General features: G+C 38.4%; 1 protein-coding gene across 1 annotated transcript; it reads right to left on the bottom strand.

Moving 5' to 3' along the window:
- Positions 1 to 23,461: 23,461 nt before the first annotated feature.
- On the bottom strand, positions 23,462 to 33,820 carry LOC132133560 (beta-1,4 N-acetylgalactosaminyltransferase 2-like). Its single transcript, XM_059546439.1, has 11 exons — positions 33,548 to 33,820; positions 31,712 to 31,762; positions 31,484 to 31,621; positions 31,304 to 31,410; positions 30,856 to 30,893; positions 30,224 to 30,404; positions 27,695 to 27,781; positions 25,091 to 25,272; positions 24,861 to 25,004; positions 24,016 to 24,241; positions 23,462 to 23,666 (listed from the first exon to the last, which is right to left on the bottom strand). Exons 1-11 carry the CDS (start codon positions 33,658 to 33,660, stop codon positions 23,485 to 23,487), a joined length of 1,449 nt encoding a protein of 482 aa, XP_059402422.1. The 5' UTR covers positions 33,661 to 33,820; the 3' UTR covers positions 23,462 to 23,484.
- Between the last annotated feature and the right edge of the window lie 27,128 nt (positions 33,821 to 60,948).

The following is a 60,948-nucleotide window of genomic DNA, read 5'->3' as shown; positions in this document are numbered from 1 at the left end:
ATTCAGAATAGGGCTGTCACGATATTCGATTTTTCATATCACGGTTATTGTGGCCATAAGAATTCACGTTATCGATATATTGTGATATCTATAGAAACCTTGGAGGGGAAAATATAAGTCAAATGATTTTTTTACTTTGTTTATTGAGTTTTTCTTTTTCACCCAACAAACGTAATATTGATACTGATAAATGCAGGGCACAAGACTCTGGCTTTCTCTGTCTTCTCTGCAGCAAGAAAAAATAACAAGAGAGAAAATACTCTCAAGACTTTACAATAAGAGGTCATTTATTAACAATAATGTATTAACATGAATGAACAACGAACAATACATTACACAATTTATTAATCTTTGTTAATGTTAATAAAAATGGAGTAATTGTTCATGTAAGTTCACAGTGCATTCATGTTTACAAACACAACTTGCGATTTTAATAATTAATTAGTAAATGCTGAAATTAACATGAACTAAGATTAATAAATGCTGTGTAAATATTGTTTATTATTAATGTTTTTTTATATATGTTAACTAATGTAATTAACTAATGAACCTAATTGAAGAATGACTGCAGATGAGGCATTCAGTGCATGGCACTGCGACCAACTTAACATTTTATAGAGTTTAATGCAGCAAGATCAGTTTTTATCGTGTAACTGTTAATAGATTTGAACAAAGAAATAAAGTGTGACTACGCACAGGCCGTATTGACTGCAAATACAAAAACTAGACGAGTAAAGAAAACGCGTTACTTATTAAAATAATCACCCTTTAATCAAATATATGAACACAGAAAACTGCTGTTAACAGGTTAATATAATGTTTCCCATTCTATGACCAGTAAAATTATGGCAACTTACTCTGATGAACACGGCTCTCCTCTGAGTAGCTGCGAGCGCTGTGTCTCCTTCTTGTGTGACAGTGTCAGCGTTAAGGCACAGTACTGCCACCTGGGAGCTCAACCAGGTACTGGCACTGGAGTATTTACATGTGGTGTTATCATAAGAGAACTGTTCATTTTAAATATTGCGGTTATTGCTAATACCGGTATATCATCACACACTAAATTAACACGATATCTATAATTGTTGCTTTGAATATCATGGTTATCGCCAATACCGGTATATCACGACACCCCTAATTCAGAAGATGACTCGCAGTCAAAAGATTGAGTTTTTGAAGAATCATGGTTTTGCTTTGCTTGTTTGAAAATTGCACACCTTAGTAAAGATTGCACAAGTCGACAAACTTGTTGTGTGTGCGGTCAGAAGCATCCTACTATACTGCATATCTCAGCTAAGAGTAAACCCTTTGAAGAAAAGCTAGTGAGTAATGCTCTTGTCACTCTGCAGACCTATGCTCATACTGGGGCCGGAGAACAAGACTGTTCATTGTCTATTGTGCCAGTTAAGGTGAAGTCTAGGCTTGGAGACTTTACAGTAACAACATATGCCTTCTTGGATTCAGGGAGTACAGCCACTTTTTGTACCGAAGGGCTTATGCGGAAGCTGAAGATGAATGGGACAAAGAAGTGCATATTGCTGCGAACAATTGGACACAAAAATAAGTTAATACATCTGTGCTCACTGGATTAGAGGTATCAGGAATGTCTAAGGATAAATTCTTGGATTTGCCAGAAGTCTTTACTCAGAAGACAATACCTGTAAACAAAGGCAATGTAGTTGATCAAAGGGATTTAAGAAAATGGAAATATTTGTATGTTGTTAATATTCCCAAACTGGATGCTGAAGTTGGATTGTTAATTGGTAAAAAACGCTCCAAAGCTCTTGGAACCATGGGAGATCATCAATAGTGAAGGTCAAGGACCCTATGCCGTTAAGCCCCTTTAGGGGTGGGTCATAAACGGTCTTGTAAAAGAAGCAGATGATGGAAGAAAGACCGTCTTTCAATCAGTTACTGCTAATAGGATCTCGGTTGCCAAGATAGAAGAATTACTGGTTGCACAGTACAATCACGATTTCAATGAGAAATCTTTAGAAGATGACTTCAAACCGTCTAGAGAGGATCAACGTTTTATGGAGATAATGGATCTGTCAATTACCACTGAAAATGGTCATTATTGTATTGACATGCCATTTAGGAAGCATTACGTTATCATGCCTAATAGGTGCCTTGTGGAACAGCGTTTAATGAGCTTGAAAAGAAAGTTCACTAAGAACCAGGAGTTTCAAGAACAATACTCAGCCTTCGTCACTGATGTTATTGACAAGGGGTAATACCACAAGATCAGTTACAGCGGGATGATGGAAAGGTGTGGTATATCCCACATCACGGGGTATACCATCCTAAAAAAAAGAAGATTAGAGTTGTGTTTGACTGTAGTGCAGTCTTTAAAGGAATGTCCTTGAATTCACAATTACTGCAAGTCCCAAATCTCACCAACACATTGTTGGGGGCTTTGACCAGGTTCAGGCAAGATCATGTGACTTTGATGGTGGACATTGAGGCTATGTTCCATCAATTAAATGTGTCACAGAGGAATGTGGCAGAGATGTATAAAGTACTAGAGACCCAGACTTGAGTAAAAGTACAAGTGCTCTATCAAAAAAATGACTTGAGTAGAAGTTGAAGTGCTCTTTAAGCACCGCACTTAAGTAGAAGTACTAAAGTATTCAACATTTCTTGTACTTAAGGAGTGCAAGTAGTCTATTTGAAAATTTACCACTCAAGTACTGAAAGTAAAAGTACAAGTATTGTGTTATGTAGTTATTAAAGAAAGTAGTCAAAAGTTTGAACATATTGTTTTTACTATTTCAAATTATTAACCTAAAAGACAATCACAATTCCTTTGACTGTAACTTTTTGTAAACAAAAAACAGATTAAAGGGTTAGTTCGCCCAATTTGCAAAATTATGTCATTAATTATTATTATAACCTTTATTTAAACAGGAAAAGTCCCATTGAGACACAGTCTCTTTTACAAGGGAGTCCTGTATAGCACGTGCAATCATAGGTTACAAGACAATAAATTAAAATATAAAATACAATGCAGATTTGCACAAAATTTACAAAATATTTGCATGTGAAGATGCAGTGAGTTTAAAATATATAAACAAACAAAAATAGTGGCTAGAAGTCAATATCCACCCACCATTAATTAAAGCAATTACACATGTCCGTCCGCATATCCAATATTCTTTTTTTAAAAGCAGCTAATGAAATCAGCGCACCAATCTTTAGTCTAGACTGTAGTTCATTCCAGGACGAAGGACCATAGAATGACAGACCCCTCTTTCCTGCTTCAGTCCTCATTCTTGGTACATTAAAAAGTAGTACATCACTAGATCTTAATCGATATGTACTTTGGATACGAACAAATTTTAAACAAATATAAGACGGCAAGATACCTAAAATCGCTTTATAAATAAAAATGTACCAATGTCGCATCCTGCGCGATTTAAGTGACGGCCAATTTACCATATTGTATAAGATGCAATGATGTGTCTGATAGCCAGCATTTGTAATGAACCTGAGAGCCGCATGATAAAGAGGGTCTAGTATTGAAAGAGTAGATGGACAAGCAAATTGATAGATGATATCCCCATAATCTATCTGAGACAGGAATAATCCTGCAACCAGTCTTTTTCTTATAGTCCTAAAAAAGCAAGATTTTAATCCATATAAGAATGCCAGAGTGAACTTAAGTTTCATAGCTAGAGCTTCAATGTGTTTTTTAAAGGTAAAACCTTTATCAAGCCAGATACCCAAATACTTGTAAGTATCAACAAGTTCAATAGCTTCATCTTGAAGTGTCTTAATAGCAAGAACTGGGACTTTAGTACCTACGGGGGCAAAAACCATTGCCTTTGTCTTTTTTGCATTTAAAAGTAGCTTCAAATCAAACAAGGCGGATTGTAATGAGGTGAAATCTGACTGCAAATTTGCACAGGCAGCCTCAGGTGTAGAGGCACAAGAATACATAATTGTGTCATCGGCATACAAATGATACTGTAAAAATTTAAATTCACTACAAACATTATTTATATAGATAATAAAAAGCAAAGGACCTAAAACTGATCCTTGTGGGACACCCTTTTTTAGAATGACAGGGTCAGATGTTACATTCCCATGTCTTACAATTTGCATCCGTTCAGAGAGATAGCTTTGAAACCAATTTACAGCTCTATGACCCACACCAATATTCAACAAGGTTTTGATTAGCATGAAGTTGTCCACTGTGTCAAATGCCTTAGTAAGGTCAATGAACACAGCCATACAGAATAACTTTTTATCAATTGCCGCTTTTATATCATCGATAACTTTTAAGCAGGCAGAAACTGTGCTGTGGCCAGATCTAAAACCAGATTGCATGTTGTTAAGAATATTTTGTGAAACCAAAAAAGTTTTTAATTGATCAGACACTAAAATCTCCAAAACCTTAGCTAAAACCGAAAGATTTGAGATAGGTCTGTAATTATTTGCATCACATGGGTCCCCAGATTTTAATAATGGTGTGACGTAAGCCTGCTTCCACGAAGTAGGCACTGTATCTGTGCAAATGGACAGGTTAAAGCTATAAGTGAGTGGTTTCACTATAATTTCTGCTGCCATTTTTAACAAACCCGGATCAAGTCCATCTGGCCCAGCTGCCTTCTTGGAATCAATGTTCTGCAAAACATGTAAAACTTTTGATTCCAAGAATGGCGTAAACTCAAGGATTGAAGAAGAAACAATATCATCAACCACTTCCCCTGGTAGTGACTGGCATAAAGGTTCCGCCAGGGATATATTATTCCAAGATTCCTCCATGTTGGTTTCGCCATGGGGAATTTCATCTGTTTCTACCTGGGAATTATATTAAACCATAGAGGTTTCACCCAATGTTTTCTCAAAAATATGACCTGCCTTTCCAAAGTGCTCATTAAAAGCATTTAGCATATCCCTCTTCTCTGTTATCACAGCACTTTCTATTTTCAACTGGTGGGGGAAGCCATTTACTTTCTTATTTTGTAATGCTCTAATAGTTTTCCAGAATTTAGAATGGTCATGCAAACTAATTGACGTTTGCGCCAAATAGTATTCAGCTTTAGATTTTCTAATAAGCGCTGTTCACTGATTTCTAAGAGTTCTAAAAAGACACCAGTCGTTAGCACTCTGTGTTTTTCTAGCTATTGACCATTGATTATTTCTGGCATGGATTAGGTCAGCTATATCTTTAGAAAACCAAGGGTTGTCTGTTTTTTATCCTAAAATTCCTAATAGGGGCATGTTTATTTGCAAGCTTTAAGAAATGTTGCTGAAAAAAAGCAACAGCATCCTCAATAGTAGGAATCAATTCTATTTGAAGCCATTTCACTCTAGATAAATCTTGAAGGAAAGCTTGCTCCGAGAAATGCCTGAAACAATGTCTGAGAACAGTCTGACCTTCGGATTTGGGTAATTTTGTACTCCTAACACATGCAATAGCACAATGATCACTCATATCGTTTGGAAAAACACCAACAGCAACATATTTATGTGCTGCATTTGTTAAAATAACATCAATGAGTGTATCTTTACCTAGCTGTGAAGGATTTATCCTGGTAGCACAATATATAAGTTGTTTTAGATTTAAAGAATCACAAACCCGCTTTATGTTTTTAGATTTCTCAGTCATCCAATCCCAGTTCAAATCACCCAACAAGATTAATTCAGATGAATGAAAATTTAATATCACCTCTGACAGACTAGAGATACTATCATTAATGGCAGTGGGGGGCCTATAACAACCGATGACAATAAGTGGAATAGTCCCAATTTTTATTTCCACAGCTATAAGTTCAAATTGCTTAGGAATTGATTTAGAAAGCCGAACAGAGCACTGAAATTTGTCCGAAATATAAACTGCAACACCTCCGGCCCTACCTTTACGATCAGATCTAAAAATTCTATAACCATCAATAAATAAAACATTATCAGAGACAGAAGGTTTTAACCAAGTTTCAGATACTACTACAACATCAGGTTTAGAGATCATGAACCAAGTTTTAAATATATCTAATTTGGGAACAAGACTTCTAACATTTATATGAAGAAAGCCAAGCCCATGTCTATTACTAAATTCTAAGGGGGTTGGAAGCTGATGTAGACTTTCAAGAAACAAATCTGGACCTGGATTGGTGCTCACATTTCCAGAAACCAGAAGGAGTAATAGGATTAACATTTTAGAGAAAGATTTTGAAGCACTAGATACCTTGCTATGATGTACAGCGGGCCAATAAGTGCCCCTACAGGCAAACGCATCCAGAAGCAATAATTCAAAAGCAACAGTACATTTTATACCATCTAAAATGAGCACATTATAAAGTGAAGCAGTGGTCAGATAAGCATTTAACTGGCCATTTGACACAGTAAGGAAATCGTTGCGACTAAAAACACATACATCTTCAACTTGTGGCCCACTCAGGAAAGTATAAAAAAGAGCATACAACAAGGTGTACTTTAACAACATCGTAACAAGTTTTTGCTTTTCTCTTATTTCTCTAAATCATTCCTATAAAGTAAACTTTAATATATCAGTTTATATGCATATAAGACAATTAAAGCAGTCACCTTGGCAGATGCTTACTCCGAAACATCAAAACACAGGAGAAAAAACTATGCACCTTAACCAGCGAACCTTCATCAACAGGCAGTCAATGTAGCTTAGCAACAGCAGCGCTTGACAAGCGATCCCCTGAGCCGGCTTACCTCAACAACGAGGAGAGATAACGATTCGGCCTGTCAAACGATCCCTCAGCCCGATAACACCACTCAGGCCTGTTCAGCGATCCTCCAACCCGGCTTACCTCAGCAACGGCAGGAGGTAACGCAACTCACGCCGAATCAGCGATCTCTAGGCCAGCATAGCCCAGCAGCAACAGGAGGTATAACGACACCTACGTCGATTCAGCGATCCACTTGGCTCAGCTTAGCTCGGCAACGGCCAGAGGTAACGCCACTCACGCCGATTCAGCGAACTCTCGGCCAGCATAGACCAGCAGCAACAGGAGGTATAACGACACCCACGTCGATTCAGCGATCCACTTGGCTCAGCTTAGCTCGGCAACGGCCAGAGGTAACGCCACTCACGCCGATTCAGCGAACTCTCGGCCAGCATAGACCAGCAGCAACAGGGTAATAACTTACCCTCATGTTGTTTCAAACCCGTAAGACCTCCGTTTATTTTTGGAACACAGTTTAAGATATTTTAGATTTAGTCTGAGAGCTCTCAGTCCCTCCATTGAAGCTGTGTGTACGGTATACTGTCCATGTCCAGAAAGGTAAGAAAAACATTATCAACGTAGTCCATGTGACATCAGAGGGTCAGTTAGAATATTTTGAAGCATCTAAAATACATTTTGGTCCAAAAATAGCAAAAACTACGACTTTATTCAGCATTGTCTTCTCGTCCGTGTCTGTTGTATGAGAGAGTTCAAAACAAAGCAGTTTGTGATATCCGGTTCATTTACTCAAACAGTACACTGACTGAACTGATGTGAAGAGAGAGCTGAAGATGGACACTGAGCCGAGCCAGATAACGAACAACAGACTGACTCGTTCAAGAGTCAAGAACACTGATCTATATATATAACTTATATTATAGATCAGTGGTCAAGAACCGTTTCTGTCAGACGCGATTCGAGAACCGAGGAGCTGATGATACTGCGCATGTGTGATTCAGCGTGAAGCAAACCGACACACAGAGCGTCTGAACCGAACTGATTCTTTTGGTGATTGATTCTGAACTGATTCTGTGCTAATGTTATGAGCCCAGGTAAACCAAAGGATTGCAGTCAACGCCAATGACGCCATTACGTCGAACGCAAAAGAACCGGTGAACTGTTTTCTTCAACCGGTTTATTGAATCGAACTTTCAGAAAGAACTACTGGTGATCCGAAAACCGATGCAACCGGTTCTTGACTCGTGAACGAGTCATTATCTGGCTCGGCTCGGTGTTCATCTCTCTCTTTACAGCAGTTCAGTCAGCACGCGCAGTCTTCTTAATCGCTTGATTCGCTCAATGATGTGCCAGCTTCATCAAACCTGCCATCTACAGTTCTGTTTGTAATGGAATGGTTCGTAACATTTTTATAATTGTAACGAGTAACTATGCAGCACATAAAAAAAATATCGGAGTAAAAGTAATTGAAACTCATCGAAAATATGTACTGAAGTAAAAGTGGAAGTAGGAGAAAAAAATAATACTCTAGTAAAGTACAGATACCGCCTTTTAGTACTTAAGTACAGTAGTGAAGTAGTTCTACTTCGTTACTATACATCTCTGGAATGTGGATTTTCTTCGTTTTCTGTGGTGGCCAAATGGTGACATTACGGCTTTAGAGAGTATAGAATGAAAGTTCATTTGTTTGGGGCAATTTCATCACCAAGCTGTAGCAATTATGCTTTGAGAAAACTTGCGGATGATTACAAAGATTGCTTTCCAAACAGAGTCTTGAATACCATCTTGAATAACTACTATGTAGATGACTATTTAACATCTGTTCACACAGAAGAGGAGGCACTTCACATGGTTAAAGATTTAACTGCAGGTTTGTTCTAAAGGAGGATTTCAGTTATCCAAATGGATGAGTAATAGTCGTAAGGTGCTAGCAAGTATTCCAGAAGAACATCTGAACAAAGGTGGATAAGGGAGTATCTTCCATTGCTTCAGGAACGTCAAAATGGATGGAACCACGTAGAAACTTTGTTGTCGGTGATATAGTAGTCATCATGGATCCAACAGCTCCACGTGACTCATGGTCATTAGGCAAAATCATCCAGACATATCCTGACAAAAAAGGATTTGTTCGCGCTGTACAGTTGAAGACAAAAAGAGGACTACTGGATAGACCGGTTTCTAAGATCTGCTTGCTGCTTGAAGATATAAAGGACTGATCTTCAACAAGAAATACACGTACACCTTTTTTTGTTTTTGGCTCCTTTGCTAATTTAAGAAATAATTGTAGTTACACCAACAATTATGGGGCCGGTGTGTTGGAGCCAGTGTCAGTGTATATGTATTTCGGGCTGTCACCAGGTGGGGGCAGTAGGAGTGTTTTTAAACCGGTGTTTTACACGTCGTAGAGGGAAGTGAGCTTGGTGGGGGAATGCATACAGTTTTTACCTCACGCACAGGTTTGATGTTCACTGTCTCTCAAGTATGTTTAATGTTTGCATTTGGTAAATAAAGAAGCAGAAAAGTAGACATGGACTCCAAGACTGTTGATGTGCGTAAAAAGTGCGTTGTATAACCAAGCTGCCGGCAGCTATAGGAGCTTTAGAATTTTTTGAAGCATCAAAAATACATTTTGGTCGAAAAATAGCAAAAAACTATGACTTTATTCAGCATTGTCTTTTCTTCCGTGTCTGTTGTGAGAGAGAGTTCAAAACAAAGCAGTTTGTGATATCCGGTTCGCGAACGAATCATTCGATGTAACCGGATCTTTTTGAACCAGTTCACCAAATCGAACTGAATCATTTTAAATGGTTCGCGTCTCCAATACGCATTAATCCACAAATGACTTAAGCTGTTAACTTTTTTAATGTGGCTGACACTCTGAGTTCAAGCAAACCAGGAGTATCCCGGAGTAATTCATGTACTCAAACAGTACAGTGACTGAACTGCTTTGAAGAGAGAACTGAAGATGAACACCGAGCCGAGCCAGATAATGAACAATAGACTGACTCGTTCACGAGTCAAGAACCGGTTGCATCGGTTTTCGGATCACCAGTACTTCTTTCGGACAGTTCGATTCAATAAACCGGTTGAAGAAAACAGTTCACCGGTTCTTTTGCGCTCGACGTCCAAAATCACCAAAAGAATCAGTTCGGTTCAGATGCTCTGTGTGCAGAGGTGGGTAGTAACGAGTTACATTTACTTCGTTACATTTACTTGAGTAATTTTTTGGGGTAACTAATACTTTTCGGAGTACATTTAAAGATGGGTACTTTATACTCTTACTTGAGTAAATATTGGGGGAAATATCTGTACTTTTACTTCGTTACTGTGGGCGAGGCTCCTCTCGTTACTTTATCTTAATGCAATAAATGTTATAAATGCTTCAGTTTATTCCAAACGCACCGTCTACTTTTCTCTGGGCAATGATCGATGCCCATTCGCGAATGATTCATTCTTTTAAAGTCAATTCTGTTCAAAGGCTTGATCAAACCAATTGGCAAACGAGTGAATTGGTTCATGAATCAGTTTGAATGAGTCGTTCAGTTCCCTGCCGCGCGCGCTGAGTGTCTGAAGTGGTTCACTCGGAGTTGTAACGTTTAAGAACATCCGCAGCGTTGAAAACGTGGCTGGAACTGCACTGAATTGAAAGCAAATCTGCAAAGGCTATTATTTGCTAGCGATGGAGATCCTTATTAGATGAACACCGCGTGTGCTGTCTACTGTTAAACAGGTAATAACTTGGGCTACATTCGATTAAATTACACGATACCACTGTGACATTAGTTTGTTGTATGTGTGTGGCTTATAACAGAGGGGAGTCAAGTTGAATGCAGCTTCCAAAAGACAAAAAATAGCCGATTAAGATTTTATTAATTTTAATACAGTCACACCGCAGCGAGTACGATCAGCAAGTCCAGCTGCTAAATTCAGATCTGTGATTGCTTGCTGGCGCTGAGCCAGAGATAGATGCGTTTTTACAGCACTGCGCCTTATAACCAATCACACATGATTCTTTTGAGCTTATTAAAGCATTGGCCAATCAGAGGTGTTCCGATGAGTCATCGCTAAAATGCCGGTGCTTCCTTCACTCGCTCCTGACTGAATACCTCTTTCTGGCGAAATGGCGAATTCTCTCGTCAGAAACAACAAAGTGCAGATGTGTGTACGAATCTTTAATTAAGATATTGATTTCACAGTGTTAACAGTTTCAGTGATTTTAATGGGAGTTTCTGAGAGTGATTGAAATCTAGACTGTCAGTGAAAATGATCTTTAATAATGTAAATGTTATTTGCTCTCTTTCTGAACAATGAAAGATTAGTAGCAATATTTATATCACATTAACTTTCAATGTTAAATTCACATTTAATATAAAGTCAGTCGTATTAAAAATATGTTATGGCATGACACCTAAATCTGTTACTTAAGTAAACAGACAGGGTTTTATAATAAATTACATAAATTGGAGTAAAGGCTGATGAAATATATACATTTATACACGCACACATACATTACATACATTTTATCTATATATCTAAATAAAAATAGGCTCAGTATATATTACCCAAAGTAACTAGTAACTAACTTCTTGAGTAGATTTTTTATCCGATACTCTTTTACTCTTACTCAAGTAACTATTAAAGACTAGTACTTTTACTTTTACTTGAGTAAATATTTCTAGAAGTACTTTTACTTTTACTTGAGTACAGTTTTTGGGTACTCTACCCACCTCTGTCTGTGTGTCAGTCTGCTTCACGCTGAATCACACATGTGCAGTATCATCAGCTCCTCGGTTCTCGAATCGGACGCATCTGACAGAAATGGTTCTTGACTCGTGAACGAGTCATTATCTGGCTCGGCTCGGTGTTCATCTTCAGTTCTCTCTTCACAGCAGTTCAGTCAGTGTACTGTTTGAGTAAATGAATTACTCCGGGATATTGGTTTGTTTGAACTCAGAGGGAGTGCCAGCAGCTCCACCAGCCTCCACTCACCCACAAAATATGACACAGCAGGAAATGCATACAAAATACTGAAGTGCTAAAGTTTGGTTAAAACATTTGTAGACATATCTTGCATGACAGCACTTCAAAAACACAACAAAGGGAAAGACAATAGCCTTATACTATATATAATCTTGACTTGACTGTCTTATTGTTTGTGGGCTTTATGTAAAAAAGTGTTGGGTAAATGAAAACACAATACTTACATTTCAATGTGAATTCCTCTGCAGAACTCTCACCTGCCTTGTTATTGGAATATATACACCGTCGTCATATTTACACAAGTGATTCTGGGATATGGTAGGGTGTGAAGTGTCTATCAGATGTACACTTCATTTTCATGGGAAATGAAGGGCACAGTTGAAGTTGCTTTCGAAATTTTACAGCCTTCGTCGCGCCGCGGTGACGCATTCGCACTTCAAATGCGGTCTTCGAGGGTGCGCATTCTGAATTTGGGAAAGCTTACGTCGTGAAGCTGTTACGCAATCGCACTTCACATCTACACTTCGGAGTACACACACTTCAGTTGGGGACACCCTTCCAGTATTCCATAAAACAATAAGACTAGTCAATTTTGATTTCATGCCGACTTTAAATATCAGAGTGCAACATTTGCGCAGAGCCATGATGCTGAGTGAAATGCACAACATCTATTCTTATTTGTCTACATATTTTATCTTAATTACACATCTTGTTTGGTTCTATTTTGTATAATTGCATGAAAAGTTGGCATTTTCAAGGTGGAGATATAAGCACTACTTTAAATTCATTGTAGTCAAAGGCAAGAACGTGCATGTAATGTGTGACACACACATCTACAAAGCTAGTGGCCAAAAACACTTTTCTTACAAAGAGTGCAGGATAAAACTCTTGCTGTCTGTTGACGTGCAATAAATCTCGAAAGTTTTGTACGAACACCTGTCTGTTCTACTTATTTCAACTGACTTGTGAAAACTGCTAAGAAAAAAAAATATAATTCTTTGACATATAGCAACTTTTTTTTTTTTTTTTTTTTTTTTTTACAGTAACACAAATAGTTACTTTCCCTGTATAGTGAGTAACTATAACTAATTACTTTTTTAAAGTAACGTTCCCAACAGTGGATATGAATCCGTTTAATCTTGATTAAGAACAACTAATTATCAATCATTTGGAGCGAAATCAGCATTAGATCACTTTAAAATGTCAAATAGCTTTCAATTTACATGTTATATATAATTGCAAATGTCTCCATTGTAGACTTGTGAAGATTTATTTTTAATGCGGATCCCATTGACTTGTTCGGCATTGGTGGGAATGCCCTCAAAAACGTCATAACCGTTTATAACGTGGGGGAAATCAAACCATTCGAATTAATGCACAGAGACCTTATTAGGTGCTTGATCTTTATAAGCGATTGATTTTTGTTTGGTGCAGTGCCGAAAAGTTGCTGTGTGGCGTTCTGTACCTCTAATATGTAAAAAAAAAAAAAAACATGATCTGAAGATGTAAATGACTGATAAATAGACGGACTGAGCGGGTAGCACAGATACGCTTTACTACTCTGCAATGATCTTTCATTAGTCCTGTCCTCTTCACGGCTAACACTAACGCTCCTTCGCATCACAATCAAATAAATCTCACTAGTGTTTGTCATGCATGTCATAATCTATTAAAACATGTATTTTGTATTGATGATACACAGGCATAAATTTCATCTAACAGTTGGGGGGGGCAATAAACATAGCAATTTTTGGAAGGGGACACAATAAATATAGCTAAAATTGTACTTGTATGGACACAGCCTTTACTATTAGTGCAGCAGGGAGGCCTTGCCAAATTGCACAACTTACACAAAAGCTGTGGTAGTCACGCTGCAACAGTGTTCGTATCCGTTGTAGACATTACTATCCATCAAGCAAGTAACGTCATTTTTGCTAACACAGCACACTCATCAAAAGAAAATACATTGACATCATCTGTATTAAAGAGAAATTAATCACTTTATCCAATTATTAAGTGAATAAAATCGCTCACTGGACTTGTTGTGTGTGTACAGGTGACTCAGCTTTGCCATGAACTTCATTTTTTCCCTTCAATCAGATAAGAAGTCTGGAATGAGCTAAAAAAAGTATTGCTTTAATAAAGTGCCTCAAGCTTATCCCTTTCTGTTTTAACGTTGAAGGAAGTTTCTGTAAATTTGACAGAAAATGTCATGGTAACTTTCTGCCAGTACATTATCCGTTTTTTTTATGAAATTCTTTTTACAGTGTGGAGAATAGACAAAAGCAAGGTTTCAGTTGTGATATCTGACATGTTTATGATTCACTGATGCAAATATAACATTTAATATATCTCCCTTAACATATCTTTTAAAACATACTGTTTCATTTCCTATTAGCCCTGACGGTGAGTGTCAAATTATAGTCTTAATACAGTTTAAACCCACACAAACATAAAATTTCTTGAGCAATTTTTGAAGGGGACACAAATAATACAGCTAAAATTTTACTTGTAAGGACAAGCATACACAGCCTTTACTATAAGTGTAGCAGGGAGACCATGCTAATATACTTTAGTGGAGAAACTTGCTTACTAGCATATAGCAATTTGCAAAGATTCATAAAAAATCTTATACTCACTTCTTCTGTAGATGAAGCCCTATCACAAATGATTAGTGCGAACATATAAACATTTACTGAATTGAAAGTGACATACAGCCAAGTATGGTGACCCATTCTCAGAATCCATGCTCTGTATTTAACCCATCCAAAGTGCACACACACAGCAGTGAACACACACAAACCGTGAACACACACCCGGAGCAGTGGGCACCCATTTATGCTGCGGCGCCAGCAAAAATACTTTTCCCATCAACTGGTCAAAATGTACAACACATGCAAGACACATGTGCTCTGATGTAAACAAGCACACGAGAAGCACATGACATGGAGAACACAGATGAATAAAAACCACATTCACTCTCTGACAGCAGATGGCGCTAAGCTTCAGAAAATGAAGCCTGGATAAATAAACCCCATAAACAAAGCAGCTGTCAACTTTATAAAACATAATGAAATAATTTGAAATAGTCATTCAGTTTTTTGTATTTGCTATGGTGTTCATCACAGCACCAAATACTTAAATATTTAGACTCAAACTCTTTTATTTAAATTTAATCTGGACTACAACATGCCCTAGATATTGTTTGAAAGTGTTTTGATTCTTTATTATTCATTCACACTTTACATTAGGGCTTCATTAGTTAACATTAGTTAATTCATTCGTTAAAAAACTTCCAATGAAAAATTCTTCTGAACATTTATTAATCTTAGGTATTCCAATATTTAATAACATGTTGTTAAAATCAAAAGTTGCAACTGTGTTATTTAATGAGTTATCATGAACTAAGACTTGTATTTTTTTTTTTTTAAATTAATATTTTCTGTGCTACATGTGCTATTTTTAACTACCTAGGACAATCTTATAATTCAGTTATGTAACACAAGATGTTAATTGTTGGACTGGAGTGGTGTGGATTATTTGTGGAGTATTGTTAAGTTTTATCAGCTGTTTGGACTCTCAGCCTGACGACACAAGGATCCGGTGTCAATGCATCTGGTTGTTTGGAGATTTTACTCCTCCCAAAACTTTAAAAAATAAAGTTGTGAGCATGTTATACTGACCCAGATGTGATCAAGTGTAAAATGGAACGTGTAAATTCAACTGGATAGCAATCCTATCAATCGTGAAGTGCACTGTAAAGCCTCAAATCCTCAGAACATTTAAAACAATTATGTTAGACCACAGGGAGATTTAAAAAAAGAGAAATTAACCTAGTGCTCACTCTCACTGTTTTTCTTCCTATAGCACATTTGAATTTGATCCATCACAACACATTGATGGGGTCTGTTCCCTGTTGAGAATACAATAGCCTTAAAACAATGCTGAATGCATTTCAACTAAAATTGAGAAAAATCAGGCTCAAAATCCCTAGATGCAAATAAGCTGTTTTTATGCAAATCACTTGCCATACTCATAGGCAAATATGGAGTGGACGACCAGTGCAGATAGAACAGGGTTCTACAGATAACACATACAGGGTGTAGTTTGTCATGTTTTTTGTTGTTGTTTTAGTATTTTTTTGTATTTTATTGCATTTGGACCAGTTTGTATATTAAAAATGGCCTACTTGGTCTCATGGCATAAATGTACCTGGTTTTTTTTTTTTTTTTGGTTTTTTTTTGTTTCATTGACATTTTGAGCCGAATGGAGAACTAAATTTCACTTTGTCTCTTCTTCCTTCTCACTTCTCGCAGTGTTTTTTTTTTTTGCTAAGAACATACAAAATCAATGCCAGGGGTAAATACAATTGCGAGTACAGCTACAAATTATATATTTAGGAGAATATTATGCACGTGACACAATGAGACAGTTTTAAGGGCTTTGGAATTGCTGGATGTACTGAGAGTGTCCAGGTAGGATTTAAGTTCCTTATAGAAAATAAAAAAGTAGGGCTTAGCATCCTGAAATTTACATTTGTGTAAAAAGAATTTTGCTAGAAAAATAAATAGGTTTATCAAAAAATATTGGTCCTTTACATCTTTATCAAAGTTGTGCTGACCAAATAAAACATCTTTGTATAACAAAGAGAAGCTCTGTGATGAAAATGTGCGAACAAAGATACAAAAATCCTTCCAGAACAGACTTGTATATGTGCATTCCCAGAAAAGATGAAAAATGGATTCGTGTTCAGCACCACAAAAAGAACATAAAGTGTCAATATCAGGAACCATCTTTTTTAAGTTAAGCTTCACAGGATAAAAAAGATGGAGTAATTTGTAAGACACATCCTTAACCTTATTGGTTATTAAGTATTTAGATGACAAAGTCCACACTTTCTTCCATGGAATATTGACAAATTGGCCATTCCAGTACGACACAATGTATGGGAGAGAAACAATCTCATTTTGAAATAGCTGTCTAATTTTTTTGTTCCGGCTACAAGAGTTAGATAAAAAACAAATATTTCCAATTGTTGTATCAAAAGGATGAGCAACTGATAAAGAAATCTGGGATCTAGCTGAATCTCTGAGAAGAGTTATTGCTCCATTAGGGATGGCATCCATTACAATAGCAAACTCTCGTGGAGTGACAGGTACATTGTACTTCTTCAGAAACTCTGAATATGTATACAGGTATCCATCCGAATTGATTAATTGAGAAACCAAAATAAAATTGTTTTTCACCCAGTTTGGGAAAAATAACGACTTATTTTTATAGATAATATCACAATTATTCCAAATAAAGTACCGATCAGGACTAAAATTGTGTTTATAAATTAGGTGCCAGGCCAAAAGCGCTTGTTTATGAAAATTTGACAAATTAAGGGGCAATTTGGTGATATTGTAATTACATAACAATAGGAAAGGCAGACCACCCACCTTAGAGAAAACAAGATTAGGAAGAGTATTCCAGAATGAATCAGGGTTAGTTAAATACTGTTTTAACCAATTCATCTTGAAAGTATTATTTAAAGAATTAAAATCTAGAAAGTTTAGACCACCACATTCATAATTATTAATAACCACAGACTTTTTAATATAATGCCTCTTATGCTTCCACAGAAAATCAAATAGCATTCTATCAATATCTGCACATGCCGCTCTATCCACATATAAGGAGAGAGCAGGGTAAGTCATTCTTGAGATACCCTCAGCTTTAGCAATAAGAGTTCGCCCTCTCAGAGATAAATCTCTCTGTAACCATGAATTGAATTTCCTTTTAGCTTTCTCAACAACTGGGTCAAAGTTCAGTCTGCATCTGACTTTCTCATCCTTACATATGGATATACCCAGATAGGTCACCTGTGACTTAACTGGAATACCATAAAGAGAAAGAGAAGGACAGGTTTTAATAGCTAACAACTCACATTTATTAAGATTTAAGTTTAAACCGGACACTTTGGAGAAAAATTTAATGTGTTGGATTGCAATCGGAATCTGTAATTCGTCTTTTAAGAACAGGGTAGTGTCGTCAGCTAGCTGACTAATAAGAATATGTTTGTTGGCAATAGTAATACCTTGCAGATGAGTACTCAGAAGAAAGGAAGAAAGAAGTTGTGCAGCTATGAGAAATAAATAAGGGGATACAGGGCAGCCCTGACCAACTCCTCTTGACAATTGAAATCTAGGCGAGGTACCTGATTTAAGGTTGATGGAACAGTTGGCATTATTATAAAGAGTTCTTATAAACTTGCAGAATGGATCACCAAACCCAAGCTTTTGGAGAGCTAGAAAAATAAACTTGTGTTCAAGAGAGTCAAAAGCTTTGTAAAAATCTACAAAAAGAATAAGACTGTCATCATCAACTAATTCGCTATAATCTAATAAATCTAGAACAAGTCGGATATTGTTTGCTATATGTCTTTTTGGCATAAATCCTGATTGAGTCTCATCAATAACTGACCTCAGAACACACTTAAGTCTTTTGGCCAAAGCCCAAGCTAATATTTTATAATCATTATTAAGAAGACAGATGGGTCGCCAATTATCTATCAACGTTGTATCTTTTTTAGGTTTACGTATCAGAGTTAAAAGCCCTTGAGTTAAGCTAGAAGGCAAAGTTTCTGACTGAATACTCTCCAAAAACATCTTTAGCAGGAATGGTGCCAATTCTTCTGCAAAGCTTTTATAGAATTGGGCCGTTAGGCCATTGGTTCCAGGAGATTTATTATTTTTAAGGCCCTCAATCCCCTCAATTACTTCAGTGATTGTTATAGTTTTATCACAGGCAAGCTGCTCATCTTTAGATATAGATTTAACCTCCTTTAATGACTGAAAAAAAAGGGAGGCTGAGTCGTTACAATAATTAGATGTATATAGTTTTAAATAGAAGTTACTACAAAAAGATGCAATATCTTTAGAATTATCTGTCAACATGCCATTTATTTGCAGAGAACTAATAGAAAGATTCCTAGAGTTGTGTTTTTCCATTCTAAAAAAATAAGCAGAGCTCTGTTCACCTTGTTCTAGCCAATTCCTCCTTGAACGAACATAAGAGCCTTCAGCTTTATATTTATAAATATTGTCTAATTTAGATTGGAGCTCTGCGAGTTCTGATAAATCAGTTTCGGATAAGCTTACTTGAATTTTGCTCTGAAGTGTTATGATCTTTGATATGACCTTCTCTTCTTCATACCTTCTCTGTTTTGCCAAATTGCTGCTAAAATGTCTAATACATATTCCTACTTCATATTTTAACAAATCCCAATTTAAGCTAAATTTATTTTCAGAAGAAGCTTTCACCCAGTAATATCGAATCAGAAAGGAAATTCTTTTTTTCAAATCATCATGCTTAAGTACAGATGAATTCATTTTCCAATAAGAGGTTCTGGAATTTATATTTGAGTGTCCTGTGGATAGAGGAGTAGAAAGAAGAATAGTGTGGTGCTCCGTTAAGGGAGAGGGAAGAATACTAACCGAAACATTATAATCTTTGAAAGAGTATGGTACAAGCCAATGATCTAGACGAGAAAGTCTTGAGCGATTCTTGTTACCCCATGTATAAGATTTAGTATTTGGAAACTTCTCCCTCCAAATATCAACTAAATCCAACTTCTCCATGAACATTTTCAATTTTAAATTAGGAGAAGTAGACTGCCTAGGAGGAAATCTATCAAGATTATTATCAGGAGTGATATTAAAATCTCCCCCAATACAAATTACAGCATCAGGAAATTTATTAGACCATAATAAAATTTTGTCTCCTATCTCATCAAGTAACAAGTCATTTTCTCTAGAGGTATTATACCCATAAATGTTTACCAATAAAACAAATATATTATTAATACAAATTACCAAAATAAGAAAGTGTCCCATAGAATCTATATAGCTCTGTAACACTGAACCTGCAAAATGGTTTTTCACTATCATAACACCAGCAGAATGTTCTGAACCATGAGCCATCCAAACCTCATTGCCCCATTGGCTTTTCCAAAAAGAAATGTCATTGGAAACAGAGTGAGACTCCCGGAAAAAACAAAAGTCAGTTTTAAAAGATTTAGCATACAAAAACAACGCTTTGCGCTTTACATTGTCACGCAACCCCCTGGCATTGAGAGAAACTATTGAAATAGACATTCAAAAGAACAGAACAAGAGAAATAACAAAAATACCAGTAGTAGAACCCTCAAGGAAAAAAAAGTGCATCAGTAGCTGACTAATAGTGTCGGGTAAATCTTCGGCATGAACTCAGTCAATCAAGATAGTGAGCTTTCTTAAAATAAAATCTGTTAGCACTACACCCACTAAGAATAAACTGGTTAACCATACTTAAGGTGGATGAATTTCAGATCCATCAACAAAGGCGCGACCTCCAATGAAGTGAGCTTTCTTTCCCTCCTTTCGAGCCTTATCTACAGCAGGCCAAAGCAGCTGTCTTCTTTCTCGATCAGTCGCGATGAGATCCTCAGTGAAGCGAAGTTGATTGGCACGAAGAAAGTCCGACGTCCTCGCTGCCTTCCAGACACCGTCTCTGGTAACTCGCGAAGAAAATTGAATGATGACCGATCGCGGTCGTGAACTATTCTGGAGCCTCCTTCCAATGCGGTGAACTGTGTCGATTTTGTCTGCTAGGCTGCATCTTCCCTCAGGGAAAGTGGCTTCACAGATACGGATGGATTCCGCTCTTACGTCCTCGCTTTCCTTCTCAGTAACACCGTGTAGGCGTAGATTCCAGCGACGGGAGTATCTTTCCAAGTCAGTGAGACGTTGTTCACAGAACCCCATCTTCTTCTCCTCAGTGTTCAATCTTTTCTCAACGTGACTGACTTGGCCTTTGATGTCGTTTAGTTCAGCACATACGAAGTCCACTGTTTTTTTTAAACCTTCAATTTTAAGGGCATTTTCACTCACCATTTTCTCTAAGGTGTCAGAGCGAGTGTTAATCAAGGTGGAGAGCGTCGAAACAACAGAGGAGATATCATCATCTGTTTTGCCCTTCTTGGATGGAGGTTTGGCTGGGCTGTCTGGAAGTGGTGTTTTGGCCCCAGGAAAAGTTTCTTCCACAGATACATAGTTGTGAAAGTCCATCTTGTCAGATTGTCGCGAAACACGTGACATATCTTTCCTTTTGTCAGCGGATGACTTCATATTTCGAATGTCAGAGAAAGCAGAAATATAGATGTGGGTGATTTTGTGTAAAAATAACTTTAAGGAGTGATATTTATGCCGTTATTAAAGATTGTCAGCAGAGCTCGGCAAAAGTTATGTTAGCAGGATGCCATCTTGGACTCCCCCCATAAATGTACCTGGTTACACTTTTTAATGAGATGCGAAATACGTAGGCTACCAATAAGTACACATCACTGCAATTTCCAAAATAAATAAACACTAGAGGCAGTAAAGCTCCGACACCTTTTATTCCTTTTCACACAAATGTACAGATTTTAGATTAATAAAGCATAATTTCCGCACAATTACTTGAAAAATGTCATGTTATGACTTAACAATAACATTTCATATCTACGGGTTTTCATAGATGGTAGGGTTGTTCGGTAGCTCACAGACAGAGACATACTTGAGAGGGTTTGAATCCCATGTAACCGCGGTTAGACAAAACATTTCAAATCTGCATATAAGGAAGTTCAAATGGCACGGTCGCATCAACGATTGCATTTTATTATCATTATTTTTTCCCCATTTGTTAACACTATCTGGCAGGTTTAGGGTCGGGTTTGTTGCAAGAGCATATTTCCAACACGATAGAACATTAACTTTTAGCGACAGTCTGTGGATATTTGAATTCTGAACCACTGCAAAAGGCCAGAAGCAACGTTAATTTAATAGAAGCAACATAATAAAAACACAGCAATACGTACCCGTTTCAACGTAATAAAATCGTGCTAGGGTTCATGAATTGAACCAATGTTTTAGTGCCACTCAGTGGACATTTCTCTTTGAAACTGCGGCGAAACGTGCAGTTGGGTACGTAAAACGGTTTTGCACAAAAAGTGCACAGAGGTATGTATTTTTATAAGACCATGTTTCTTGAAAGATGAAAACACAGATATCTTTAGTGTGCATTTTAGTTGATGCCGTTTCACATGGATGATGCAATTGATGTTTTTTTTGTATTGGTAACCTGAATGTGCGAAGCTTCAGGTGTCATTCACTTGGAGTTGTTTTAGCTGTAGAAAAACAGTCCGTTATGCTGATTGATATTGCAAACTTTTATGTGCCATCATATTATTTTAATGTGTTGTTCTAATCATGAACACATTGGTTTATAGTGCAAGTTAAATGTTTACTACACTTCTACACTTGTTATTCTTCTAGTTATTTACCTATAGCAGCTTATGAATCGGAATTCGGACATTTGCAGAACATAGCTTACTTCTACAGCGGATACATAAGCTGAAGAATAGAAACAAATAAATAATTTTCTCAAACAATAAAATGACAACAGAGCATTAAATCTTTATTGTCACTGCAATGTATTTAGTGACAATATTGTTCCAGTAAACATGCAAAGATGAAAGACAGATGACACTTTGACTTTTTGGTGACAATGGTGACTTTGCAGGACTGTTGATTTCATCAAATAAAATACAAATCTAACTCTTATATAAAAAAGTAATATGCAGGTTACACCATCAAAATATTTATATTAAAAAATTTCTACCTCAAGCAAAAATGAACTGCAGTTTAATTCTGCACTCTCGGAAAAAAAGGTACAAAAAGCTGTCACGGGGCAGTAGCCCCCCCCCAGTGACAGTTTTTGTAAAAAAATAATTCTGAGAGTGTGTACAGTAAACAGGTGATTTACAGGAACTGCAACACTTGTTTTCAGTTCACTTTTTAATGTGCTATCCCAGCTCACAAAGTAAGAACACTTAACACTCCCTAACACTCCCATTGTTATGAACATTATTTCTGAATGAACTACCTTTGAATGTTCTAAAAATAAGCAATAACATTTAAATATTTTGAAAAATTAACTCCCAGCATAACCTGCTTGCTAAACTGTAATATTTAGCAGCGTACAATTTTGTATACTTCACTTATGAAAATTGTGTATGATCCACTTATAAAAAAACAAGAAATGTACACTATCATTTTCACCCTCCTTATCCTGAAATCATTACCAGTTACCCACATGAACATCCAACCCATAGGCCATTACTTCATTTGCACAAATTAAAGTAAAAAAACAAAAAACAAACAAAAAAAAAAAACCTTTTGGAGTGGATATTAAAGGAAAGGAAAGTCAAACCCAGTCAACCAGTTCTCAATGAACAGACCATGAAAGCATTACGTTTAGTAAATATGTTTGGTCACTATATAATTCTCATTCTTCCATATATGTTCTTTTATAGCTTTAATGACTTTGTAAGCATGTTTTCACCATGGACTAAAAGATTGAATAGGTAATTGCAATTTTGCAAGTTTATATCTCGCAATACTGGGTTTCTATCTCACAATTCATAATTTTGACTTTTTTCTTGTGATTTAGAGAAAAAAAAAGAGTCATAATTGTGATATAAACTTAAAATAAAAAACATTTGCAAAAATTGTGGAAAAAAAGAATACAGACTCAGAATTATTAAAGAAAAAAGTTTCAAGAAATTTAAACTCAAAAATCTGAAAAAAGGGCAAGAAACAAAGTCTACATTTTGAGATGTAAAAACAGAATTTAGAAAAATATCAATTTGTTTTTTATTCCATGGTAAAAACAAGCTTTCATGTGAATAAGTAGATCCAAACCTTTGATTTGTAGAGTAAATAAAATAAACAAATCCAATGATTAATGAGGTGTGAGGAATGGCATGTTTCACCTCATATGCTCCTTAGTATTTGATGCATTTCAGATGGTTCTTGAAAAAATGGTGGGTCATTTTCGCCTGTGAATCACTTTTGGGAGGATGCCTGTAGGAACCGTAGTTTTTTGTGGAACCGTGTTTTTGATGACCAATTCTGAGACCTTTACAGGTGGCAACTAATAAATGTCCAAGCCCGTCAACAAAGAATTCTGTTGGGAATATAGAATGAAAACAGATTCTTGAATAAACACTTATCTCTGGCATCTCTTTCTCTATAGCTGGCATGTAAATGATTTGTTCACCGTGGATCAAGAATAAGTTCCATTCACATTTCTCCGTTGGTCAGCTGTCATAAACTGTTGTTCTTGGACAATAAATCAAAATCTGTACCACACCCATTGCTTTGAATTATCTAAGACCTACATGCCAGTGGATGAATGTAGTATGTCAAAGCGTATAGTTTCACAATAGTCAGGTCTTTGGGCAACTTTAATAACAGACTTAATCTAAAATAGATGGATGACTTCATCTGATCTGAATGTTTTAAGATCCACTCACCAGTGTGAGCCACTCTTTTGAGGAACGGGTCAAAACTGACCCTCTGCACAGCCTCCGTCCGGCCCAGGAAGTAGTTGACGACTCCATCTGCAAAGAAGCAGCCGTTGAAACCTGGCAGGGGCGCATGGGTACGAGAGACACGCGTGATACAGCCGCCTTCCTCGCTGTTCCCTTCCTCGTATTTCAACTGGAAAGCAAACTGATTTCCTCCTACCTGACCACCAACCTGATGGAGAGAGAAAGAATAAGATCAGTCAAGGTCTTTCACAAACATAAACATAAGACACAATATTGGACACAATAAAGATCTTTATTGGTTTGAACTATTTATTAGTGAACTATAAACATTTATTGCACATGCACGTATGAAAATTCACAGGTATAATCACTCACAGTTAAGTTATTTTTATTCAGCCAGGATGCATTAAAGTTACAGTAAGAGACATTTATAATGGTAAAAAAAGATTTAGATTTCAAAGAAATGCCTTTATTCTATTCATCAAAGAATCCTGAAAATAATAAACCACTGTTTCCATGATAATATTAGGCAGCACTACTGTTTCAATATTTATTTTGATATAAAAAGTTTATTGAGCTGCAAATCAGAATATTAAAATGATTTCTAAAGGATCAGGTGACACTAAAGACTGGAGTAATGATGCTGAACATTAAGCTTTGATAACAGGAAAACATATGACTTATTAGATTGTAATAATTTTTCACAATATTACTGTTTTACTGTATTTTTATCCAATAAATGCAGCCTTGGTGAGCAGACAGTCATAATGTTGTTGTTTTTTTTGTAATTGCAAATGTCATCAAGATGATAGAATTGACATAAATACCACATCTAGTTCAGGAACGGCTTCCATAATGTTCACAAAGCTCTCAATGCGCGTCTCATTGAGGAACACAAAGTCATCATCCACCCACAGGAAGTATTTAGTGGTGACCTGCGACACTGCCAGATTTCTTCCTGCAAACCAGCCCTGAAAAGCCAAACAATGAAACAAGTAATCTTCACACGTCAGGAAGATTATATTAACAGTCAACTTGAAAAACCTGAGGTTTGTACCTGTGCTGGGGGCATTATGTAGTGCTCTATATTGTCACCGACCACCTTCTCTGGGTTCAGACTGTCATCAGCAACAATGATCTTTATTTTTGGGTAGTTCAGACGGATACTGTTAATGAGGACATTTAGTTCTTTGTAACGCAGAAATGCTTTAATTAGCACAGTCACCTGAGAGTTCACATCTACAGAGAGAGAGAGAGAGAGAGAGAGGGAGAGAGAGAGGGAGACCATTATTATGGTGATTGAGTTCACGATACAGACACTGTGATCACACTGTAAAATTAAGAAAAATGACAGAAAGTGCATAACAAAATCACGACTACTAAAATGAAAACTGAATAAAAAATACATGCTATTTCAAATATAAATAAAACTATAATAATATATAAATTATATTAAAATAATACATACTACATACATACTACACTCTATAAGAACTGTGTAAAAATATTAATTAAAAAAAGTTCTGTGATCTAAACTTACTATAAAAACTGTAAAAAAAAAAAAAAAAAGAAAAAAAAAAAGAAAAGAAAGAAAATATAATTGGGATGTTTCATGTAATTTAAAAAAAAAAGTTTTGGAAGTGAAAAAGAACAAATAAGACCCATAAACCCTTCTAAGACATTTTACAATTAATGGTTTTTGATTGAGACAATTGTTTTTTATTTTTTGTTTTCAATTATGTAAATTTAGGTTTTCTGTTAGGGATTTTGTTGTTAAATTGGACCCTCTTTACATTAAGTGTCCCTACCTGTGTACTAACATAGTAACTGCATGTGTCCGTAGTATGTAACCATAGTGTAAGTACACATACTGTAGGTACATAGCATGTACAGCTGTAATATTTCTGTAACAACACACATGTAACAACCCTCAGATGGTTTTTGTAAGTACTTGTGTAACAGGAACTACATTTTGTAACAACAATATTTATAAGAGTAATTGGAACCATTTAATCCAAGGGGTGGAAATAGGATCCAGGGTGTGGGTATGGGTAGGTTTAGGGATATGTAAAGTAAGAGGAGTTTGATCTCGAGTTGGAGTAGGTGCACCACTGTAATAACAGTGTACTTGCATGGTAACTCCTCAGGAACTGTCCACTTAAGTGAAGTGACATTCAGCCAAGTATAGTGACCCATACTCAGAATTTGTGCTCTGCATTTAACCCATCCGAAGTGCGCACACACACACAGAGCAGTGAACACACACACACACACTGTGAGCACACACCCGGAGCAGTGGGCAGCCATTTATGCTTGCTCAAGGGCACCTAAGTCATGGTATTGAGGGTGGAGAGAGAACTGTACATGCACTCCCCCCACCCACAATTCCTGCCGGCCCGGGACTCGAACTCACAACCTTTCGATTGGGAGTCCGACTCTCTAACCATTAGGCCACGACTTCCCTAAAAAGTCTTAATATAAAGTAACATTTTGGACACCAACCACCATTTCGGTTGCACTTTATTTTACAGTACGTGTACTTACATGTACTTATAGTGTACTTACAGTGTATTTATCTAAGAAAGTTCTGGTAATACAAGGTAACTACATGGGGTAGGGTTAGGTTTAGGGATAGGTTCAGGGTTAGTACCTAGTTGTTACATAGTTACTGTAATTACTATAATAAGTACATAGTATGTACATGGGGAACAGGACTGTAAAATAAAGTGCTACCACAATTTCTATGTAAAACTTACTGGCTGCTGCTGTGTAACATCAGAGTAATTACATGATAAATCTAATGTAAAGTGTAACACTTTCTTTTCCAAAAAGTGCTATTAGTCCTGTTACACATTTGTACTTTCATTACCAAAAAGTGTTGTTACCAATGTCCTGTTACACATCTGTACTTACACATACCATTCAGTGGCTTGTTACATATGTGTAGTTAGACAAACATTAGCTATGTACCAATTTGTACTTACACTGTGGTTACATAATATGTACACATCTAGTTACTATGTAAGTACACAGGTATTAGGGACACAATATAAAGTGGGACTGGATATTTAGTAAAGATCATTTTCCATGAAGATATTTTTTAAATTTCCTACTGTAAATATATCAAAACTTAATTTTTGATTAATAATATGCAATGCTAAGAATTCTTTTGGACAACTTAAAAAAATCAATTTTCCCAGTATTTTTTTTTGCACCCTCAGATTCCAGATTTTCAAGTAGTTGTATCTCTGCCAAATATATTACTATCATAACAAACCATACATCAATGGAACGCTTTCAGCTTTCAGATGATGTATAAATAAACAAAAAATGACACATAAGACTGGTTTTGTGGTTCTTGATCACATATAGCTTTCTCAGTATCACCTGTGGTTTTATGGTTGGTACATTATAAAGATAGTTTGGTATATTAACGTCATATCAGTTAATTAAATGTACTGTATTTCACTGTAAGTGCTACAAATTGTGGCTAACATATTTTTTCAGGTACTTTTCTGCTGGTTTCCTATACCATAAATTTCATAGATTATTATTATAATTATTATAGTTCTATTTTATTCATTTTATTTTATTATTACAGTGTATATATATATATATATTTATTTATTTATTTTTCTACAGTGTAAGTATTTGAGCTCACCTTTTCCTGGGTCAAACAGAACAGGAACTGACAAACGTCTGATCTCAATCGGGAATATGACCTCATGATGCTCAAAAGAGAAGTACGCTAAGGACATGAATGCATTTGTAAAGTCAGTACATTCAGATTAATGTTTAATGTCTTATGAAACTTAATAGTATCATAAAAGTTGTCCTTGTGTGAATCATTATATTCCAAGGGCTTGTTGAAATACCACATATTTGGCCTTGGCCATTTAAGAGCACGTGCATGCAACTGGAAGTAAAACAACAAAGTGCAGCACCCTTAATGCATGCTAAATCTATACGTGAAGCTTGAATACTGCTCTGGAGCGGTATTTGAGTCTAAGAGTATCATATCGTGCATCATGTTCTGGAAATAAATTATGAGACTTTTGCAGAGATCTCAGAAGGTTTAGCGGAAATCTTTACAGTTAAATGTGAATGATACTTAGATATTAATTTGGTAGTAAAACAAAGTATTGCACATTTTAGGATGAGTATGTTTATTTTGTACAACATTTGCAACTGCTTTTTATCACTTAATTAGAAGCACCACTATTACTAAACTGAAAAGACATTTACAGGTGCCGGTCATATAATTAGAATATCATCAAAAAGTTGATTTCACTAATTCCATTCAAAAAGTGAAACTTGTATATTATATTCATTTATTACACACAGACTGATATATTCAAATGTTTATTTCTTTTAATTTTGATGATTATAACTGACAACTAAGGAAAATCCTAAATTCAGTAACTCAGAAAATTAGAATATTGTGAAAAGGTTGAATATTGAAGACACCTGGTGCCACACTGTAATCAGCTAATTAACTCAAAACACCTGCAAATGCCTTTAAATGGTCTCTCAGTCTGGTTCTGTAGGCTACACAATCATGGGGAAGACTGCTAACTTGACAGTTGTCCAAAGACGACCATTGACACCTTGCACAAGGAGGGCAAGACACAAAAGGTCATTGCAAAAGAGGCTGGCTGTTCACAGAGCTCTGTGTCCAAGCACATTAATATAGAGGCAAAGATTTAGATTTAATATAGATGTGGTAGAAAAAAGTGTAGAAGCAATAGAGATAACCGCACCCTGGAGAGGATTGTGAAACAAAACCCATTCAAAAATGTGGGGGAGATTCACAAAGAGTGGACTGCAGCTGGAGTCAGTGCTTCAAGAACCACTACACACAGACGTATGCAAGACATGGGTTTCAGCTGTCGCATTCCTTGTGTCAAGCCACTATTTAACAACAGACAGTGTCAGAAGTGTCTCTCAGACAAAAAGGACTGAATTGCTTCTGAGTTGTCCAAAGTTATGTTCTCTGATGAAAGTAAATTTTGCATTTCCTTTGGAAATCAGGGTCCCAGAGTCTGGAGGAAGAGAGGCACACAATCCACGTTGTTTGAGGTCCAGTGTAAAGTTTCCACAGTCAGTGATGGTTTGGGGTTTCATGTCATCTGCTGGTGTTGGTCCAAGGTGTTTTCTGAGGTCCAAGGTCAACGCAGCCGTATACCAGGAAGTTTTAGAGCACTTCATGCTTCCTGCTGCTGACCAACTTTATGGAGATGCAAATTTCATTTTTGAACAGGACTTGGCACCTTCACACAGTGCCAAAGCTACCAGTTCCTGGTTTAAGGACCATGGTATCCCTGTTCTTAACTGGCCAGCAAACTCGCCTGACCTTAACCCCATAGAAGATCTATGGGGTATTGTGAAGAGGAAGATACGATATGCCAGACCCAACAATGCAGAACAGCTGAAGGCCACTATCAGAGCAACCTGGGCTCATATAACACCTGAGCAGTGCCAAAGACTGATCGACCCCATGCCACGCCGCATTGCTGGGGTAATTCAGGCAACTAAGTATTGAGTGCTGTACATGCTCATACTTTTAATGTTCATACTTTTCAGTTGGCCAAGATTTTTTTTAATCCTTTCTTTGTATTGGTCTAAAGTAATATTCTAATTTTCTGAGATAATGAATTTGGGATTTTCCTTTGTTGTCAGTTATAATCATCAAAATTAAAAGAAATAATGAATCTGTGTGTAATGAATTAATATAATATACAAGTTTCACTTTTTGAATGGAATTAGTGAAATAAATCATCTTTTTGATGATATTCTAATTATATGACCAACACCTGTAGAATGCAAAGTGCTGAAAATCAAAATAAAGTTCTGTAAACACTTGCATTTTTGTAAACACTATAAGAGTGACCCATCGGGTAATGAAAAGTTCTACACACATGTCTGGTCTTCATGCTCACTTGAACACTTGGGTCAAATACAGGAAATATATCATGTATGTAAACAAGTGGTCAAGTGCAAAGACCGCAAGTGTGGGATTTTGGACAAGCCCCAAGTCATTTTGAAAAATGTCTTTTATTTTTTTGGAACCTAAAATTCTTCAACAAAAATCTGTGTTCCGCAGAAGAAGTCTAAACAGGTATAGAATGACATGACAATAAACGATGATAAAATTCAGGTGAACTATTCCTTCAGGTCACAGGTTACGTACCGAGGTCTTCGGTCTTGATGTGGTAGATGGTGCTGGTGTAGGTCAGTCTGCTCAGCAGGTCGTTGAGCTGTTGGAGGCTGCTGGATGAGATGCTCAGATGTTTCTCATTCTGGCCCTCCACCTGCTCTCCTTCCTGGACATTCATCACTGAAAGCACTCCTTTATGCACCCTTAGAGAAACCTGGAGAGGTTTCATATACAGTTATTTCACACATGATGAATCCTTTTGAAAAACACCCAAAATAAAGGCAGGGTAGGTGATTTGGTTCAGAAACATGCTGGCTGAAAGTCTCTTCACGTCCCAATAGCAATCAATAAGTTACAGTAAGTGGTCTAAATGTGTGTTTATATGTTTTCATATTGTCTGCTGAATATATATAATCTGATTGTTATTCTGATTTGCAGGAAGGGTGGGATCTTAAGCTTTCACAGCTTGCTTGCTATTGCTAGCCTCTACGAAATCACCTACCCTACCTTTAACAGCTTTAGATCAAAAGCTCACAAAGCATCAATTAAAAGAAGGAAAAACAGCAGACCCCCGTTCAGAGACCGTCTGAAACAAACCAATGATTGTGATCAATATAACAAAACCCACCACCTTTAATGAGAACACCATATTCAGCAGGACAAACCTTGTAAACCGCTCTCTTTTGTGTTTGCAGGGATAGACCTTTAATAGTAATACATTTCTTTAATTAATGAAATTGTTAAAGATGAATAAAACAACTGACAGTCTTATATTGTATAGGAGATCGAAGGATTTGATGAACAGAACGTTCAAAAGAGCAGCATTTATTTTAAATAGGCATCTTTTTTAACATCATAAATGTTGTTACTTTCACTTTTAATTCATCAATTTAATTCATCTTTTATGAATTATTTTCCTTTTTTAAACTTGCTTAGCCTAAACTATTTATTAGCAGCAAATCAGAATGATTTCTGAAGGATCATGTGAATAAGAATAAGAGACTGCATTCAATTTTTTATTTTTTTTTAAATCTGTAACCTTCTGGAGATGCATTTTTAAGAAACCTGAGATCATTAGCAATCAAATAAAGGACAGACAGAGATCAGACTCACCGGGAATGAGTGTTTTATTCATGGGAGTTACTCTGAATCCTCTCATCGGATACTGGAGCGGGGTGTTGGCCGGGACGAGTAGTAGAACATCATTTTCTTTACCTGATCTGAAAGACAGTTCATTCAGTCAGAGGAATGAATGTGTGGCACATTTAAGAGATCTGAGGAATTGTGGGTAACCTGATCTGGTGTTGTCTGAACTCTTCTGCCCGGCGTTTCTGCAGGTCATCCATCTCGTCTTTTGACACAAACTGGTTTGCTGGATTAGTGTTTTGGCAGGTACAGGGTGTTGGATTCTCATTGCGAAAAGGCCCGATACTGAGATGTGTAACAAGCAACAGGGGTAAATCAGAAACAAGGAATTCACTGCTTCATGGTTGCTCATAAAAATGAAATGAATCTACTTACTTTGGTTTGGGAAAGTCTGGGATCTCTGGAACACGGTTGCAATTTGAGAGTCTTGAGAAAGTTGTGTGAGTGGGGGAAAATTAAATAAATTTGAGTACAGTTTGCATGGACTTATTGTCTATAACCAAATAAACCTTAAACAGGAGTGAATTGTATAAAATATCTTCCCACACCAGAATTAAATCACTTTTGTGGTATGCTAAAGATGTTAAGGGTTACCTGTAAGAGTTAATATTTTTATTTTTAGCCTTTACACTCTTAAATCTCCTAGGTTAAAACTGCCTAATTTGGGTTGTTTTTAGCCCACAGGCTCGGTAAATATGATACAGAATGCATGGTGGGCTAACCCAAAAACTTTAAATATACAATAGAGTTAGCTAGGTGGTACTGTCACAAAAATAGAGTCCTAGAAATGAAATCCTGCAAGTCTCCAGTATTGCAGGAATGCCCTACTCGTTCAGTCAGAATACGTGTGCTTAAAACTGCTCATGCGCATTGGCTGGACTGAGGTGTTGCAAATATGGCTGTCGAGTGAACAGACTTTCCTTTAAAGGGCGTTTGGTTTCACTCAAAGCCAAAAGTAGCTGTCACCGACACTGATACCCACTGCCCATAAATAAACCGTGCAACTAATCTATGGCGCTGAGAGTTGCTATCTCCTGAAGAGGATGCAAAATACCTGCACTCAACCCGCTGGGTTACATCAGGGTGGAGGAAGGGTGAATTTGTTTTCAGCTGTCTGCGAGACTGACCAAGCAGCTGACTAACACAAAAACTACCCAACACTGAAAAAAAAAAAAAAAAAAAAACAGCCCCAAGATTGACCAGTGTTTGGGTTGAAAAAGAACAGCATTTTTGAGAGCATAATATGATGCCTGTATACTGTAATATAAAAAAAAATCCATAAAATTTACAGTAAAGAACTGGCAGCTGTGGTTGCCAGAGTTTTAGCTTAAAAAAATACAGAATGCACTTGTGGGTGTTGCAAGTCCTGCGTGAGAAGGTTCAGTCAAACACTCCCAAATATGAATAAGAAAAGAGAAAAACTCCACTTTAATAAAAAATAAAGTGGAAAGTCGGTAATTTGTTGAAAAACAAAACAACACCATTATAATAATAAAATAAAATAACAAAAATATATTTGATCATTATTAACAATATAAAATATTAATAAAAAAATCAAATGTGATACAAACTAGTTGTACTAGTTAGACTAGTTGTGCGTGTCTGCTTTTATATGACACAGCTGTTACACTTGCAGCGTTAACAAAATTCATGGTTTAGTTTCAAACATCAGTGTAATGTTACAATTTATCCTATAGTTCAGGTTAGTTGTAACATACACAGGGTGAAATGTAACATTATGAAATAATATATATTATAATAATAATTATATTTGCGTTACGTTTTCTTTGTGCTTTAGCTTCACATGGCGTTGTTCATTCGTCGTGCACTGTTACCTTTCAAAGCTGGAATGATTATGAAATCTATTAAATAGTATGAAAAACATAATTTGTAATTGATTCATACGGACTCGTATGTAGTATTCTGATAATGACGAGGAAAAAAGGTACACTGTTTTATATATCCATATAGGTTACACAAAATATTTCTACGTTATATTAAGCATAAAAAATGTTCTTCATCATTATTGGATTCATCTAATTCAGAAGTAGGCTATGATTGTATTTGACAGAATCATTCGAAATACAAGTGAGATATAGCTACTACATGATTTTATTTGGCTGAATAAATCAAAATGCATTTGGTCACGACAGATAAATAAATAAATAAATAAATAAATAAATAAAGTTTACTGATGTACAAGGCACTTACCTCATTATCGGTAGTGAAGTTTTACTCCAAAAATCCACGCCAGTATAAAATAAGGCGAAAAGGGAGCCACTTAAAAGAATGACGATGAATAAAGTTCTGCGGGATCCGTACATGATTAAATCTGTCGCGATTAAAAAATAATGTAATATATTTAATTATAGGCGGTCTATATCCACATCAAACTGAAGATTTGAAACTCAAATTACGCCAATCAGAGTCTAAATAAAGACAGGACTCTACTGTATAGGATGTTACCTGTTGAAGAGGAACAGGTGAATGAGTGACAAGAGCCTAGAGGACGGATATGTGACTGTTTGGAGCTACATAATCAGCGATCGCTTTTATTAATAAGAAAAGTGTTTCACATAGAATTTCTGTAATTTGGGTGCGTCTTGCTTAATGTCAAGCAGTTTGCTTCGTGCATCATCTTTAACAGCATTCAAGAGGTCCAATTTATTACGAACTGTGTATGCATTTTAAACACCTACATAAGGCTATATATACTTCCTCCTTCCATGTCTCTGAAAAAGCGCCGTTTTATAAAAGCGCATTTAATGCTCAATGGTAGCCTATGACCCGTTTCAGGGGTGACCAATTACTATTCAAAAACAGAAAATCAGTTCCACCTTGTTTCGACATCCTCCGATGAGGTCAATCCATACAATTAATTATATATGAATTAATTCTCTAGGACCACAAACATAAAAGCATAACATGAAAGATATAGGCTAAATAATTTTTTGTCAACTGGGTTAAAATGTTGTCATTATAAGAACTTGACATATAGGAAAATATCTGGCTTAAAAAAAATAAATAAATAATCCTTCAGGAAGATGGTTACTTCCAGCCTTGACACATGTACTTTACATGTGGGAACTTACAAAAAATAGCTTATATGTGTAATATAATGTATGGATAATTTTTTTAGGAATCTGTTAAATACAAATAAATAAATAAATAAATAAATAAATAAATATACTGTAGCAACCAGCCCTAAACTAGAATTGGCACCCATTTTGTCCAGAATGACATTTAATAAAAGACATATTTAAAACATTCTGATTAAGTTTCCACTTCACTGGAAAACCATGTATATCAAACTGTCAGACCTGTCCTCAAAATGCTTCCCAAAGAAAAAAGCATCTAAGGCTTTGACTGTTAAATACATGACAAGTTTGGTGCTTTTTGTTTTTATTATTATTATTATTAATGCCATAACCAAGAACAATACAACTGAGAATTATTCATTGCAAAACAGACAAAGATAGAGACCAAAAAAACTAAACAAACAAAAAATACAATAAACCAGTGCCAGTTTCTTCTTAAATGTTCCAAATCAGTCCAGAATATTTTTGTATATAAGCAATGAAAAACTAGATGAAAAATAGTTTCCTTTTCACCTTTACAGAAATGACAGGAGTAATCAATATCTAGTTTAAACCATTCCATTGCGTTTTGGTATATTCTATGCATTTTTTAAAGAGACTTCTTTTACTGTTTGCCAAGCTTATGCCTAAGTCAACAACAAAAAAATTAAATAAATAAAATAAAAAATAAAAAGAGCTGGATGATATGAGATGTACTGGTGAGACCTTGAAGAATCAATAATTTTTTGGGGGGAATAGCATTCACTTCAACAGCAACTTCTATAGGTTTAATTTAATTGCTATATATATATATATATATATATATATATATATATATATATATATATATATATATATATATATCATGGTTTGTTTTTGTACAAAATAGAGAGCTTGTTTATGAAATTTTGCATGTATAATAATTACACTTTAATACAAATCAGGAAATTAAATCTTCCTCAGTCATTTTACCTTCATCTGAAATATTGTTTAAAAAGTCATTCATATCAGAATTTACAGAATTTGAAGTGTATAAACACTGTAACACTGAGTAACATAATGTAATATCTTTTTAACATTCTCTGCGATTGTATTATTAATTAACAATTTACTTATAGAGGTTAATTCACCATTTCTATATTAATGTTGACGTGCAATATTATCATTCTATCCACGGCTTAGTCAGGAACTGACACCTGCAATCTCCTTTTAATATAGCGACCCCTGCAGATCCAGTATTGCAATGTGAAAACCATATAATTTCCCATTGACTCCTCCAGAACTTTATATCTTCTTTACAAGCATGTACATGTATTTTCTGCGCAAAGTAAAAATCAACACCCCTTTTTTAAATCATTTCTGTTGCATAACTATTTTGTATACAATGTTCTGCAATATACATTTGAAATGTAAAAACCTATGAGCACACAATATTTGTAGAGTTCGCTGAGATCAGTTCGGGGATTCAGCAGATTGTCTAGGGCTATTTTCAGATCTGAATGATGGGACTGGGACTGGTTGCAACGGAGGTGCAGCACGGACTGGCTGGTACACTGGACGTGCGGGGGCTGCCATATTTGGAATGGTTGGTGCCACTCAGGTCCGGCCCTGACCAATTTGCTGCCCTAGGCAAGATTTTACCTGGCACCCCATGCATCACAGCCCATTTCACCCTGTCACTGTGTTCATGATTTAGCATACATATACATATATATATATATATATATATATATATATATATATATATATATATATATATATATATATATATATATTAGGGGTGTAACGATTCACAAAATTCACGGTTCGGTTCGATACGGTTCGGCTCGGTACGGTTCGGTACGTTTTAAATACAGCAAAAAGAAAAAATTGGCAGAAAAATTTCCTTGATGTTTAAAAAATATTTTATTTATTAAAACTAACAAAGTATGTTTTTTTTTTACATTGAACAATGATGGAGCTATTCTTTACCCATCTTATGTAGTATTTTCTTAGCAGCATACTGTATAAAACAAAAATAGCTCCTTATAAAAGAAATGAAAATGTTATATTATTGTAGTAGTTAAGAACAAATAGAAAGATGTAACTTTTTACATTGTAACAACCATAGACTGTATTAGAGTTGTGACGTTCGCGAACGAACCGATTCTTTTGAACGGCTCATAAACATGAACGATGGGAGCCGAGTCGCGGCTGGAGGGGAGCCGTTCTTTCTGTCGTTCTTTTTTCCTATGCGTATTTCACACAGATGCACACAAATGAGCTCCTCCGCGAGACAGAACAGTTAAAGGGGGAGGGGCGCACCCAGCGCAGGCCAACCCTTTATAGCGTGATGATATTAGTTATTAGTTGTGCACGCATCCTTCACGTGAGTAGGACTCCAGTGGAAAAAAAACCCTGCGTGCCTCTGTCATTGTCAGCTGTCACAGACATTCATTGCAGCCCACTTTGTTATTGTTCATTGACTTGAAGGAGCTGATGTCCTGTTTGCAAAGTTTACAGTAGTATGTAGACATTTCCATTTTATTTATTAGAATTTTATCTACTTTAAATATTTTTAGTTTTCTATCAAAATGTTCTTGTGTGATAACAATGTTCTTGTGTGGAAGTGTTTGTAGTAAAAGCTGTTTTGCACAGAAATTCATTGCAGCTGGCTTTGTTTTTTATGTTTATTTGTGATTAGGTATTGTATGAATAACATAAGTCAACGTAGCTTTACACACACACACACACACACACTTTGTACTAAAGGTAAATCCAAAATAGTGATGTCACTGTCTAAGCAGAGGGATTTGTGCAACCCTATGGAATATAGTCCACACATGACAAATGAGGTAATAATCAATATTTCAGAATAATTCAAACTCAGATATTGGTGTGTGATATCTGAGTTTTAATTATTTGACTACAAATCTCACCTCATCATTCCTCCCAGTGATTATTTCCAGGATAAACTGAGATGCCCCCAAGCTGGCTTCTTAAAACTGAAAGGAACGGATCACGAAGATCCGGATCCCCTCAAAGAGCCATAAATCCCATCACTAAACTGTATAAAAACATGTAACAACGTGTGTGTGGAAAGTAATTAACTAACCAGCCAACAGGAGGCAGTAGTGTCTGTTACTCTTTTAATTCGGAAATCAATTTTCAAACTTACTCAGGCAAGGCCATATCACAAGTCACTCCCCTACACATCTCTCTCCATGACGGTGACAGTCACCCTTTTTTATAACATGGCAGTAAATGAACCCGAATCAACTCAAATTAACTCAGACATGAACATGTATAACATTACTAATACAAGAACTCAACCATCTTGCTTAACCCATAATTGAACGTTAAACAAATACCCATGATGCACCTGGCTGCCAGTGCTGACTTACGGGTCATTACAATATGGAACTCTATAACTCTTTATATTGAGTGTGTTTTTACTCAATTGGTTCTCTATAGGGCTTATGTTTTTTGGAACAAAGCCGGAATTATGGTCTGTCTGAAATGGGCTCGTGAAGGAATATCGTAACGGGACTCAATTACATTAAGCATGTTCTTAAAACCTACGTTTTCCACTACAGAGTGGGCCTTTCACACAGGACGCGGTATGCGTGGCGCTTGCCGCTGGGTTCAGCGTTGCCCTTCAGATACAACGCGATTTGCGCTGCGCTATGGCGTAGGCGGAGTTTTAAAAACTTTTAGCGGGAGCTCTATCATAGTCTGTTGTTACTTGAATGGAGATATGTCTACATGACACAGCTTTCCTGACGATGTCCCTATACTACCTCAAACTTGTATCGTACAGCTCAGGAAATTCCTACACACACAGTACTGTACTAGCCGTTCATTTATTTTGATTTCCGTGCTTGTTTCAAGTACTCCTCGCTACAGACTGTAGCGCGGCGACGTCACGTATGTACGTCACGTATGTACGTGACGTGTGTTTACCGCGCATGCGCAGTAACGTATATGTATTTACCGTAAATACGATTGTGTGCCGTGCGCGCCGTACTGACTGTCATTAATGCGCATATCCAGGTTCATTCACTTCCGGATGTTCGTAAGGTATGGTGGATATGAGATATTACTTTTGTTTTCTTAGAAATTTGCGTTTAAATTGCTTTTAATCTTAAGAATGCTTTGTTCATAATCATAGAGAGTGTCATTGCAAATGTGTGCGATTTCAAACACTTATGACATGTTTTATGATATAGTATTCAAATGCTGGTCTTTCAAAGTCTTATTTCGCCTAAAATGAACCATTAAAGATGTCTTAAAATAGAGCAGAAAGACTTTATTAATGTTAGTAAAGCCATTCCCTTATGAAACAAAAATATATTGCAGTATATTGGAAAATATCATGTAATATATTAGGCATATATTCTTATATATGGGATTTAATATTTATTTTTCGAATATATTGCAATATATTGAAAGCGGCAATCATTTGTATATTTTGCAATATCCATCCATCCATCCATCCATCCATCCATCTTCTACCGCTTATCCGGGGCCGGGTCGCGGGGGCAGCAGTCTAAGCAGAGAACCCCAGACTTCCCTCTCCCTAGACACTTCTTCCAGCTCTTCTGGGGGGACACCGAGGCTGTCCCAGGCCAGCCGGGAGACATAGTCTCTCCAGCGTGTCCTAGGTCTCCCCCGGGGTCTCCTCCCAGTGGGATGTGCCCGGAACACCTTCCCGGGAAGGCGTCCAGGAGGCATCCGGAACAGATGCCCGAGCCACCTCAGCTGACCCCTCTCGATGTGGAGGAGCAGCGGCTCTACTCTGAGCTCCTCCCGGGTGACTGAGCTTCTCACCCTATCTCTAAGGGATCGCCCAGCCACCCTGCGGAGAAAGCACATTTCGGCCGCCTGTATCCGGGATCTTGTCCTTTCGGTCATGACCCAAAGCTCATGACCATAGGTGAGAGTAGGAACGTAGATTGACCGGTAAATCGAGAGCTTCGCCTTGCGGCTCAGCTCTTTCTTCACCACGACAGACCGGTACATCGACCGCATTACTGCAGAAGCTGCACCGATCCGTCTGTCAATCTCCCGTTCCATCCTTCCCTCACTCGTGAACAAGACCCCAAGATACTTAAACTCCTCCACTTGAGGCAGGAACTCTCCACCAACCTGAAGTGGGCAAGCCACCCTTTTCCGACTGAGGACCATGGCCTCGGATTTGGAGGTGCTGATTCTCATCCCAGCCGCTTCACACTCGGCTGCAAACCGTCCCAGTGCATGCTGAAGGTCCTGGCCTGATGAGGCCAACACGACAACATCATCCGCAAAGAGCAGAGACGAAATCGTGTTGTCACCAAACCTGACCCCCTCCGGCCCCTGGCTGCGCCTAGAAATTCTGTCCATAAAAATCATGAACAGAACCGGCGACAAAGGGCAGCCCTGCCGGAGTCCAACATGCACCGGGAACAAGTCTGACTTACAGCTGGCAATACGAACCAAGCTCCTGCTCCGTTCGTACAGGGACCGGATAGCCCTTAGCAAAGGGCCCCGGACCCCATACTCCCGGAGAACCCTCCACAGGCCGCCGCGAGGGACACAGTCGAATGCCTTCTCCAAATCCACAAAGCACATGTGGACTGGTTGGGCATACTCCCATGAACCCTCCAGCACCCTGTAGAGGGTATAGAGCTGGTCCAGTGTTCCACGGCCTGGACGAAAACCACACTGTTCCTCCTGAATCCGAGGTTCTACTATCGGCCGGATTCTCCTCTCCAGTACCCTGGCATAGACTTTCCCAGGGAGGCTGAGAAGTGTGATCCTGCCGGTACCTGTCAGCTGCCTCTGGAGTCCCACAAGCCAACCAGGCCCGATAGGACTCCTTCTTCAGCTTGACGGCATCCCTTACTTCCGGTGTCCACCACCGGGTTCGGGGATTGCCGCCTCGACAGGCACCGGAAACCTTACGGCCACAGCTCCGAGCGGCCGCTTCGAAAATGGAGGTGGAGAACATGGTCCACTCGGACTCAATATCTCCAGCCTCCCTCGGGATCCAGTCGAAGCTCTGCCGGAGGTGGGAGTTGAAGATCTCTCTGACAGGAGACTCGGCCAAACGTTCCCAGCAGACCCTCACAGTACGTTTGGGTCTGCCGAGTCTGTCCAGCTTCCTCCCCCGCTATCGGATCCAACTCACCACCAGGTGGTGATCGGTTGACAGCTCCGCCCCTCTCTTCACCCGAGTGTCCAAGACATACGGCCGGAGGTCGGATGAAACGACCACAAAGTCGATCATCGACCTACGGCCTAGGGTGTCCTGGTGCCACGTGTACTGATGGACACCCTTATGCTTGAACATGGTGTTCGTTATGGACAAGCTGTAACTAGCACAGAAGTCCAATAACTGAACACCGCTCGGGTTCAGATCAGGGGGGCCGTTCCTCCCAATCACGCCCCTCCAGGTGTCACTGTCGTTGCCCACGTGGGCGTTGAAGTCCCCCAGTAAAACGACGGAGTCCCCAGTCGGAGCACTTTCCAGCACCCCTCCCAGAGACTCCAAGAAGGCTGGGTACTCTGCATTGCCGTTCGGCCCGTAGGCACAAACGACAGTGAGAGACCTATCCCCGACCCGAAGGCGCAGGGAAGTGACCCTCTCGTTCACCGGGGTAAACTCCAACACATGGCAGCTGAGCTGGGGGGCTATAAGCAAACCCACACCAGCCCGCCGCCTCTCACCATGGGCAACTCCAGAGTGGTGAAGAGTCCATCCTCTCTCGAGGAGTGTGGTACCAGAGCCCAAGCTGTGCGTAGAGGTGAGTCCGAGTCGGAACCTCTCTACCTCATGCACAATCTCGGGCTCCTTCCCCGCCAGTGAGGTGACGTTCCACGTCCCTAGAGCTAGTTTCCGTGTCCAGGGATCGGGCTGTCGAGGCCCCGCCTTCGACTGCCACCCGATTGTCTAAGCACCGGCCCCTTACGGTCCCTCCTGTAGGTGGTGAGCCCACGGGAAGGCGGCCCCACGTCGCTCCTTCGGGCTGAGCCCGGCCGGACCCCGTGGGGGGAGGCCCGGCCACCAGGCGCTCGCATACAAGCCCCAACCCTGGGCCTGGCTCCAGGGTGGGGCCCCGGCTGCGCCATACCGGGCGACGTCACGGTCCTTTGATTTATTCTTCTCATAAGGGGTTTTGAACCGCTCTTAGTCTGACCCGTCGCCTAGGACCTGTTTGCCTTGGGAGACCCTACCAGGGGCATATAGCCCCGGACAACATAGCTCCTAGGGTCATTCGGGTACTCAAACCCCTCCACCACGTTAAGGTGGCAGTTCAAGGAGGGTTTTTTTTTGCAATATATTATATGATATATGTATCATCAATATATTATTCAATGTATTCAAATATATAATATATTAGAAAATAAAAATGGAAATTTTAAGAAATATATTGGTAAATATATTTTCCTTTCGTAAGGCTTGATAGTTGCATGTATTGCAAAAAAAATATCATATTTGTAATCTTTTTCATTAACATTATCAAAGATTAATAGATACTGTTGTTCATTGTTAGTTCATGTTAATTAATACATTAACTAGTGTTTACTAATGACAGCTTATTGTATAGTGTTACCTCTTAAATTGACCTTCATATATCTTAATATGACTTTTTGGGGACATTGTCAGTGAGAAGAAATTCAGAGAAGAGACTCACTTCATGTGGCTAGAGTACTGTAATTATCTGTTTTTCTTTCTCTGACAGACTGTATAGCCCTCAACAGTAAAATTTTCAAATTGAAAAAAACTTCAAACTTTCAGGCCATGCTTTCTCAAGCCAAGCCAACCTAAATTTTGACTTGAGAAAATTTATTAATTTAGTTGATGTTAATGCTGGTTATAATTTAATCTCTTAGGTAGTTTACAGACAAAGCAAATAACACTTTTTCTAACACCATGCTATAATATATTTAAAAATACATTTAAAATATTTTCCTTGTATGGCTCTTCTGCCTTTCTTCAAAATGATTTAATTTTGCTTTAGTATTGTTTGTTCTTTTATGCAAATTAGGTGTCGTGAACTGGAGTGCATTATCTGAACAATACAACCTGAGTTCCGGGCGTCATGTTCTCTGACCCAGTGCCTCAGGTAACCCAGGTGCAGTGAGATATTTAAAGACTGTCCACCTGGCTGTGTGAGGAATCGCAGGAGGAGAGTCCTGTGTGGGTTTTATCCATTCAAAGAATTTGAGGGCTACTGAGGGCTACTGCTTGACTTATTGTTTTATCAGTGATGGAGGTGAATTTCAGATTTTTTTTTCTTGTGTCATGTGTCAATAAATAAAAAAAGATCACTGTCATCAGTTTGGTTTTTTTGGAGGCACCTTGCATAAAATGGGATGCAGACACTGAAAATATACTGTATGTAGTCAACTGAACTTAAAACTACTTTACTGGCTTAAATGTTTCACATGCAGAAATGCCAAAGCAAAAGAAAAATGTCCAAATGTATAGTTAAAAAATAGATAAACAAGAACCATAGTGAGTGAGTGAGTGAGTGAGTGAGTGAGTGAGTGAAGTGACATTCAGCCAAGTATGGTGACCCATACTCAGAATTTGTGCTCTGCATTTAACCCATCCGAAATGCACACACACAGAGCAGTGAACACACACACACACACACACACTGGCAAAAAAAAAATTGCAAAAGAAAGATTAAAATAAGAAAGGCAGTGGTTTACACTTAGAGCAAATGGCTATAGATTCTATTTATACTATGTTAAAATAGCAGGATTTTCTGCTATTTACATTACTTACTGCAAATAGTGGCAATTATTTGCACCTCAGTATTGTAGTACATTATAAAACAGTATGCAATAATGAGTGTAAATTATAATTTTAATTCAAATTATTAAATGGATGCCAGCATATTAGGACAATGAAGCCCTCCCTCAAAACTGTTTGATTATTTCCTTCGTTTTTATTTAAAATAAATGCTTTTCTGATGTGATTTGAAATTTGAAAAGTTAGGGAAAAAAAGGCAGATTCGGACCGGATCGATTGCATCAAATTGTGAACAACACACGTTTTACCATCTGCACTATTAGAGCCGACGACTGTACTTTATTTTCTTTCTTTATTTATTTCTTTATTTATTTATTTCAAGGATAGCCCCTTGAGATGTGCCATCTCATTTTCGAGGGGGTCCTAACAATAATGATAAACAATACAAAATAATAATAAAGAGTAAGTATTAAAGATAATTCCAAACTCATAAACACAAAGACACACACTCATTCACATACCCACGCACACTCCAACAATGCTCCCCGAAACTAGCACCTCCCAGCCCCCAGCCAGTATTACATAAACTTTGCACAGATATGGTATGATAAAAAAATATAATAAAAATACTGAGATACAAAAACACAAAATAAAATAAAATAAATCCCTCTGCGAAAAATAGAAATTGACATTTGCACACATAAGCATACTATACACCCCTTATGAATACAGCAGCTTGCATGCACAGGTAAAATATGCAATACATATTTATACAAAAATACACACATATATACAATACACTGGACCGTGAGTAATATGAGTCTTAAAATAGTTCAGAAACAAGAACAGGATGTTTGAAAATGGGTAATTAAAGATGATTTGAAAATATGAAAAGAAGTAATCATCCTAAGAGAGGGAGGAAGATTATTCCAATCTGATGGAGCTTTGAATTTAAAAGCACGACGACCAATTTCTTTACTGATTCTAGGAGTAACTAGAAACAGTTGACCCATGTGCCTGAGGCTGTATTGAGAGCTGAGAGGGATTAAATGGTCTTTCAGATATGATGGTAAATTAAAATAGAAACATTTGAAAATGAGTGTTAACCAGTGGAGTTGCCTTCTGTACTTCGGTGCAGGCCAGTTCAAGGACTCATACATTAAACAGTGATGGGTTCTATAAGGACACCTGAGCACAAATCTACATAGACTATTATATAATACGTTAAGAGGACTGAGATTAGTTTCAGAGGTGTTACCATAGATCACGTCAGCATAGTCCAATATTGGGAATATTAGTTGTGTTATAATTCTTTTCCGAACTTCTTGTGAAAAACAATCAGCCGAACGATAAAGTGATTTCAGACAACCAGATATTTTCTTAGTGATCGTATTAATATGATATTTAAAGGAAAGCCGGGAATCAAGCCAGAGGCATAGATATTTAAGTTCTTCAATTTTGTCTATAGTTGTTCCATCAAGAAGGGTAATAGACCAGTTAGTTAACAACGAAGGATCAGGTCGAGTGCAAAACAACATGTTATATGATTTTCTCTTATTCAGGAGAAGCTTGTTTGACAAAAACCATCTTTGAACCAAATTGAAATCAAATTGTAAAGAGTTTTGAATTTGTGAGATGTCAGAACTGGAAAAGTATAATACAGTGTCATCCGCATATAAATGAATTTGGCAGTCAGAACAGATTTGAGAAAGATCATTAATGAAGATTGAGAACAAAAGCGGACCTAAGGATGAGCCCTGAGGAACACCTTTATCAATGATCTTGAAATCTGATTGACTTCCCAGGATGGAGACACACTGACTCCTATTATGAAAAAATGAGTTAAAAAATAATAGAGAGTTGGAGGAAAAACCAATAGCATACATTTTATCTAAAAGAAGATAGTGATCAACCATATCAAATGCTTTTGAAAGATCTATAAAAATAGCACCCGTAAGCATATTGCTGTCAGCTGCGGACAGTATGTCATTAGTAAATTTTAAAAGAGCGGTAGTAGTTGAATGGCAGGGTCGAAAGCCTGATTGGTGTGGAGATAATATATTATGATCTATAAGATATGTAGATAATTGATTAAATATTAGTTTTTCGAATATTTTTGCTATACTATTGATAATAGAAATTGGTCTATAGTTATTAGTATCTGATGTGTCTCCTCCTTTATGAAGAGGGATTAGTCTAGCACTTTTCCATGATTTGGGTGTTTCACAGGTTGCGAAAGATAAATTAAATAAGTCAGCCAATGGAAATGACAAAACATGAGAGGCAAGTTTAAAGAACTTAAGTTCCAGACCATCTGGACCAGCACTGCATCCAGAGTTTAGACTATCAATAACCCGCTGAACATCGACTGGAAAGATCGTTTTAAAACAAAATGAGCCGCCACACCTATTCTGAGTCGATTTAAGACCAACGCTCGTGTAGCCAGACAGAGAGCTGCCAATTGTAGAAAAGTGCTGGCTGAATGCCTCTGCAATTAATAAGGGTTCACTCACAGTTTGATTATTTATTCTAATATGCATAGCAGAGCTTTTTGTGGATTTTTTGGTAATATCATTAATTCTCTTCCAAAATTTCTTCGGGTTCTTAAAATCAGTTAATAGGTGATCCTTATAGTAATTTGCTTTAGCATTTCTTGTGTTGGTTTTACATTTGTTCCTCAACTCCTTATATGCATTCCAATCATTAGAGTCCTTTGTGTTGCGGTATTGTTTTCAGGCCTTGTCCCTTTGTTTGAATAAATATATGAGATCACCCTTGATCCAAGGTAAATGTCGACCCTTGACCTTAATTGATATACAAGGAGCATGCTTGTTGATAATCTCGAAAAACTCGTAATAAAAAAAACTCCAAGCATCTTCCACAAATGGAATTAATTGAAATCTCTCCCAGTTTATGTTTAATATATCCTGTATGAAAAGTACAGGATTAATTTTATTGAATTGTCTTACTTTAATCAATTTAGGAGGAAGACGAGGTACTTTGATTTTCCAAAAACAAAAAACCATAGAGTGGTCACTAAAAGAATCAGGTAGAACCCCAGATTGTAAAATTCTGTCAGGATGGGAGACTAAAATCCAGTCAAGCAAAGATGAGGAACTAGGACAGACTCTAGTAGGTTCAGTTATGAGTTGAGTTAGATTTATACTGTTAAAGAGATTACGATCTTTTTGCGAGGAGCGGTCAAGCCAATTAGAGTTGAAGTCACCTAATATGATCAATTCACAGTTATCATCTAAAGAATTAATGGTAGACAAAATACAATCAGTAGTTTCTGCTGGTGCAGATGGAGGTTTATAAATATTTCCAATGATTAAACGTTTATTTTCATGAAAAATAATTTTAACGAAAAGGCCTTCAAAATGTCGGGGATTCTCATTCGGAAGAACAAGTTCTGCAGTCAGATTAGATGATATATATGTTAAGAGGCCCCCACCTCTTGAACCTCTATCGTTCCTAAATACAACATAATTGTCAAGTTTGATTTCGTCATCAGAAATATTGCTGTTTAGCCATGTTTCAGATAGAGTAATTACATGGGGTTTATTATAGGTAAGCCAGGCTCTCAATAAATCCAATTTCGGTGGCAAACTCCTAATGTTCAAGTGAATAACATACATCCCTTTAGCACAATTCATCAAAAAATAACTGAATAAGTAGGCCTATGTGTATAATCAGGCAGTGAAAATGCACACAGAGCATCATCGCAAATTGTGGTATATAACAAGTGAAATGGGTGGAGAGAGAGGCAGAAGGAGAGCAACAGACACAAACACACACGCACTCACACATAGACCAGACAGGAAAGTGCATACGGCATAGGAACCAGCACATATTTAATTTAATTAAAATTAAATTTAAAAATTAACATACCGCTCTATCCAAATAAGTAATAATAAAAAATAAATAAAAAATAACTAAATTCACAACTCAGTCTGCATGGCTCAGCATAATGCGAGCATATCAAGATAAAAGGTCCAAACCTAATAACAGTAAAAAAATAAAATAAAAAAATACAAAAAAATTTAATAAAAAAAAACCTTTATGAAGTCATCCAAAAACAAGCAAGCAAAAATAAGCTAATAATATGGTTCATAATTTTATTAGCTTCATAACCCCAAAAGTAGGCAATTAAATAATTATTCTAAACAAATTATTTTTTGGCTTCCATCATACCCAGTTTACTCTGGGTATGAAAATTGACTCAAAAAAAATTTCGATTACCCATCTTTTTTGTTAAGCCATTTTACGACACTTGTGTTATGCTATACGGCAAACAATAGTAAGGCAGCTGCCATCACACATAAACAAATATTGCCGGAAAGAAAGCAAAAAATAAGGCAGCAGTCGCCAGCACAGTGACTCTATCAACGACAAGATTAAACATATGATATGAATAACAGAAGAGTTCCAAAAGTCACCAGCCATCAGTCTGCTGCCATATCAGAGTCAATGGAGGAGTTAATAGAAGAAATTACATCAAGGAACTTCTCCGCTTCGCCAGGAGTATGAAAGAAGTGCTTCTTACCAGCGTGGGTGACTCTCAGCGTGGAAGGAAAGATCAGTCCATATTCAATGTCCCGATCACGGAACTTTTTCTTCACAGTATTAAATTCTCGGCGTCTCTGGACTACTCCAGCGGAGAAGTCCGGGTAAATATGGACTCGAACTTCTTTCAAGGAGCCCTCTTTATTCACAGCCCTTACTTTGTACTGAAGGAGGTCCTTCTTGTCTCTGGCTAGTTTCATTATCTTTAACTTATCTTGGAAATGCTGAAACTTTACCAAAATAGGCCTGGGACCCTTGGCTTTAACGTTATCCATGATTCCGATGCGATGACAACGCTCAATCATAGGAGGAACGGAGAAATTTGTTTCACCTAGGAGCTGTGGAATCAGATGACTCATGAAGCCGAGGAGATCTTTGGCCTCTGCCTTCTCAGGTATGCCGATAAATCGACCTTGACCTGATCTCCAAGCATATGAAGTGAGTCATCTATTTTCTCCAGGCTGGGTCGAAGTGAGTCTATTTTAGAGTCAATGTGTGAAATCATGTCGAGCTTCATTTGCTGCATCATATCAAAAATACTTTGAAGAGTAATTGTTTCACCCATTGTAATGCCAGCCACGTTTCAACTCACACAAGAGGAAGGGTGAAATCACACAGCTCATAGGGTTGAGGCTTGAAGCAGTTTTAGTTCTTTCTTGTTTCACCACAAATCATTAGCACCAAAAAAAAATGTTTTTTTTTTGTTTTTTTTTAAGTGGAAATATAAGTTACAACATCCTTATTAAAGAAATGATTGAGCCAGCAGACTAGAGCTCTCAGCACTCACTCACTACACGGCAGCCATCTTGTGCATTTGCTATTTGCTTTATCTGTTTTAATTTTGACTAGCTCAATAAGAAATATAAGGTGCCATTGAAGTGTAATATTACAATATACACAGTGAAGTAAAGTGCAACAGAATGTTAATATATTGTAAGATACTACACAGATATTACAGAATAAACTTTAATTCCGTATAATTTTACCTCAGATGAAACATGGTTAAACATGGTTGTTTTTCCCGTCTTTTTTACACCTTAATGTTCTTTAATACTTTAACATTTTATTAGAGTTTTCTTTTAAGTATGCGCATCGTTTTAATGCACGCACGACCCGAGAACAACAAACGTCATCACGCAATGCAAATTACAAGCGCATGCGCTGTAAACACATACGTGACGTACGTACGTGACGTCACCGCGCTACAGTCTGCAGCGAAGGGTGTCTCACTTGTTTTGGATCCTATTGGTCGCGCTGGTAATCGTCACAGAGCGCAGCGGCAAAAGTTGAACTATTTTGAAGCACGCAAATGATGCGCACCGCTGCGCTTGCGCTTTTGGTCGACGCAGCAACAAAACGTCCTTGCCCGGACCAAGCCATTGAGATGAATGGGTTTTATAGCGCAGCGCCGCGCATACCGATACTATTACTACATACAGATACTATTTTAAAACATTAATAAAAAAGTGATAATAAAAAAATGCGTCTTAAAACTGACATGATTGTACAAAATCACAGTCTGGGGACTCAGAACTCAGAACAACTGCTAACTGCTACCTTAAAGTTTAAGGTAAAAATAACTGCCATGGAATTATAGTATCTTACTCCTATGCAATAAATTGTTCATTCACTACATCTCTTTACCTCGGTCTTTATCCTCTTCTCTTCTTTTTGGCACTGTATCTATCGCAGACTATGCTCATTTATAATGTGTCATGTAAATTCGGCCTTCCGTCACAATCAGGAAACTTTCACCGTGTCTAGAACTGGCGCGAGCTGCCAGGCCCGTTTCTACGAGCTGTGTGTTAACAAAAGCAGTGCTGTCTACTTCGGATGCGGCGTCGGGCACGCTACACAACAAATTACCAACAACTGATCGTGCGCGCACTCTGTTTCTGACGCACTTCAAGCACTCGATGGGCGGGGGAAGATTGAAGAGCCGGACTTTATTTATTAATTTTTTTATTTGGTAGTATTTCGAATTAATGGTTTTTAAATAGTAGCCTATTATAAAAAAAAAATATGTAAAAAAAAAAACAAATATTCACTCGTTCACTCATTCTGGCGCCCCTATGGATGAGTGGCGCACTTAGCATTTGCCTATACCGCCTATGCCGCAGGCCGGCCCTGGTGCCACTGGATGAGGATGCCAGTTCTGCATACAGCGTCTATATTGCTCCCACTGACAGGACCTGGTCTATACTGCAGAGATAACAAGTCATGCCTAATCGGCTGCATCCCAGTCGAGGCAAGCTGAGGATCAACAGTATATAATAATAACAACAATAATAATAATAACAACAGTATACAACAATATTTCATCTTCGCCTATTGATATGGTTTGTAAGGCCCAGTAATTGACAGAAGGGATAGGGCCAAAGCTATGTCGTGAACCCGCAAATACTGTATGAAGGGATCTGACGAGCTCTGGCATGCATCTGACAAGATATGTCACTTTATATCACCCAGCCTGATCTATCTCAACTGCTATTTGTACCCAAAAATACAAATGAATTAGACGAAATGACTGACAACATGGGCACTATTTTCTCTAATACATTAGAAGCTGTTGCTCCTAAATTTAAAAAGGTTAGAGAAAAACGTACTGTGCCATGGTATAACAGTAATACTCACTCTCTCAAGAAAGTCACTCTTGAACGCAAATGGAGAAAAACTAACTTGGACGTTTTTAGAATTGCATGGAAAAACAGTATTTTCAGCTATAGACAGGCTCTAAAAACTGCTAGGGCAGAGCATATACACAAACTCATTGAAAATAACCAAAACAATCCAAGGTTTTTATTTAGCACAGTGGCTAAATTAACAAATTACCAGACGCCACCTGATTCAAATGTTCCACCAACGTTTAATAGTATGACTTTATGAATTTCTTCACTGATCAAATAGATAACATTGGAAATACAGAAATAAAATAGCAAATGTATAGATTCTACAGCGTCTAACACTTCAGTTTCATCCATCGCACCCAAAGATAAACTGCACTGCTTTACAAATATAGGACAGGAAGAGCTAAATAAACTTATCACTGTATCTAAACCAACAACATGTTTATTAGATCCTGTACCCACTAAATTACTGAAAGAGTTGTTACCTGTAGCCGAAGAACCGCTTCTCAATATCATTAACTCGTCGTTATCTTTAGGTCACGTCCCAAAACCATTCTTGCTGGCGGTTATTAAGCCTCTTATTAAGAAACCAAAACTAGATCCTAGTGTACTGGCAAATTATAGGCCTATTTCAAATCTTCCATTTATGTCTAAAATTTTAGAAAAAGTTGTGTCTTCTCAATTGAGCACCTTCCTGCACAAAAATGATCTGTATGAAGAATTTCAGTCAGGTTTTAGGCCCCACCATAGCACAGAAACTGCACTTGTTAAAATTACAAATGACCTGCTTCTTGCGTCAGATCAAGGCTGCATCTCATTTCTAGTCTTACTTGATCTTAGTGCTGCGTTCGACATCATAGATCATGACATACTCATAGATAGATTACAAAACTATACAGGTATTCAAAGGCAGGCTCTAAGATGGTTTAGATCCTACCTGTCCGATCGCCAGAGGTGAGTAGAGTACCCCAAAACTGTACTCAAGTAAAAGTAAAAGTACTTCTAGAAATATTTACTCAAGTAAAAGTAAAAGTACTAGTCTTGAATAGTTACTTGAGTAAGAGTAAAAGAGTATCGGATAAAAAATCTACTCAAGTAGTTAGTTACTAGTTACTTTGGGTCATATATACTGAGCCTATTTTTATTTAGATATATAGATAAAATGTATGTAATATGTGTGTGTATATAAATGTATATATTTCATCAGCCTTTACTCCAATTTATGTAGTTTATTATAAAACCCTGTCTGTTTACTTAAGTAACAGATATAGGTGTCATGCCATAACATATTTTTAATACGACTGACTTTATATTAAATGTGAATTTAACATTGAAAGTTAATGTGATATAAATATTGCTACTAATCTTTCATTGTTCAGAAAGAGAGCAAATAACATTAACATTATTAAAGATCATTTTCACTTACAGTCTAGATTTCAATCACTCTCAGAAAGCGAAGCGCCAGCAAGCGAACACAGATCTGAATTTAGCAGCTGATGATAAGACTTGCTCAACGTACTCGCACTGGTGTGATTGTATTAAAATTAATAAAATCTTAATCGGCTATTTTTTGTCTTTTGGAAGCTGCATTCAACTCGACTCCCCTCTGTTATAAGCCACAAACGTACAACAAACTAATATCACAGTGGTATTGTGTACTGTAATGTAGCCCAAGTTATTACCCTTTGAACAGTAGACAGCACACGCGGTGTTCATCTAATAAGGATCTCCATCGCAAGCAAATAATAGCCTTTGCAGATTTGCTTTCAATTCAGTGCAGTTCCATAGCCACGTTTTCAACGCTGCTGATGTTAAACGTTACAACTCTGAGTGAACCACTTCAGACGCTCAGCGCGTGCGGCCGGGAACTGAACGACTCATTCAAACTGATTCATGAACCAATTCACTCGTTTGCCAATTGGTTTGATCAAGCCTTTGAACAGAGTTGACTCAAAAGAATGAATCATTCGCGAATGGGCATCGCTCATTGTCCAGAGAAAAAAGATGGCGCGTTTGGAATAAAATGAAGCATTTATAACATTTATTGCATTCAGATAAAGTAACGAGAGGAGCGTCACCCACAGTAACGAAGTAAAAGTACAGATTTCCCCGCAAAAATTTACTCAAGTAAGAGTATAAAGTACCCATCTTTAAATATACTCCGAAAAGTATTAGTTACCCCAAAAAATTACTCAAGTAAATGTAACGAAGTAAATGTAACTCGTTACTACCCACCTCTGCTGATCGCTACCATTTTGTTTACTTAAATAGGGAGTCATCTCATTTATCACCAGTAAAATATGGAGTGCCACAAGGATCCGTCCTAGGTCCCCTTCTATTTTCAATATACATGTTGCCCCTTGGTAATATTATTAGAAAATACGGAATTAGCTTCCACTGTTATGCTGATCATACTCAGCTATATATCTCAACAAGACCAGATGAAACTTCTAAATTATCTAAGCTAACAGAATGTGTTAAAAATGTAAAAGATTGGATGACAAATAATTTTCTCCAATTAAATTTGGATAAGACAGAGATATTAATTATTGGACCAAAAAACACTACACAGAATCTTGTAGATTACAATCTGAAACTAGACGGATGTACTGTTACTTCTTCTATAGTCAAAAATCTGGGTGTTATATTAGACAGCAACTTGTTTTTGACAATCATATTTCCCATGTTACAAAAACTGCATTCTTCCATCTTAGAAACATTGTCAAGCTACGAAACATGTTATCTGTTTCTGAAGCAGAAAAGCTAGTTCATGCATTCATGACCTCTAGACTGGACTATTGTAATGCACTTCTAGGTGGTTGTCCTGCTTCTTCAATAAACAAGCTACAGGTAGTCAAAAAGGCGGCAGCTAGAGTCCTTACAAGGTCAAGAAAATATGATCATATTACCCCAATTTTACAGTCTCTGCACTGGCTACCTATTAAGTTCCGTATCAGTCTAAGGTCAAAAAACGCTGGACTTTTGGTAGTTCCTAGGATAGCAAAGTCCACTAAAGGAGGTAGAGCTTTCTCACATTTGGCTCCCAAACTCTGGAATAGCCTTCCTGATAATGTTCGGGGTTCAAACACACTCGCTCTGTTTAAATCTAGATTAAAAACGCATCTCTTTCGCCAAGCCTTTGAATAATTTATCTCTTAAATTGTGAGTGTAGTTGCATCTGATCAAATGTGCATTCTTATTCTTTAGCTTGGGTTAAACTACTTAATTTTACTTTGTTGGATCAGCAGCTATGCTAATGATGTCTCTATTTGTTTCTATGGTTTGCCACTGGATTTACATTGTGTGGTAACTAGGATTTACAAAAGCTCCAGTCTGGATCCAGAAAACCTGAGAAGAGATGATGCTGACCCTCAGAGGACCCCAGATGATGCTAACCCTGAATCAACAAACAGAACTAACAAATATTGCTACAAGTGTGACTGCATCATATAATAATTATTAATTGTTAATAATTTTAATAATGTTCATCGTCTGGCTGACTAAGTCTTGTATTAATTTTTCTAAAAATCCTGTCATACGTGCACAAACTGACAGTCACTACTTATAAGCTACTACTAAATATTGTAGAAACATAATTTTCTGTAAAGTTGCTTTGTAACGATTTGTATTGTAAAAAGCGCTATACTGAATAAACTTGAATTGAATTGAACAGTTCTTAAATTAAGAGAGGTGGCAAATGTGGTTTAGTCTGAAATAAACAAATGAGATATCAGAATCCGTCTGTATACAGTAAAGTATAATAAAAAAATCAGACATGCTGTGGCAACATTATTGCAATATGAAAGATAAAGAAAGATACAGTAACTTACGTTCATGCACGCACATTTCCCAATCATAGAAAATAGCGGCAGAGAAAATGAAACCGAAAGTAAACTGTAACCGCTTTGACGGACTGCCTTCTCGATACAAACGACCAACTCTGAGCGCTTCACCTTCGATGCATGTGTGGCGAGTGGCACTAAGCAGACTGACTACGCCACCCAGAGAGTTTCACCCCGGGAAGTAGAGTTAAATTAATTGGATAATTAAACCTCCAAATTTACAAAAAAGAAACACACAGGTTCGATTCATGGACGAAGCCAGAGACGTAGTTCCAGTAAAACAACAATAATTGTATTTATACCTTAAAAATGAATAGCAAAAATAAAATACCATTCACACTAAATAAAGGGAATAAAGAAAAAGGGAAGTGCTGAGGCCTTACCAGTGGAGGGAACCGGGTCAAAGGTTTGGGATCTCAGGGGTTAAGGATTCCCTGATCACACATAAGCACACACAAAAAAATAACCAAACTCAATACACCAAAAGGGGAAAACACAGCACACAGGAGGAGACACCACCACCGAGGACACCTACACCACCACTTCTGGCACTCAGCACTAAAAGAAAAACATTCAATTAATAAAGAATATAAAAAAAAAAGAATAATCAACAATAAAGTCAATTTAAAGAATTAAACAAGAAACCATAAATCAACGGAAACCGTAACAAAGAAAATCTTCTTTATAAACACTTAAATCAAAAGTAAATATAAACTAATCAACCGTCACTCAATCAGTAATCAAACAACAAAAACCTCACAAACACATACACACATACACATTAATAAACACAGGCGGGTCCCAGGAAGGCAAAGTTATCTTCTGTGTAACAGTCAATAAATACAAACAGGTCGAACGCCCAATTGCGCGTCGAGTCCCGCGATGTAAAGTGCGTCAATGCATTCAGAACCCCGAGCGGGCTCAAATAGCTTTCCCCGTTAACAGTCCGTTGTTGAACACAAATTAATTGCAACAAAACACTCCGTAGAGACAAAACAGCAGCGGGGCGCAAAGGACGGGACCCGTGCAGATACCCGGCGTCAACACGTGCTTCACCGTCCTGACGTACATAAACAAATCATATTTAACAAAGCACTATTAAACATACACGCAATGCCGGCTCGCATACATACCTATCAGGGAGCTGCACATCTATAGGCAATATACACCGATCGTATCATTAAAACAGCTACGCGAAGCCTACAATACAAGGCCGTGTTTATGACAGGAGAAACACTGTCCAATAACCACAACTGCCCCACGAACACGAGAGGACCCACAGCTGAAGTGCGCCTCTAACAACAACACCGTAGTGTCACGAGCGCTCACCCTCTGCCCATATAGCACGCAGCTACGTCCTGATTGGTCCAAAGGGTGTGATGACACCACTACAACCAATCAACCTGCTACAATCTACAACCCAAATTCCGGAAAAGTTGGGACGTTTTTTAAATTTTAATAAAATGAAAACTAAAGGAATTTCAAATCACATGAGCCAATATTTTATTCACAATAGAACATAGATAACGTAGCAAATGTTTAAACTGAGAAATTTTACACTTTTATCCACTTAATTAGCTCATTTAAAATTTAATGCCTGCTACAGGTCTCAAAAAAGTTGGCACGGGGGCAACAAATAGCTAAAAAAGCAAGCAGTTTTGAAAAGATTCAGCTGGGAGAACATCTAGTGATTAATTAAGTTAATTGATATCAGGTCTGTAACATGATTAGCTATAAAAGCTTTGTCTTAGAGAAGCAGAGTCTCTCAGAAGTAAAGATGGGAAGAGGCTCTCCAATCAGTGAAAGACTGCGTAAAAAAATTGTGGAAAACTTTAAAAACAATGTTCCTCAACATCAAATTGCAAAGGCTTTGCAAATCTCATCATCTACAGTGCATAACATCATCAAAAGATTCAGAGAAACTGGAGAAATCTCTGTGCGTAAGGGACAAGGCCGGAGACCTTTATAGGATGCCCGTGGTCTTCGGGCTCTCAGACGACACCGCATCACTCATCGGCATGATTGTGTCAATGACATTACTAAATGGGCCCAGGAATACTTTCAGAAACCACTGTCGGTAAACACAATCCGCCGTGCCATCAGCAGATGCCAACTAAAGCTCTATCATGCAAAAAGGAAGCCATATGTGAACATGGTCCAGAAGCGCCGTCGTGTCCTGTGGGCCAAGGCTCATTTAAAATGGACTATTTCAAAGTGGAATAGTGTTTTATGGTCAGACGAGTCCAAATTTGACATTCTTGTTGGAAATTACGGACGCCGTGTCCTCCGGGCTAAAGAGGAGGGAGACCTTCCAGCATGTTATCAGCGTTCAGTTCAAAAGCCAGCATCTCTGATGGTATGGGGGTGCATAAGTGCATACGGTATGGGCAGCTTGCATGTTTTGGAAGGCTCTGTGAATGCTGAAAGGTATATAAAGGTTTTAGAGCAACATATGCTTCCCTCCAAACAACGTCTATTTCAGGGAAGGCCTTGTTTATTTCAGCAGGACAATGCAAAACCAAATACTGCAGCTATAACAACAGCATGGCTTCGACGTAGAAGAGTCCGGGTGCTAACCTGGCCTGCCTGCAGTCCAGATCTTTCACCTATAGAGAACATTTGGCGCATCATTAAACGAAAAATACGTCAAAGACGACCACGAACGCTTCAGCAGCTGGAAATCTATATAAGGCAAGAATGGGACCAAATTCCAACAGCAAAACTCCAGCAACTCATAGCCTCAATGCCCAGACGTCTTCAAACTGTTTTGAAAAGAAAAGGAGATGCTACACCATGGTAAACATGCCCCGTCCCAACTATTTTGAGACCTGTAGCAGAAATCAAAATTGAAATTAGCTCATTTTGTGCATACAATTGTAAACTTTCTCAGTTTAAACATTTGCTATGTTATCTATGTTCTATTGTGAATAAAATATTGGCTCATGTGATTTGAAAGTCTTTTAGTTTTCATTTTATTAAAATTTAAAAAACGTCCCAACTTTTCCGGAATTCGGTTGTACCCCGACCTTTGAATTGTTGCCCCGACGATTGATCACACCACAGGTTTAACCCCAGTTACCAGAGAAGGCTAGCACAGAATTAGCCAGGGGGTCCAGAAGGTCCACTACGCCACCTGCTGTTCCCCCACAGCCCTTGGGAGGGGATTGATATGAGAATGGTGGCCTGCGGTTGATCGAGCTGTCCGACGAACTGCCGCATTACCGGAATCAGGATGGGTGGCCAGTGGAACTTTGTCCACAGTAGTAGGAGCCCTAACGGTCTCCAAAACCGGGGATACTAGGTTAGTTGGAGTTTGTTCTACCACAGGAGACCCCTGCCCTAGAACTAGTACCTCATTGTCACCAAAGTACTCCTCTTCTGACTCGTAATGATCTAAGGGGGACGACAGAGGAGCAGCGGGGTCCCCAGAAGGGTCTGACCTCACCACAGCCTTCAGAAGGGTGCGATTAACATGCCTAAATTTAGTCGGATTATCTACCGGCGCTATGGTGTACACAGCTCCACCTTCGGCTTGTGCCCTCTGGACCCTATACACCATAGGATCCTACAAATCTTGGATCTTATGACAACCCCAGGTACCGAGGTTCCGCAACCACACCAGCGGGCCTACTTCCAAGGGATGATCTCGAACATGCTGATCATAATTCCTCTTGCGATGCTCACACCTTAACTTTTCCCCAGCCCCTTCAAAGGCTATACGCAAACGGGTCTTATGTTCCTGGATCCACTCATGGGTACTGCCACCACAAAGATCCTGTACTCGACCCAACAAGAAATCAACTGGGAGCCTGGGCTCCTGCCCAAACATCAACAGGAAAGGAGACTCTCCAGTTGCCTGGTGAGGAGTGGTGTTATTTGAGTACAGCACCTGTGGTAGACAGGAACTCCAGTCCCGCTTTCGAGACACCGGGAAGGTGCGCAATAAATTGTGCAGAGTGCGATTGAAGCGTTCGCACTGACCATTACCAGCTGGATGGTATGGAGTTGTACGAGACTTCTCGATACCATAGAGCCCACAGAGCTGCTGGATCAGAGCGCTCTCAAAATTGCGACCCTGGTCCGAATGTAAACGAGCAGGAACACCAAACTTAGAGAACCATTCCGTCACCAGAACCTGAGCCACGGTAGATGCTCTCTGATCACGGGTGGGAACAGCAAGCGTGTACTTGCTAAATACATCAGTCATAACAAGGACGTTCTCTGGTGTTACTGGCCAGGTATGTCCTCTGCAGTCGCACAATGGTGTCGGGCCTGTGAGAGTTGCCAAGTGGCTAAGGACACCCAGGTTGTGAAGCCGCCTTTCGCTCCTCACCATTGGGACGATTTCCTTTCCGCCAGAAGACCAGGGCCTCTTTAATGACTGGATCTGCCTGTTGCAGGTCACTGAGGTCCGACAGAGTATATTCAGGCAAAGACACAACAGCAGATTGAACTGCTTCAACTATGACATGCTGCAAAGGATCTGGGAGTAACGTACCAGGAACCACGGTCTCTAGGTCCTGTCTACCAAAAGGATGTTGACGGGACAGGGCGTCTGCATTTCTATTACTCTTCCCTGATCAATATTTTTTTTCAAATCAAAGGAGGCCAGCTGCACTGCCCAGCGCTGCTCGGTAGCCCCAAGCTTTGCAGAGGACAAATGGCTAAGGGGATTGTTGTCCGTAAAGACAACACATTTATGGCCCAGCAAATACTCCCTGAATTTCTCGGTCATGGCCCACTTGAGCGCCAAAAACTCAAGCTTCATAGAGCTGTAGTTTTGCATATTGCACTCAGTGGGCCTCAAACCTCGACTGGCATAAGCCACCGGTCTAACCTTGCCCAACTGCTCCTGGGAGAGCACTGCCCCAAGTCCCCAGTAACTTGCATCGACCTCGAGAATGAATGGCAACGACAAATCGGCATAAGCGAGCACCGGTGCTGTAACAAGCTTGACCTTAAGTGCCTCAAAATTACACTGACATTGCTCCGTCCAATGCCCTCCCATAGACAGTTCTGTTCTTCTCTATAATTTGGTACCCTCTAGTTGAGCTACCAGCCTATGCAGAGGGGCTGCCAGCTTGGCGAACCCCTCTACAAAACGGCGGTAATAACTAGCAAAACCCAGGAATGACCACAACTCTGGGATAGTGGTAGGGGGTGGCCAGTTTGCCACCACCTGCACCTTACTGGGGTCTGTGGAGACGCCCTTGTCCGAAATAACATGGCCCAAATAGCGCACTTCCTGTTGGAAGAACACACATTTACTGAGCTTGGCCTTCAGGCCCTGTTGCTGAAGCCTTCCCAGCACTACCTCCAACCTCTCCAGATGCTGTTCAACTGTGGACGAGAAAGCTACAATATCATCAAGATACAAGAGCAACGATTGGCACTGTTGGTCACCAAATATACGTTGCATCAGCCTCTGGAAAGTACTTGGAGCGTTGCATAACCCAAACGGCATACGGTTCCATTCGAAAAGACCAAATGGAGTACAGAATGCCGTCTTGGGTCGATCCGCCTCAGACACAGGGACCTGATTATAGCCGCTGGCTAAATCCAAAGTTGAAAACCAGCGGGCACCTGTCAAGGCGTCCAGGGACTCATCGATTCGAGGAAGAGGAAATGCATCCTTTCTCGTTTTGTTATTGAGCTGTCTATAATCAACGCACATACGCATGCTTCCGTCCTTTTTCTTCACTAACACTATGGGACTAGCATAGGGACTGCTGCTATCCCGAATTACCTGTGCTTCCAAAAGTTGGTTGATGTGATCTTTAACTAACTCATATTCAGAAGGGGGGATACGCCTATGGCGTTGCCGAACAGGGACTTCGTCCAAAAGTGGGATATCATGAGCAATCAAATCTGTACAGCCCAAGTCACCATCATGGGAGGCGAAGACAGATATATATTCCTGTAAAAAGGACCGAACCCGATCCTGCTCTTCTGCAGGTAATGAGGACAAGTCCATGATCTCAATCTGGTCTTGCACCCCGGAGGAAACAGCTTGGGACCTCACTATGGCAACCACAAATGGCACCTCCGTGACCCCTGTAGGCAAGCTGACCACACGAACCTTATCCAGGGTGCCCACCACAGTACGCGGATACAGCATCACATCAATGGCTCCAACATTCATAATAGGGATATAGGCTGTACCTCCAGCCACCTGAACTAGGGCCGGGGAGGCCAACAGTCCAGCCGGTAAACCAGAGTCCAGGGGCTCGAACAGTACTGGACAACCAGAGTACTGCTCTGAACAGGTCGCAGAGATGATCTTCATTGTGCCACCAGGGATGCGGCAGGACTTACTACCGTGAACCTTCACCCTACCTGGAACATCCCGAGGGGCCTGCTCACTGGCCTGGTGACACCACTGCAATGCCTTCACCACAGGCTCAGGAGCCCCAGATACAGAGGGTAAGTTGAACAAGGCCAACCCATAATGGCCAAACAGCTCTCTGTAACACCTACGGATGATATTCATCCCCATCACACCAGGGACATTGAGTGGCATATCACCGGCGGGATCTTTAACCACCAGCACCCCGCACCTTGTCATTTACTTGCTACAAAGTTTAACATCCAAATCCAGGTAGCCGATATAAGGGATGGCCAACCCATTGGCCGCTCGGAGCTGCAGCCAGTGACACGACTGAAGTCTCTTTCCACCCCACGGCTCAAAATGCTGAAGGAAAAAGCTCTCCGTAACTGTAGACACCATGGATCCAGTGTCCACCAAACAGGGGACATCAACCCCTCCCATCATTACGTC

This window comes from Carassius carassius, chromosome 50 (assembly GCF_963082965.1).
Source record: "Carassius carassius chromosome 50, fCarCar2.1, whole genome shotgun sequence".
NCBI classification, from domain to species: domain Eukaryota; kingdom Metazoa; phylum Chordata; class Actinopteri; order Cypriniformes; family Cyprinidae; genus Carassius; species Carassius carassius.
Note: the sequence above shows the minus strand (reverse complement) of the source record. Positions and strands in the feature narration are given on the sequence as shown.

What these genes read in the sequence shown, in the direction of transcription:
- LOC132133560 (XM_059546439.1), bottom strand. Translation starts at nt 33,660, where the DNA reads ATGTACGGATCCCGCAGAACTTTATTCATCGTCATTCTTTTAAGTGGC. An exon ending in ACTTCACTACCGATAATGAG is followed by an intron (nt 31,763 to 33,547) that starts GTAAGTGCCTTG and finishes AACTTTCTCAAG; the next exon opens with ACTCTCAAATTGCAACCGTG. An exon ending in CCAGACTTTCCCAAACCAAA is followed by an intron (nt 31,622 to 31,711) that starts GTAAGTAGATTC and finishes TACACATCTCAG; the next exon opens with TATCGGGCCTTTTCGCAATG.